The sequence below is a fragment of the Lutra lutra genome, chromosome 2, assembly GCF_902655055.1.
Source record: "Lutra lutra chromosome 2, mLutLut1.2, whole genome shotgun sequence".
NCBI lineage: Eukaryota > Metazoa > Chordata > Mammalia > Carnivora > Mustelidae > Lutra > Lutra lutra.
In genome coordinates, this window is record NC_062279.1 from 55,326,343 (window position 1) to 55,398,431 (window position 72,089).

Consider the following 72,089-nt stretch of genomic DNA (forward strand, 5'->3'; position numbering starts at 1 on the left):
CATTTGACATTCCCACCAAACAGTACACAAGGATTTCAGGTTCTCTACATACTCAACACTTGTTATGTATTGTTTTTCTGAGTAGTCATCCTAATGGATGTGAGATATCTCATTGTGGTTTTGATTTGCATTTCTCCAATGATTAGTGATGTTTAATGTCTTTTCATAGGCTTTTTAGCCATTTATACATCTTTGGAGAATTGTTTACTTAAATCCTTTGTCCATTTTTAAGTCCGGTAATTTTGTTGAGTTGTGGGAATTCTCTATATATTCTGGATATTAACCCCTCATTAGACATGATTGGCAAGTATTTTTCCCCACCTTGTACATTGCCATCTTATTCTGTTGTTTCCTTTGATGTGCAAAAGTTTAATGTAGTCTATTTCTGCTTTTGTTGCCTTTGTTTTTAGTGTCATATCCAAGAAGTCATTGCCAAATCCAATGTCATGAAGCTTTTCCCCAGTTTTAAGTGTATTATGTTTACATCTTTAATCCATTGCATTAATTTTTGTATATGGTATAAAGTAACTAAAAAAATTCTTTTGCATGTGGGTATTATTTTCCTGGCAACGTTTTTTGAAGAGAATGTCCTTTCCCTATCATGTAGTCTTAGCACCCTTATTGAATATCATCTGACCATATACATGAGTTTATTTCTTGGTTCTCCATTCTGTTCCACTGATTTTTGTGTTTATGCAAGTACAACACTGTTTTGATTATTGTAGGTCTGTAATACACTTGGCCACGATTAAAACATGATTTTAAGTTTTTGAGTCACTTTAATTCTGTCTGGTGTATACAGCATAGAGTTGCATTTTATCACCAAATTTGGAGATTTTTTTTCTTTAAACAGATTGAATCAAGGCCATTCACATTCACTGGTTGTCTGATGTTTGGTTCCAATTGTCCTCTATATTCTTATATTTACTGTGTGTATCATGATATGTTTACTGTATTTTTTTGTTGTTCCTTTGTAGTTTTTATTTCCTTGGGTAGAAAAAAAAATGGAAGATTTTCTAGAGATACATATGTAATACTATTTATAAAGGTAGCTCCATAGACCTTTGTCCTCACCTTACATTCTGTGGTTTGATTTGCTGGGTTTAAATGATACCCTTGACTCCTACCTATTACTTAAATGATAGCCAAGGAGCTTCTTTTACTTTGTCCCCCTTTTTCCTCTTATTTTAAAAATTTCATTATTTCTGCCAAAATGTATCCCTTCTACCCAATTTCTTCTATCCCTTGTATTAATCTTGGGTCTACAATTACAGTATACTTAGCATCCTAATTTACAGTTTTCCCAGTCATCTCTTAATTGGATGAAATTCATTCTTTTACAGATTTCCCAGGAAGTACTCTTGATTATAGCATTACCTGGGGTTCCTGCGTACTTAAAAACTTTGCTTTGACTCCTTAATTATAGGTTGGCTGAATATAAAATCCTTGGCTCATACTTTTGTATAATTTGAAAATGCTCTTCTCCTTATTTATCCTAGTATGTTGTGGAGAATTCTAACCTGATTTGACTTTTTTTCTAGACACACTGAGGATTTTGTTTTCCTCTTTATATTTAGCATCTAATGCTTCTACTAGGATATGTCTTGAAATTGGCCAATCTGGATCCACTTCCACTCAGACATTCTTCATTTTTGGAAGCTCTTCCTGAATTATAGGTTTAAATATTAGTTCTGTCCCATTATTCTTCTTCTTAAGGAACTTCCAATTATTCATACATTGGCTCTTGTTTGTGTGGCCTCTATGTTGAACTCTTTCTCTGTGACTCTTTTCACTTATTTTAAAAATTTTCACTCAGGCCTTTCAAACTTTTCTTTCATATCTTTCGTACACTTTCAGTTGAACCTGTTCTCCCTCAAGGACCTTGTAATTTCAAAGATGACTTTGTCTTTATTCCTCAGATTCTTTCCTGAGTTCATTCAACTCTTGTTTTCTCTCTTCCTGCTTTGTTTTTCATTCACTTCTGTTCTAAGTTTTGTAGTTTATCACATGGGGTGTTTTCTCATATCATATCTGGAGTTTTCCTTAAAAGTATTTATTCCTTTTGGAATGTGTATCAGTTTTCTTCTGTTCAGTGTTTCATTTTGGGGGGTAATTTTCATCAGCTGAGATATTTTATTTTTAATTTTACAGCTCTGTATGAATGTCAACTACTGTTTTCTGTTCACTTTGATTTCTTAAAATTTTTGAAGTGAGTTCAAACTTACAAAAACTTTTTAAGTTTTCTTCTGTAATTGAAGAATTTTCTTCTGTAAAATTCAAACAGACCAAGCTGTGTTGTAGAAGTTCCTCCAATTTAAGCTGGCCTGATGCGTCCTTATAATTAGATCCAGGTTGTGCTTTCCTGGTTTGTTTTTACAAAAATGCCACAAAAGGGGTGCCTGGGTGGCTCAGTTAAGCATCTGACTCTTGATTTTGATTTAAGTTGTGGTCTCAGGGTCCTGGGATCAAGCCCACATCAGGCTCTGTGCTCAGTGCAGTCTCTCATCCCTCTCCCTCCTTATTCCCCCTCACTCACTCACTCTAATAAATGAATAAAATCTTTAAAAAAACAAAAAAAAATCCTAAAATGCCACAAAAGTGATACATTGCTCTTAGTAGTTATGATCCACGATGTTGGTATGTACCATAACTAGTAATGTTAATTGTGCTTGGATAAGATGATATCTGCCTGGTTCCTTCACTGTAAAGTTACTGTTTTCCCCCTTTCTAACTAGCATTTTAAGGAAAGATACTTTGAGACTATATGCTTTCCCTTACAAACTCACCTGCCAGTTATAGCACCCACAGATGATGACTGCCTAGATCAATTATTACTGCAGTGGCTGCCAAATAGTGACTTTCTAATTTTGTCATTCTTCTATGTTTCATAGTTGGCTATCTGGTCTAACAGAGAGCTTTCCCTTTTCCTTCATTGATTTATTCATGGTGATATGAACTGAGTAAACGGAATGCATAATACATACTCAAATCTTGAGAGATATCTTTGAAATATTTATGTAGAAAGGTCATGAGGTCTGTAGCTTAACCTTGAATATTTCAGCAAAATAATAGCAATAAATCACACAATCAGGAGTGTCAAGTCAAATGTGATAAATATTAATTATTCAGTCAAGTTGAACAGTTTATGGGAGATCATTGTACTATTTTGCAACATTTTTGTGGCTCTTTTTTCAAAATATAAGGTTTATATATAGCAGTTTTGAGCTACTGCCAAAACCTTCATAGATATTTGAAAAAAAATTAAAGTCAGTCTATAGATTTAATTTACCAGCATTTGAATATATTCAAATTTTATTACCACTGTCTATAGACATTAAACACTAGCATCTGTGCAACAGTCCTCTGAGACAGAGAGCACACCACACACATCTTATATACTAGGATAACAGTACTATGTTCAACAAGACTGTTTCATGATTAAGTAAACCAAGCTTGACAAAGCAGCCAACTCACCATGAGTGATTCCAGTTTCAGGACATAACTGAACTGATCACATAGGGAACATTACAAATAATATTAAAATGTTACAGAGACTTTAAAAAGTTTAGAATTCTTCCCTAAGACTATATATAGACAGGTTCACATAATAGAAACCTGTCCATTACAGCACTCTGAGGTTTTAGCAAAGCATACGTTATACACATATTTGTCATATAGTGCAATTTTATTATGTAAGACATGAATAATAGTGCACTTAAATCCAAGAGTCACATTCAAATATATCAAGAATACAATCCAAATACCCGGCTATTGAAGAAAGACATATTCTTTTTTTGAATATTACTAAATTGTGCAAGTACATTTTTAGTGTAGATGGTAATATAGCTATAAGGATGCTAAGCAACAGAACTCAGTGTATTTGTGTAGAATAATCCATGTCTCCAAAGATATGCTCATTTTAAAAGTGAAGCAAATGGAAAATGTCTTGGGCAGAGACACAGGCAGTGCTGCACAACTTTTTATTACAAATTACTAATACAGTTAATCTGTATACTCACAGATGGTTAAACAGAATGTTTCTAAACATCAGGAAGCTTTCATCAAGAATTAATTTTCAGGACAATGTAGTGTCTACAGTGACCCCCACTATTTTTCACTAAATTAAGCATAAACTACAGTTCCACAACAGAGTTCAAAAACAGGACTTTTTTAAGGGGAATTTTGATAAGAAGTTCAAACTTTCCAAAACCTCACCCTACAGTTTCACAGGGTCTCATCTGAGCTATTGGTTTAAAGGAAGAAGATGCTATGGACACGATATAAATAAAGACTCAGCGATGGTATAAATAGTTTACTCAAGGAAAAACAAATCAGAAAACTGATACTATAAGGAAATTGGCATTTCATATCGTCTGAGAATAAATATTAATGGAGGAATTAGTCTTTAAATGTTTTTTGTTAAGATGGCAAATTACATAAAAATACTATCTGGTAATAACTTAGGATACCAGCTCTCGAGGCGGAAAAGATCTAACCCACATTAAAGAATAATAAATAACTAATCTATGTTGTCTTGAGGTATAATAAACCTGTATCAGATGTACTGAATGACTTCCTTCTCTGGTAAATTTTGAAGCTGCCAGGACAGGGGATCAAGTACTCTAAAATTTGCCCCTTTTTTGGTCCAGGAAATAACTTTCTGGTAAAGGGTGCTCGTGATAGCCTCTTGTAGTTTTCACTCATTAAATCTGAATATGGATGAATACCAAAATTTTGCCTCAGGTTGGGGTCTGATAATAAGTGAATCTGATGACCTGGTTAAGACTGACAATTAAAATAGCTGATTTCAAAACCAGATCAACTACAATTACATCTCTACTAAGCAGATTTTAATTTATTTTAATTAATTAATTAATTAGAGGGAGAGAGAGAGAAAGAGATATAGCATGAGCAGCAGGGAGAGGGACAAGCAGGCTCCTGGCTGAGCAGGGAGCCCAACATGGGGCTCGATTCCAGGACCCTGGGATCATGACCTGAGCCACCCAAGCACCCTGCAGATTGTTTTTTTTTAAAGTACAGCAAAATGTTCCTTCTATTTTTCACTTCAAGAGACAAACTATTGATCAGACCTTTTCCATGATACTGATTTTTTAATTTATTATAAATACTGAGTGAATCAAAGACTAAAATGTCACTAAATTTCATCCTTTAAAATGAAAAGCAATGACATATCACCTCTGTAAATGAGGCCACAGAATTCAAAGAAAGCTTTTAAATTACCTGTATGGGATCTGAAATGACTAACTGTTGTCTTCCAAAGTTTCCCCAAAAATCACTTTAAAATCTTGTTTTAAATGCCTAATTTCTTTTAGAAATAAAATATATTTATAGGTTGTTTTAATCCTACTAGATTTTATAGTTTCTGCTTGTTTTCTTCTCATTTAATAAAACCAGAATGAAAATCTTGACCAAGCAATTAATTAACTGAAAAGTCTTACCACCCAAAAAGTTTCAAAATCTTAATATAATCAACCAACTATGTTCTTGTGGTTTCTAAAAAAATTGTTAATTTAAAATCTAAAGATCCCTGTATTGCCAATAGAAGACTATAGCAATCTTTTTTATTTTTAGAATATTCTCTGTAGGACCTACTTTTGCATCCCTAAAATGTAAACCAGCCTTTACTATAAATGAATACATAAGATGCTTAATATATATAAACTTGATTATATCTCACTTGATTATTATTGGCTCCTACGGGGTAATTAGTTTGCTCACTAATTCTGCCACACTCTCTTCATTCAAGTTTTTAAAGCCACATTTATCAAAGGTAATTCTCCAAACTTAATGTTTAACAAGTATCTTCTCATGAGTATATCCATTTTATGTATTCTTCTCATCCAAGGAATGGGTAACTTCATAGTATTACTAAAATCCCTCTTTAAAGTATATTGATAACGCACCTTTGACACAGTTCTTGAGTTTGGGAAAACCCTAATATTTGCATTATTAATGTCCCCTTTGAAAATGCACTGATATCAAAGTTCGTTTTTATGACCTATAAACAGAACTGAGGTTTGCACAATCCTGAATTATAAATTAATATTAAAATGCAAAACTTGTCCAAATAGCTTAAGATTACTGCCTCAATAAAAGAAAAAGAAACACTACACTATTACTGGACTCTGTCTCACACATAAAACATTCATCAGGAAGACAGGTTTAAATTGATGGTGTACAATTTCTCCAGGACCAAGCCTAATAAAAGCCCTCATCCATGGAAGCCCAATGGCCAATGTCACCAGTGGGAGTTATTTCTAAAGAATCACTAAAAACAACAACAACAAAACAAAACTCTGAATAGTTGTCCATATGGGTCCGTTAACGGAGAAGGGCTCCTTCATATCTATTTTTGAGACAAAAACAGGAGCAAACAAAAGGATCAGCAGCATGAACAAATGCAGCAAGCAATTTTAAGGGGTGATAAAAAAGCTAGAGTATTTCCTATTTTAAAATATTAATATAAACATTTCACACAACATGGAGATATCAATAGCAAGATCTCCTTTGCTCCTTGCTGTAGCCTTTTGTGAGGGTTTTGATGACTCAAGACTCATAACTATAGCCAAGAAAATAAGTCGAGGGTAAATCTGAGCTTAGAGAAGAAGGCAGGCAAATATGCCAAAGGAGAGTTCTGATATGTGTTGTTGTTGTCCAAGCCTTTTGCTACCAGTCCAAGAAAACAAAAAAGATGAAGTCTGGGCAACTGGAGAAGGAAAGTATTTGCTATTTTCTAAGGTGTCTGAATGTGGCCATAGATTATGCTAAACTAGATATTTTTTGTATTATATTTTTAGCTCAATATATAGCTCTAAAGCAGGGTTCAGTTTTGGTGTGCTTTACACTGAAATGGTTATAAACAGATGGGGTGGAAATGGTATTAAACATTTACTCTTCGACTATCCTTTTAATAGAAAACTAAAATTGATAGTATTTATTAAAATGAACAGTGCCACAAAACAGAAATGTATATAGAAAGCACTGAACCACAAACTTTCAGCGTAGCAGGCATAAACTAGCATAGCATAAATACGGTCATAACATTGAAACATTTCAATCTGTTTCTGCAGTTTAAAACATAGCTGTGTCATGTTCATAAACTTTCACCTCCACTTTAATTAGATTTGCCTAACATAAAAAGAACAAATCAGCAGAGTCAAGATAAATTTTCAAAAGGCTCAGGCCAACATGAAAGGTTTAAGCTTAGTATCAGTAAACTCTTAGAATACTTAAAAATAAAACATAACATAATAAATCTTAACACATATAGATACATGAAACAGTGCAGTAAGAACTTCAGACAAGGGCAGTGCATTTCTGGTTTAAAGAAACCGTACTTGTAGCTTAATTATAACAAACTAACATGTATCCTAAATGATGGTTTAATGGGATATCCAGCACTTGATACACATTTAATATGTATGGTGAAAAACCAATTCAACAGTAATGATACTGTATCAGTAACAAAGACCTACTTTATTTCTATATTGCACATACTTTTACTGTCTACTGTTAAAAGTTACTTCTTAATGTAAATATCAGAGGATTATACTATAATCCTTGTAAAAATATTTACCTTGAATAAATATTCAGATTTTCCTTTCTTGACAAACCAGAATGAGAATGAATTCAGCTTTGTTAATCCAAAGCTATTTTAAAGAGAAGGGCACAGGTGTTGGAAATAGCATGTTAATCACAAAATTCTTGGTTTATCAACCATTTCAGTTTTGAAAAATATTTCTGCATTTGGAGTGTTTAAAAGTCTGATCTTTTTTAAAACTAACAAATATTCCCTAAAGAGATTAATCATATCCTTGACTGGTCTGGAGCACTGTTTGGAAAGTAGACACAGAAAAAATTTTAGGATTAAATGGCATATAACACAAATGGCATTAAATAGGTCACCTGTTTCACAAAAAATAAAATGACTAGCACCTCCTTTCTGCTCCCAAAATAGAGAGGCCTAACAGGCCACATGAAACATGAATAACTACAGTAAGTTTCATTCATAATGTATTGAGAAATCCACTATATTAGAGGGTTCTCACATCTAAAGCCTTACGTTCAAGGCTTCAGTTCACTGTGTAAAAGTGAACTGAAGGGCCAAGGGAGAGAGAGGTGGGATTCAGGTCCTGGAAGGTCCTTATTTATGCAGGTTGTGGGGAGACTTTTCAGGGACTCTCCTGCATTCCATCCTCAGTTTCCAGTTCTGCCAACTGCCTCCTAAGTACATTTACTTTTGCCTGTAATTCCTTGTTATATTCAATGATGTTAACCATTTCTTCATATGCTTCATCCAAATACTTGGAGGATCTGTTCCAACGTAGGAAAATACCTATTGAATCCAGTAAAGGAAGACAGAAGGCAAAAAAAATACATACAATGGATTAACATTATTCCATATATGATATATTCTTTTTTTTTTAACAATTCGCTTCTATATTTATTATACTCTGAAATAGGCAAGTATCTTGAGGTACTAAGAGTGTAACTAAATACACTAAAACATCACTATTTCTTTGTACATAATTTTCATTCTTCAAACCCCCCCACAAAATTATGAAATGAATTAAAACACTATTCTCTGATATATCCAGGATTATAAGTAAGCTGGTAACTTACAATGCCATAAATTTTCCAGTTCCACAATACAAATCTTTTTTTTTTTTCAATTATAGAACTTTACTCAGACCTGTAGGACCTTATAAATGTATAAAATCACTTTCACTACAAAAGTGACACTTATAGCAGAACCATAAACATTGTTATTTAAAAACCTAAACTTCCCAACAAACAAAAGCTTAGGACCAGATGGCTTCACAGATGAATTCTACCAAACATTTGGAGAAGAGTTAATACTTATTCTCTTCAAACTACTCCAAAAAGTTGAAGTGGAAGGAATGTTTCCAAACTCATTCCAAAACCTGATACCAAAACCAAATAAACACAGCACAAAAAAAAGAAAATTGTAGGCCAATAACCCAGATGAAACTAGATGCAACAATCCTGAACAAAATATTAGCAAACTGAATTCAACAATACATGAAAAGCACCATACACCATCAAGCAGGATTTATTCTAGGGATGAAAGCATGGCTCAATACCCACAGATCAACACAATATACCACATTAACAAAAACAAGGATAAAACCAAGTGATCATCTCAACAGATGCAGACAAAGCATTTGATAAAATTCAATAGTCATTTATGATTAAAAACTCACAACAAACTGGGTATAAAGGCCATGTATGACAAACCAATAGCTAACACACACAACAGTGAAAAGCTGAAAGCTTTTCCTCCAGATCACAAATAAGATAAGGAGGCCTACTCTTACTAACACTTTTATTCAACACAGTATTGGAGATCCTAGCCCAGAAATCAGACAAGAAAAAGATATAAAAGGCTCTCAAATTGGAAAAAAAGTAAAACTGCCACTATCTGCAGATTACATAATACTATATATAAAAAATCCTGAAGACTCCACCAAAAAACTATTGAAACTAGTAAATTCAGTAAAGTTGAAGGATATAAAATACACATAAACCCACATTTTTATAAAGTAATAATGAACTACCAGAGAAATTAAGATAAAAAAATTCCATTTATAGTTGCATAAAAAAACCTATGAATAGGAGGAAGATCTTTCACCAAAGAGGTAAAAGAACTAAGACATTGATAAACTGACGACAGCACAAATAAATGGGAAGATATACCATGCTCATGGACTGGAAAATATTGTTAAAATGCCCATACTACTCAAAGTATCTCCAGATTCAATGCAATCTCTATCAAAAGGCATTTTTCACAGAAATTGAACAAATAATCCTAAAATCTGTATGAAAACACAAAAGACCCCAAATAGCCAAAGCAATCTTGAGAAAAGAACAAAGCTGGAGGTATCACCTTCCCTGATATATATTACAAAGCTACAGTGACCAAAACAATATGTTAACAGCACAAAAACAGACACATAGATCGACAAAACAGAATAGAGTCCAGCAATAAGCACCTACTTACACAGTCAACTCTTCAATAAAGGAGGCAAGAATATACAGTGGAGAAAAGACGGTCTCTTCAATAAATGATGCTGGGAAAACTGGACAGCTACATGCAAAACAATGTACGGGACCACTTTCTTATATCATATCAAAAATAAACTCACAATGGATTCAAGATTTAAAGGTAAGAAAGGAAGTGATAAGACTCCTAGAGGAAAGCATAGGCAGTATTTTTTTGACATAAGTTTTAGCAGGAATTTTTTGGATATGTCTCCTCAGGCAAAGGCTAACAAAACCAAAAATGAACAAATGGGACATCTGACTAGAAAGCTTTTATTTATTTATTTATAAAATATTTTATTTATTTATTTGACAGAGACATTGAGAGAGGGAATACAAGCAGGGGGAGTGGGAGAGGGAGAAGCAGGCTTCCTGCTGAGCAGGGAGTCGGATGTAGGCCTTAAGCCAGGATCCCGGGCTCATGACCTGAGCCAAAGGCAGACTTAATGATGAGCCACCCAGGTGCCCCAGACTAGAAAGGGAAAGCGTTTTTTTTTTTTTTAAATTTTTTTTTTAAGATTTTATTTATTTATTTGACAGAGAGAGAGAGAAAGAGAGAGACATAGCACAAGCAGGGGGAGCAACAGGCAGAGGGAGAGGGAGAAGCAGGCTCCCCACTGAGCAGGAAGCCCGAAGTGGGGCTGTCCCAGGACCCCGGGATTGGGATCATGACCTAAGCCCGAAGGCAGCCGCTTAACAAATGAGCCACCCAGGTGCCCCATGACTAAAAAGCTTTTAAACAAGGAAGGAAACCATCAACAAAACAAAAGGCAACCTACTGAATGGTTATTTTCAAATGATATAACTGATAAAGGGTTACTATAAAATATATAAAGGAATCACTTAATTCAACATAAAAAAATCCAATTTAAAAAAAAGGTGTATGACTTGAATAGACATTTCTCCAAAAAAGATATATAGATGGCTAAGAGACACACAAAAAGATGCTCAACATCACAAATTATCAGGGTAAAATGCAAATAAAAACCACAATGAGTTATTAGCTCATACCTGTCAGAATGGCAAAAAGACAAGAAATAACAACCACTGGCAAGGATGCAGAGAAAAGGGAAACCTCATGCTCTGTTGGTGGGAATGCAAAATTGTGTAGCCAATATGAAAACCAGTATGGAGATTCCTCAGAATATTAAACATAAACTACTATATGATCTAGCATTTCGACTTCTGGGTATTTATCCAAAGAAATGAAGACACAAATTCCAAAAGAATGCACCCTTATGTTAACTGCAGCATTATTTATGATAGCCAAGGTATGGAAGCAACCTAAGTATCCACCAACAGATGAATGGGTAAAGAAGATGTGGTATATATACATCACAATGGAATACTACCCAGTCATAAAAAAGAATGACATCTTTCTATTTGCAACAACAATATGAGTCCAGATGGTATTATGCCAAGTGAAATAAGTCAGGTAGAGAATAATAAATACCACATGATTTCACTTAGATGTGGAATCTAAAAATGAAAACCAAAACAAACAAAAGAAAATAGAACCACACTCACAGATACAGAGAACAATTTGATAGTTGCCACAGGGGAGGGAGATGGGGTGATGGACAAAATAGAAGAGGATTAAAAGGCACAAACTTCTAGTTATAAATAAAACATGGGGATGCAATGTATTAGAGTTAATAACAGTGTAACAACTTTGTATGGTGACAGGCTGTAGCAAGACTTACCGTGATGATCACTGTGTAATGTATGTAAATGTTGAATCACTATGTTGTACACCTGAAACTAATTATATGTCAACTACACTTCAATCAGGGAAAATAATAAAAACCTAAATTCAGTGCTCTGTCTCTTAAGAGGTGCTCTTTTAATTCTACAGGCACGTCCTTCTTTTCCCAATAATTATCCTTTTATTATAGACTAAAAGGAAACATTTCCTCATCTGCACAGATCTACATTAACTGTACCATCCCAACATCATGGGTTAAAGACATTCAAATAAGGAGGTACAAAAACTTTCCAGGCAGTAATATTTCAGTAGCTGGTAAGTTCATAAAGGTTTTACGATTCTTTAAAAACACTTTCTATAAACCAATCTGCCAGAACCATAAAGTTACTCTCCATCAGAAAGGGAAAACAGAAACATAGCTTGAAGAATGGACTTCGTGGATTTTTCCATTATATGAGCCTGTGTTTGAAATCCTGTTCTACAATTCAGGAATGACTTAACACTAATGGTTACCTGTGATGTAAACATAAACAGAAGAGAGACATTTTAAGGTCAAAGAGTAATCTCGTTATACAACCCATATACCCACTATGAGAAGATTTTACCTTGCACAGAATTTCTTCCATTTCTAAGCTGGGGCACTAAGCATATACGGAAACTCTGTTCTTAATGGAATGGTAGGAATTCATTCATGTAACAAGATTTCCTCTAATCACTTCATCTCTAAACTCTCAATAAGGTTTGGTAAAAACTAGTTTAATTATCCCTTAGGCCATCCAACTCCAATTATGGCTTTTCTCCCAAGTAGCTAGTCTCTTACTTTATGTATTAAACATGACAGTGGCTTCTAGGTAAACTGTCCCAGAAATCTTTAACAAAAAGTTTGGATGTAAGGTCTCACTGAAGAGCTCACTGATCCTGCACAGGTGACTGTCTACAACAATTGAGAAAGTAGGCAAAGAGAAGTTCTGAGCAGCCAGAAATTTCCAAGCACTAAAGCTCAGACTCCAAGAATCTGGAGACTATCTGAGGCTGCTTTCTCACAAATCTAACTTGGGAACACCTCAACAGATAAGATTAGAAGCATAAACCGAGGAGGAAGGAAGGCAGCTAATGACAGATATGCCAAGAGGAATGAGAGGTAAGAGCTGACATCCAGACAAGTGAGAGACCCAGTCTCAAACAGAGAGCAAAGCAATCTGAGGCCCTTTTACAGTTAAAGGGCAGTTTCCCACATATGAACTGCCCTTGTGGGCATAACATATTAAAACATGGTATAATAGCTGAATTTGTGGCAATTCAGTTCAATTACCAAACAGCTAGCATTCCTTGTGTGTAGACTTTGTGCTGTTTAATACAAAGATGAGGGGTGCCTGAGTGGCTCAGTCAGTTAAGCCTCCGACTCTTGGTTGAGATCATGATCTTGGGATCCTGGGATCAAGCGCTGTGCTGGGCTCAGTACAAGAGTATGCTTGAGATTCTCTCTCTCTCCTCCCCCTGCTCATGCTCTCTCTTTCCTCAAATAGATAAATGAATCTTTCAAAAATACGAAGATGAATAAAGATGTACTTATTACCTTCAAAATGATTAAAAAGAAATGGCATTTTGTAATCTTTGTTTAATGGATGGCTAATATATTTTAGATTTTGGTTAGATTTTTAAAAACAAGCTTTGGTATTTATGGAGATAAATTTCAGGAGTCTGAAAAATTAATGTAGGTTAAATACCTTCTTTAGAATGGACTGGAAAATTAAGTATGAATTATTGTTCCCATGAACAATGAGATATGTACATCAGTGCATAGATAACATTATGTATGTTTATAGAACCTTACCAGAATAACTGGTTCATTAACGCTTCAATTGCATTTAGCAAAGTAAACTTTCCTAATGGCTATTTAATAAAGGACACAGAAACCCTCTGCTTGGAGCTTAAAATTTATTCCTATCCCAACTACCTACAAACTTTTTTACACATGTACTTTCCCTAACCCATGAGAATGAGAATACCCAAAGCGGGAAAAAGATCCAAAAACAACAAGTGTTGGCAAGGACATGGAGAACTTGAAACCCTTGCGCACTGTTGGTGGAACTGTAAAATGGTGCAACTGTTATGGAAAATGGTATGGTGGTTCCTCAAAAATTAAACAGAATTATCATATGATCCACCAATTCCACTTCTGGGTACATAACCCAAAAAATCAAAAGCAGTGTCTTGAAGAGATATTTGTGCATCTGTGTGCCAACAGGTAGAAGCAACCCAAGTGCCCACCAGTAATGTAAGAATGGGTAAAAAAAAAAAAAATGTGGTAAACCCATATGATGGCAAACTATTCAACCTTAGACATTCTGACACAGGCTACAATATGGATGACTCTTGAGGACATTATGTTAAGTGAAAGAAGTCAGTCACAAAAAGACAAATACTGTATGATCTCGCTCATATGAGGTATCTAGAGTTGTCAAACTCATAGACACAGAAAGCAGAAAGGTAGTTACCAGGGGCAATGGGAAGTTGTTTAGTGAGTAGAGAGTTTCAAATTTGCAAGAAGAAAAGTTCTGGAGGCCTGTTTTGTAACAACAGGAATATACTTGACAAGAATGAACTATATACCTAAATATGGTTAAGTTGGTAAATTTTAGTCACAATTAAAAATAATCATGTATCTTCCTACCTAGGGAAAATGTCCAATATTAACAGCAGTATCCATCGAATAACCACTGTTTATTTCTGAAATGGTGGCTGAACAAAACAAGTGTGACTAGATAACACATGTGAAAGAACCATGTCCACACTGAGAAAAAAAGAGCAGTCACACACAGCTCTGAGTATCAGGTCCACTCACCATCTTCAAATATTAACAACAGCGGGTACTCAGAGGCAGTTCAGAGAGGATCCTTGACTATCAACAAAAAGTCTGCAAAAGATGCACAGCTTACCTTCCCATAGCTGAAGACTCTGTGGAGCGACTGAAGGCCAGATGACAAGATTGTTGGCTTCAAAGAGAGGATTGGTGAACTTACTCAGTTCACCAGGCCGATTCACCCAAGACCACAGAGACATCGTTTTCTGCTGCAGCTTCAACTTACATCTGATTAAGGAAGAAAATTGCCATTAAAGCAATTACATGGTAACAACCATCATTAAATGCTCCTCCCCAGAGGACAGTTTCTTCTCTGTGTATATTAAAACTTTTAACAGATGAATAAAATGTTGTAGAATAACAATATTTGTCAGAAAATCCAACCAGCATTATAACTCTCAGTAATAAAACAAGGATAAAACCAGAATCTGGTCATGTTAGGCATAGTGTTAAACAATAACCCAGAGAACAGAATGTTACTATATACAACTCCTTTACTGTATCTGGAACTGTGTTTTATTTTTTAAAGATTTTACTTATTTAGTTGATAGAGAGCGAGAGCATGCATCAATATAAGCATGGGGAGAAGCAGAATCCCCTCTTAAGCAGGAAACCTCACATGGGGCTTGATCTCAGGACCCTGAGATCATGACCTGAGCCAAAGGCAGACACTTAACTGAGCCACCCAGGCACCCCGGCACTGTATTTTAATTTAAAATAACTAAATATAAAAATAACTTTCTTTTTTTGTTTTGGAAAAGTCTAGAATGCAAAGAACAAAGATTAGAGACATATTAAAAATGGAGGTTGAGTCAAATCTCAAAGCCTAAAATTTTTTAGAGACTTAGCTTCTAGGACAAATAGATTACATGTACATAAAATGCAGATGGACTGTCAAAGAATAAAAATGAATATATCTTGATGTAAATACAGATACGATCTACATTTATATACAATGAACAGCCTTCATAAGAATCACCCTGGAGTGCCTGCGTGGCTCAGCTTGTTAAGCAAACTGCCTTCGGCTCAGGTCATGATCCCAGAGTCCTGGGATGGAGTCCCACGTTAGGCTCCCAGCTCCATGGTGAGTCTGTTTCTCCCTCTGCCCTTCTCCCCTCTCATGCTCTCTCTCACTCTGTCTCTTTCTCTCTCAAATAAATAAATAAAATTAAAAAAAAAAAAAAACAAAACACCTGGAATTCTGTAACACTCTTTTATCATAGAATAAACTCACAGGGATGGAAAGTGAACTGGTACATTTAAAAAAAAAATTTTTTTTTTATATTCATTTTTATTCTTTTTTATTCTCAGGGTCCTGAGATCAAGCCCCATGTGAGGTTTCCTGCTTAAGAGGGGATTCTGCTTCTCCCCATGCTCGTATTGATGCATGCTCTCGCTCTCTATCAACTAAATAAATAAAATCTTTAAAAAATAAAACATAATAGGGGTGCCTGGGTGGCTCAGTGGGTTAAGCCGCTGCCTTCAGCTCAGGTCATGATCTCAGGGTCCTGGGATCGAGTCCCACATCGGGCTCTCTGCTCAGCGAGAGGCCTGCTTCCCTCTCTCTCTCTCTCTGCCTGCCTCTCCGTCTACTTGTGATCTCTCTCTGTCAAATAAATAAATAAAAAATCTTTAAAAAAAAACAACAAACATAATAACAAATAACAGAATTTAAATTTTATTTAAAAAATAAAACATAGCCAAAAAAGAAAGGTACCTAAGGTTTCTCAGAGCATAGTTTAAAACGCTGCATGTAGGTGTGGAACTTCTGGAACGATAGGGTACGGATAGCTACATATCTCCTCCAAAAAGTAAAGAAAAGAGTGGCAAAAACAGTCAAAATAAATACTTTCACAACTCTGGAAATTAACAAAAGGCTTGTGACAATCTGAGGAACACTCATTCAAGAAAAACTAACCTCTGAAAGAACAGTATTCCGACCATTTTAACTTGGCCAATGCCAACATCCTTTCCCCAGCTCTGCAGTATCACTGCAAACCAGCAGCCTTATTGCCAATAGAGGGGCAAACCAGCCTTGGAGCTCCTCAAATAATAACACCCTCAGAGCATGTCAATATTTCACAGTGTCTTCCAGCTCCCGGGTAAAGCCTCCTTTGTAGGGTATTGTGGTCATTTGACTTGACTCACAGTTTTCTCAGAGGGAAAAGCCCTATTCCCCAGGATATTTGTCAAAAACAATTGGCGGGGAGGGGACAAAACAAAGGAACAAATAAACAATGAGCCAGAACTATTTAACATCACAGTTGCCTGAGGCTGCCAAGCCAGTTGGGGCAAATAAGAGCCTAGGGAAAATAAAAGATTTGGGGAATGAGATTTCCTTGGGCAGCAGGGGTTGGGATGGGGGCTTTTAAAGCTCTGACCTACTCCTGGGAATTCAAAAGGGTGTGCACATGCCTAGGAAATGCTTGGGATAGCCCCAATTCTTTCTCCTCTGGCTGAACCGAGGCCCTGTATAAGCTGATGGTGAGAACAGAGCTATGAACTAACTACCTGAGCATTTAAGTCATGTCTAACACACATATAGGGCGCCCCTCAGCAAAGGAGGTAAGAATTAATCATTCAGAAAGTAGAGAATCTAATTTCCAGATTTGCCATATTATATTACCTAAAACATCAGTTTTCAAAAAAAGCAAATTACAACACACATAAAGAAACAGGAATGTGTGGACAATACTCAGGGGTAAAAAAAGGAAATTGTCCCTTGGGAGCGGCAGAACATATTGAACTTACTAGACAAAGACTTTACTTTATTTAGGATTTTTATTTATTTATTTGGGAGCAAGCAAGAGAGAGAGCACGAGTGGGGGGAGAGGCAGAAGGAGAGGGAGAAGCAGACTCCCTGCTAAGCAGAAAGCACCACGAGGGGGTGGATCTCAGGATGCCAGGACTCTGGGATCATGACCTGAGCTGAAGGCAGATACTGAACTGACTGAGCCACCCAGGTAATCCCACTAGACAAAGGCTAAATTAGCTATCATAAATGTGTTTGAAGAGCTAAAAAAAAAAAATGCCTGAAAAATTAAGGAAAGTAGGATAACAATGCTATACCAAATGGACAATGTCAGTAAAGAGGTAAAAGTTATAAAAAGAAATAAACAATTCCTGATTTTAAAGTATAAATGAAATGGAAAAAATGACCACAGAAGTTCAACAGTGGATTTAAGCTGGCAGAAGCACTAGTGAATTTGAAGACAGGTGAATTAAGATTATTAATTTCTGAAGAAAAGAAAGAAAAATTGAAGAAAACTGAAAAGAATCTCCAAAGCTATGGAATACCACCAAATATACCAACATGCACCATGGGAGTTCCAGAAGGAGAAGAGAAAAAGGCAGAAAAAATTGTTTGGAAAATAATGTCTGAAAACTTCTCAAATGTGATTCTACACACCCTAGATAATTAAGGAACTCCAAGTAGGATAAATTCAGTGTCCACACTGAGACATATCAGTGTCAAAGTGTCAAAAGCCAAAGAAAAACAGAATTGTAAAAGCAACAAGAGAAAAATGACCCATTACATACAGGGGATTATTAATGAAAGTAATGGTTGACTTATTAGAAACCATGAGGCCAGAAGGCAGTGGTATGACATGTTCAGGGCACCTTGTGACATAGCTGGTTAAGTGTCTAACTCTTGGTTCAGCTTAGGTGGTGATCTGCTGGTCATGAGATCAAGCCTTGTGGCAGGCTCTGTGCTCAGTGTGAGTCTGCTTAAGATTCTCTCTTTCCCTCTGCTTCTGCCCCTCCCCTCCACACACTCTCTCTCTAAAATAATCTAAAAAAAAAAAAAAAAAAAAAAAAAAAAAGACTATTGATCAAGATGTCCATATCAGCAAAATTATACTTAAAAAATGAAGAAGACCGATGCCACTAAAAATGACAGAGTCAGCAGCTCCAAATGCCCATCCCTCCAGAGAAACATTGAAAACACAAGTAGAAACTGTTAGAATCTACTTTGTTAGACTTCTGGGAAGTAGAAATATACGGCACACAACCAAATAAAGAATCAAGGAAAAGGGAGCTTGAAAAACAATAAAAAAGATTAATGATATTTTTATTTGCTCTTGCCCTACTGTTTCCCTAGTTCACAGAGGTCTTGAAGATGGCAGCCCATGATCTTAGTATGGGACCCTGGTTCCTGGAGCCAGAGGGAATAGAGAAGTCCCCGTTCACAAAGAATTGTGTCTCTCTTCTAACTTGACCAAGGGCTACCTGAAACTCTTGTCTTTGTTATGTCTAACTTCAAAATCACCATGGGCAGAAAAGTGATGGGCATTCCTAGAAAGCATAAGGTGAATGGACAGCCTGTAGCCATCTGAGTGAAAAGGTTATGGATGAGGGGTACGACAGAGCCCCAAAAGCCCAAGGAAAAAGCTTCTTTGGAAAATCAGTGTATTCAAAGTTGTCCATGTATAGTGAGGCTTTGAGAAAGCCATACGCATACCTAAGGCAGGGAACATGCTCAGAAAAGGCCCAAGAAGATCCCAAGAAGATCCCAAGATTTTGGCTTTGGCTGATCTCTAGGCTCAGTGAGGGCCAGAAGTTAAGGATGAGGCCTAAGCATTGAAGGAATATTCCAGCACAAAGCCCATCTGTAAAGACTGCAAAAGGGTTTTTTCCCCTTTGTCTTGAGTGGTTTTCCCTATCACTTTTCCCCTCCCTCTTTTCCACTCTCTCTTTTGTCTCCAGGCATTCAAGGAAATCACTGTCAAACATTAGCTCCACACAAACTGAAAGAACAGATACTTCAGAAACTACACATGAAAGAAAAATACACTTTACAAAATGTTTAGAAAAGGTCTAAATAAACAAACAGTTACAGCTTACAGCAAGCAATAAATACAAACTCTGATTGGGAAGAATCTGATTTCCAGAGAAATCACATTATAATATTATAATATTTTACATGTCCAGATTTAAAATTACAAATGATGCAAAAAAAAAAAAAAAACCCATAAGCAAACCCTAAAAATATGGCCCATTATAGAATAATAGAAATTGTCCCTAAGAAAGCACTGACTTTGCTTTCCCTAGAAGAAGACCTTAGATCAACAGTTTTAAATATGCTCAAAGAGCTAAAAAACAAAACAAAACAAAACTCCAAAAAACTAAGGACAAAGAACTAAAGAAAACCAGGAGAACAATGTCTCAACACCTAGCCTTTCTCAAAAAACAGACAAAATTATAAAACAGTACCAAATAGAAATCCTGGAATTGAAAAGTACAGTATGTGAAATTAAAAAAAAAAAAAAAAAACCTCACTAGATGATTTTAATAGCAGATCTAAGCAGGCACAAGAATAAGCAAATTTGAAGACAGCTCAACTTAATTTCCCCATTCTGAGGCGAACAAAAAAAGAATAAAGAAAAATGAACCAACAGAGCATAATGGGAATCCTGGAAAGAGAAGAGAGAAAGAATATATAAAGAATTAATGGTCAATTGGTCAATCATACCTCAATACCAATAGAAAAAAATGAACACAAAAAGAACCACCTATACAAAAATATTAAGGGTGAAAACTCCCCAAACTTGATAAAAGATATGAATCTACACATTTAAAAGTTCAACAGGCTCCAGGAAGGATAAAGGCAAAGAGATCTATAAGGAGACACATTACAGTCAAATTGACAAAAGCCAGAAAGAGAGAATCTTGAAAGCAGCAAGAGAGAAGCAACTCCTCATATAGAAGGATCTTATATCATCCCTCATAAGAGATTTCTCATCAGAAACTATGGAGGTTAGAAGGGACAGCAATGACATATCTGAAGTGCTAAAAGGAAAACAAAAACAAAAACAAAAACAAAACCATCTACCAAGAACTCTACAACCAGGACCACTATTCTTTAAAAATGAAGGAGAAATTAGGACATTCCCAGATAAATAAAATCTGAGGGAGTTCATTGCTAGAAGACTTGCTCTACAGGAGAAATGCAAAAAGGAATACTTCAAGCTAAAATGAAAGGACACTAGACAGTAACTCAAAGCTGTATGAAGGAATAACTCAGAAAAGATAACTATATATGAAGGTATAAAAGTAAGTTATTATTGTATTTTTGACTTGTAAGTCCTCTTTTTATTTCCTACGTAATTTAAAAGACAAACAGATAAAAATAATAATAAACCCATGTCAGTGGGCAAATAAGAATATAATTATATGTAATAATGTAATTTGTGATAACAACATATCGGAGAGTGGAGCTATGGAAGAGCGAAGTTTTGTATGCCATTGAAGCTGAGTTTGTATTCAATGTAGATAGTTATAAATTTGGGATATTAGTTGAAATCTACCTGGTAACTAGTAAAAAAAAAATTAATACACACAAAATAAGAAGGGAATCATGACAGTACACTATAAAATATCAAACATAAAGGAAGGCAAGTAATGGAGGAGATGAAGAACAAAAGAGGCATAAGACAAATAACATCTCAAACTGGCAGAAATAAGCCATTACTTTTCAGTAATCACTTTAAATATAAATGAAGTAAACTCTCCAATCGAAATGCAGAGGGTGGTAGAATGGACTAAAAAACATGATCCAACTGTCTACAAAAGATTCACTTTTGATTCAAAGATGCAAACATTGAAAATAAAAGGATGAAAAAAGATTTTCCATACAAATAGTAACTAAGAGAGAGCTGGAATGGAAATATTACATCAGATGAAATAAACTTTAGGACAAAAACTCTTATAAGAGACAAAGAAGGATATTTTAAACTGGAAAAAGAGTCAATCAATCAAGAAGATAGAATAATTATAAACATATATGTACCTTGTACCAGAGCCACAAAATACAGGAAGCAAAACCCCACATAATGAAACAAAGAAACAGACAATTCTACAATATAGTTGAGGACTGCAATATCCCACTTCTGACAATGTACTGAACTAGACAAAAGACCAATAAAGAAATACAGGACTTGAACAAAATGTAAGACAAATATAGAACACGCTGCTCAATGAGATCACAGTACACATTCTTCTCAGGTGTCAATGAAACATTCTTCAGGATAGATCATAGGTTAGGCCACAAAACAAACCTCAATAAGTTTTAAAAGACTGAAGTCATACAAGTATCTTCTCCAACTACGACAGCACGCAGTCAGAAATCAGTAACAGAAAAAAAAAAAACCACAGATGAATGAAAATGAAAACACAATATCTTAATACAACATATGGGGATTCAGTGGAAACAGTGCTCAGATGGTAATCTATAGCAGTAAAAATCTACATTAAAAAAGAACAAAGATGGGGTGCCTGGAGGTTCAGTCAATTATGCATCTGCCTTCGGATGAGGTCATGATCCCAGGGTCCCGGGATCAAGCCCTGCATAGGGCTCCCTCCTCAGCTGGATGTCTGCTTCTCCCTCTCCCACTGGCCCTCAACCCCCCCGCCCCACCCCACCCCAGCTCGTGCTCTCTCTCACTCACTGTCTCTCTCCCACTCAGCTGTTTCTCTCTCTCAAATAATAAATACAATCTTAAAAAAAAAAAAAAAAAAGGAACAAAGATCTCACATTAACAACTTTTAAATCAGTAACTTTATACCTTAAGGAACTGGAAAAAGAAGGGCAAATTAAACCAGTGCTAGCCGAAAGAAGGAAAAAAATAAGAGGAGAGAGTAGGTAGATGAAATAGAAAACAAGACAACAGAGAGCATCAGTAAAACCAAAGTTGGTTCTCTGAAAAAACCAACAAAACTGTCCTTTAGCTAGCATGAGAAAGGAAAAAAGAGAAGAGGAAACCTTTTGACTATACCCAACTGAGATTACCAGTTAAGTACCTTTAAAGATCATTCTAATAGGAATCTTCTAAATAAACCTATAAACTTGACCTGTCCGGACTGTGAATCAAGGAGACTGTCACTTTGGGCCTGAGGACAGTTTCCAGGGGTAACAGACAAAGTCTGGAGCAGGAGCAGGAAAACCTGTATTATAGCCCTACTACTGGTGACCAACTGGCTGTGTGTCCCTGGTCAAGTCAGTTAACTTTCTGGATATTCCCCTCCCAATCTATAAAACTGGATGGAAGGTGAAGTTGGATTATACGTTAAGGCTTTTTCCAGATGTTAAATTACCGTGATCTTGTATGAAGAAATTAACATTTAAAATGGTTACCCAGTTTACTCAAAGCTTTTAAATCAGTGTATGGACTAATTTTAATTTAACAGAACAAAGTCTAGGGCATGTTCTCACCTAGCACTGAACAGGCTCCTAGTAAGAACATACTTCATGTAATTTAATTTATACTAACTGTAACCTCTACCATCTTATAAGTAACATCAATGTAGGACCAAATTCTGGTCTCTTTCAGGAAGTAACCAAAACAACCACAAGCAGAATGGCCCCCATCCCATGTAAGCCGTGTACCCACCTTTCACTTTCATTGTTGCCCAGAAATGTTCCAAACTGTGAGGCATATGCATGCTCAAAGAGCATGATGAGGAAATTCTCATTAAATTCAAAAGAGCAAGGAAACTGACGAAGTATCTGCCACACACAGTCCAAGAAGAGAAGAAATACAGGTGACTCCCACTTCTGCTTACTATTACAATAGGCTGACTGTGCACAGCGCTGTTGGAACGGGTGGCCAGCCTAAGACAGAGAAAATGGAAATGTGACAGTCATAGCCTAGTGAGAGCACATTATAGTACACTCTATTAACATTATTTCAAACAACTGCAACAAAACTCTTATTAGATGGAATATCATATAATCTGGATGGTTGCTATTTAATGATTTCTTGGTTTAAAACAATTTTCAGCAACTGGGGAAAACAACTGGACTTCCAAATATTTAACAAGGCCATGCAGTTGAGGCATAACCATAAAATCTGCAATTATCCTTGGTGAACTCCATAAAATAAAATTGCATAGGTCTCTAATTTATAGCAAAGTCAAAGAATATAAGGTCTTTAGGTACCAAACAAAAGACAGCTACCACCTTTTATCTCTCCAAAGCGCTGCAGATTATTGTAAGCTACATAAGCGTCACTACTGAATGGAAATAAATATGGGGCTCTTACACAACAACTTTATAAGGTCACTCTTACTTTAATTACATATGGAAAAAAGTTATTGTCATGAAAAGATCTTTATAAGTACTTTTATATTAGAGATAAAATTGTTCCTAGTTGCCCTCTTCTCTCCAAAGGAACTGGAAGAGTCTGCCCTCTACTGACTAAAGGAAATTTAAGATCATTTGGCTCTCTGGTCCACCCAGAACCTGGTTACTGACCTTACCCCAAATCACACCCTTCTAGGTATTTCACACACTTGCTTTCCTTTGAGTCCTTATGCTACCTTATCTGACAAAGAAAATGTCATGAACATTTACCAGTGGCTAATGGTATTTTGATACCCATCAAAATGGTAATGTAAATCACATTCATTTATTCGTTTGCGCTGCATCATGAGGAATGTTGCTGAAGCTATAGATTTTTACCAAATATTTGGGATGGACTTGAACAGAGATATAGGTTAGTTGTCAAGCAGGATAGACAGACATGGTATACATAATAGCATTAACATATAATAAATCTAAATTTTTACTAGAAGGGCCAGAGATGATTTTTCTCCAGAGATAATTCTACTTTTAAGATCTATCTAAACATTTGTTCTTAATCACAACCATTTACTAAGTTACACGGTGTATATACATTTTGTAAGTCAACCTCTGACTTGCAGGAGGATCTCAATCTATTTTGCAAGGCCTTTTTTCAGTTGTCATTCAGCATTATGTAATGGCACTGCGTTAAGTCCTAGGGGTAAAAGAGAAACCATTGGGCATGTTTCCCCGACCTCAAAGGAGTCACTTTATTTGGGTCTCATTTAGGGAACAAGGTATGAAGACAGTGGATTGATCTTTAGCTGTGAAGAAGGTTAAGGTCCCAAGAAGGACTTCATAAGTGCAGTGACATTTAGCTGTATCTTAAATAAAGCAGGAGGATGTCACTGGTGGGGCAAGAGGATAGGGTGGAGCCGGATGAGCAAAAGGCAGAAAGTTCTAGAGCATGTGCCTTATAATACAAGTCCTCATGCCCCCTTCCTGCTTTGTTCATATTTTTTATCTCTACACTATTTTACACTCTTTGTTATTTCCCCTGTAGGTAACAAAGTACAATTAGTGAGAATTTGTTAAGGGAATGAAATGCCAAGTGAGCAAAATAAGCAAAGAGAGGCACAAAAGTTGAGAAGCAGTAAAGATTATAAATGTTCACTGTGAGAAAGACAGTTAAACATACCATTTAAGCATTTTAATCAATCAAAATTTCATACATTCTTTCCACTCTTGCAAACTGGGATCACATCAATTATTAGCAGTTCCTGTGCACACCGAACAGCTTTTCTTACCTGCAGCCACTCTCTTTCTATCAGGGCCTCAAAACCACGGATGGTCCTGCTTCTGGGTTCCAAGATGATCTGGGCCAGGGAGGTAACCTGAAGTGTGGAATCAGTTCCTTCTGTTCCATGAATCAATATGGATGCCCCTTCCCTGATAGGAAAATCCAGAGTACAAATGGGATACTCCCAACATGGTCAATCAACTCCGTTAAAAACAAACATTTATTGAGCACAGCATTTCAACCTCGTGCATTCTGCTCTTTCTAGTAGGATTTAGAGCTGAAATAAGGCACATGAAGAGAGCTTCTCTTAGGAAAGAAATACTATGGGTTTCAAATTTCACATGGCAAGATCCTTAAGTTGTAATAACCTTCACAGAACATTTTAGTTGAATTTTTTCTCATTTAACAAAATCCAAAAGCAGTCTTTTATCACACATAATAGGTGCTTATTTTTTCTGCCTTAATAGCTGATTAAAGCACTTCTCATCAAACCTAGAAACATACACTTAAAAGTTATTTTTCTGTATCTCTCTGACCTTGATTCTACCTTTTCACCATTAGCTGACTATTAAGGATGCATTCATAAACTGTAATGTAACAGAGCTAGGAAATAAGACCTGAACCACACTTTCAGAAACATGAAAACAAGAAGAAACATTAAAAAAAAAAAAAAAGGCATAAAACTGTCACTCTAGAAAGCCAGTGGCAATGATATTACTATACCATGATACTTAGGAGGAGTCTGGGATCCCCTTATTCTAAAGACTATGAAAGAAATATCAAAAACTAAATTAAGTACATTTCCCCTCCTCTTCTTCCAACTCTGATATTGAAATGACAGTGAAGGATATTTCAAGAAAAAGGAGAATAACCTCACCACTTTCTCATAAGAATTTCAAGTTTGGGGACTACTATTAATTCTCTTCCCACGTACTTATATCCTTTATGTAGCTATAACAAAAGGTAATTTTTTATGATTTCCTCTTTTATTATAAACATTTTCCCATGTCTCCACATCACCTTTAGAAGTACTGTATTAATGGTTATATAATATTTTATTAGGTGATCAACTAAAATTGGCCTAAATGTCTGAAGAGTTATTTAGGTCATTGCTAATTTTTGTTATACCATACTTAGCTTTTTGTCTTCTGTGAAATTATCTGAGAGTTCTTAATTTGAAAATAAGACTCCCCGCCATTCACCTATGGTTAGGTTAACAACCTCATTCTTAGGATGAAATCTCATGACTAGGTAGAAGGATAGGAGCACATATTTCTGATATATACATTCAATCAATACATCTTAGTTATCTGTGGCACATTTTACATTTAATTCCATTAATTTAATGTCTATTTTTACATTTTGAGTGATTGATTACAAAGGCAGATTTTTATGGAGATATAAATAATAAACCAGTATATATCAGAAAAGGGACCCAAACCATGGCAAAATAAACCAAAACCTTCAAGTTGTACAAGAATGTGCAAGTCCCTATTTGTTTCTGGTGGCCAGCTGAATCTAAACAAAGGTGGAGCTAAATCCTGTTCTTCACCTTGCCTGGACCTGCAGCATCCCATTAGTATGGCTGCAAATTCAGACAACATGGTGACAAGAGTTCATTATCATTTACAGTTCATAAGAAAACAGAAGCCTCCGTATTCACCATGCAAGGGGAGATCTTTTTATTTTTTTAATGAATACTGGCATTAATATTTATTATTAGAAGTTTTAATTAATGCTAAAAATTATCATTTTTAAAATTACATTTTATTCTCCATGTGAGTCACATCTACGCATAACCTGCTGGTTTAGACTGTAAGGAGTAATCATCTTGCCACAGTACAAGTTAATTTAATGGTGGGTTAAGTATACAGGAGAAATGTGATAGCTCCCAACATCTTGACCTTATACCAGGTCACGAAGTGGAAGTAAGTAGAATATTTTGATAGGAAAATCATCATTGAGATACCACCTTATACCAGTTAGAATGGCTAAAATTAGCAAGACAGGAAACAACATGTGTTGGAGAGGATGTGGAGAAAGGGGAACCCTCTTACAATTTTGGTGGGAATGCAAGTTGGTGCAGCCACTTTGGAGAACAGTGTGGAGATTCCTCAAGAAATTAAAAATAGAGCTTCCCTATGACCCTGCAATTGCACTACTGGGTATTTACCCCAAAGATACAGATGTAGTGAAAAGAAGGGCCATCTGTACCCCAATGTTTATAGCAGCAATGACCATGGTCGCCAAACTGCGGAAAGAACCAAGATGCCCTTCAACGGACGAATGGATAAGGAAGATGTGGTCCATATACACTATGGAGGATTATGCCTCCATCAGAAAGGATGAATACCCAACTTTTGTAGCAACATGGACGGGACTGGAAGAGATTATGCTGAGTGAAAGAAGTCTAGCAGAGAGAGTCAATTATCATATGGTTTCACTTATTTGTGAGGCATAACAAATAGCATGGAGGACAAGGGGAGATGGAGAGGAGAAGGGAGTTGAGGGAAATTGGAAGAGGAGGTGAACCATGAGAGACTATGGACTCTGAAAAACAATATGAGGGTTCTGAAGGGGCGGGGGGTGGGATATTAGGGGAACCAGGTGGTGGGTATTGGAGAGGGCACGGATTGCATGGAGCACTGGGTGTGGTGCAAAAAAAATGAATACTGTTACACTGAAAAAAAAAATTTAGAAAAATCTTTTAAATACCTTCTTTAATGCTATCAAAATACTGAAGTAGTTTGCAGTTAACCCACTTAAGCCCCAGATCCCATTTTCCATGGTTATTACATGGATGAAGTCTGTGTCTTTTCTGATGATTTTCCTATTAAGCGGAAATCTTTTTAACTTAGGTTATAAAGAAACAAAACCCTTCAATACTAACATCTCATCATTTTCATCCCAACACCAAGAATCTCTACCCATTACTGGTTTTGTCATTAACTCATCACATAATCTTAAGCAACCTGTTCTATGATCAATTTCTCACTAACCATAAAAACATTACATACATACTTCCTTAATTTGGAAACATCAATAAAACAAATTATAGTCTCAAGGAAAAGTGCCACCCAACTATGTGTTAATGATACTTATACCTACTTATTGTTTCAGAGGAATCCCCTTCTTAAAAAGGGCATTCTAAGCTTCTGCAACAACTTACACCAATCCTTTTGCCTCTGTGTTTAAGTCTTCTGCCTCAAGTCTCAAGGATTAGCAACCTTCAACTGAGTGAATAAACTAAAATCACTTCACATACTTCACATCACTGCCCTCAGGTATGCTCAACTTGAGATCCTGATGTAACTACACATATCAAGTCGTTTGTTAATAAGATACCTGAGAAATTAGAAAGAATCATTTTACTGTGTAACAGAATTACATGTTTCTTTTCACTGATATTTCCAAAGTAAGACGACCAGTTTTGCCCTCTGAGCACGGTATAAGAAAAGGAAAATTGGTAGATCCACAATTCAAGGATTTTATAGAAAAAAATAGTTCCTTTAGTACTTAAAAAAAATCTGTATTATTGGGGCGCCTGGGTGGCTCAGTGGGTTAAAGCCTCTGCCTTGGGCTCAGGTCATGATCTCAGGGTCCTGGGATCGAGCCCCGCATCGGGCTCTCTGCTCAGCAGGGAGCCTGCTTCCTCCTCTCTCTCTGCCTGCCTCTCTGCCTACTTGTGATCTCTGTCTGTCAAATAAATAAATAAAATCTTTAAAAAAAAAAAATCTGTATTATTGAAGATGTGTGATGTATGTGGTTCCTTAATCGTCAATTAAATACCAGACTCTATGTACATATTTCATCGATAACTGAATGGCAATGACTATCATATGCAGTAATTTATACAATGATCTGAACATAAGGTATAGACTAGGTGCAAACTTTAACACAATATATAAACATAGTCTGGATAAAAGCAAAGTCTAGTTAGTAGTACGTGTCCCATTCCGGAACACTGAAATACACTTTACCTGTCGATACACTGAGCTGCTAGACAAGCAGTTGTAAGAATCTCTTTGATGTGAGTCAGCCAGTTCGAAGCCTCCAATCTACCGAGCCATCGGTCCATGTTATGTGTTTGGTCATTACAAGCTTCTACAAGTTTGATTAAGCTCTCCTGAAGAATATGATACCTTTAAAAAACAAGAAAAAGTAAAAAAGAAAATGGAAAATACAATGATGAAGGAGAAACCAAGCCAAAACCCTACCCTCCAATATATCCAAGAGGCAAAGTAGCTCAAAACAGTACAAAAATATTTACCTAGTTTACAGTAATTTGATAATTAAACATTGAAAAACTAATATTTAAAATGATTGCAAAGAAGCTTAACATGCCTGTCATGGTAAATCATTCCTCAGATGAACAGATTAAACCAGTTCATACAGCTGAATTATCTGACTAGGGAGCGGGCCAGAACACTGCATTTTGTGACAAGTCACGAGGCCACACGACTGACATCCACAATCCTGTTCCCACAGGTGCAACACTAGACACTGGTACCTTTGGCAGGGATGGCCAAGGCGAGCTCAGATCCCTTGTTTTATTAGCTCCAACCCCACCCACCCATCCAGAAGCCCTTATAAACCTCTAGCTGTAAGCATAAACAAGAAATACAGGTAGAGGAAATAGTATGTGGGGGAGAGAAGTCTCTAGTCTTCTGACTTAGAAAACTATACTTATCTGTAGCATATCTGATCACTAAGTGTGGTGACCAGTGATCTACAAGTAGAGGAAGAGAACTTGCAGTGATGAAATTGCAGAGTTTCACTTAAAGAAAGCATGCTATTTGACTAAAAGTCACTTTTGGGCACCCAAGATTAAGTTTCCTGCTTATCTCACAAAACATGACAGGATATCCCTCCAATTTCTGACTTTAGGTTAATGGGTAGGTTCCTTCGAGAACCTGTTATCTTTTAACAGCTAATGGTTCACTCTAATGCACTTCAAAAAAGAGTCCATTACCGTCTTTAGAGTCTTTTACCTCTCAATAGACTTATGAATCCGCCTCCACTGGGGATAATGAGCTTCTTGTTCAAAGCCGCCACCTTTGGCTCTAGCTTGCTGAGCGACATTTAAAGAGCGGGTGTCAATGATGTAGCCTCGTTTTCCTGCCCTGAGGGTAGCATTTATCAGCTTTTCATCTTCTTTGCACCTTCTCCCATTTGTGCCAGTGAGTGGCTGACCACTTCGCATGATTACCTAGAAGCACAATGCAGTTTAAAATTAAAGAGTAGCTGCTTTGAAAGATTCTGAAAACAGAAATGAATTAGCTAGAGGAAGAGTTATCTAAAAAACAACTGTGTGACTCTTTGAAGATGAATTTGATCCTGAAACAAAGAAATATTTCTATATATTTGCAGTAGTTAAAAACTATAAAACAAAAATAAGCCTTGCACTTTAACAGATTTTCTTCTATCTCAAAAATAATTCCACATAATACGGTATAATTACTAAAAAGATCAAATATTACAATTCACTTAATCAGTAAATTGTTTACTGGACAAGGCCTTGTAATAGAAGAATAATAGCCTATGTACTGACAAACTTTTGTTTCAACTACATAAAGAGGGTGGCAGGTTTTATCAAGAATTACAGGGACGCCTGGGCTCAGTTGGTTAAGCATCTGTCTTCTTTTGAAAAAAGAATTATAAAGAGAAAAGGCACCCATGGTAAGATAAAAAAGTTTATGCACTATTCTTCTCGTGGGAATCATTTTCATATCTTAAAAACTGTTTGTCTATTATTTATTCTCCTTTGGCCCTCTTTCATCCTTTTCAGTATTTAAAGACTTAGATGTTTCCAAAGACCATTAACTATATATTATAAAATGTCTGGTTTTGAAACTTTTCTCAAGAAATCAGTATTATACTGGTCTCTTCCCTGGTGAATGGTTTAGTTATTTCCACTTTACCCCATAATACATGCTGTTATCTTAACTACCTTGAAATTTAACAGGATGAAGAAAGATCATCCAGAAGATGACAACAGCTAACTCCCAGATGTCGACAGTTAACTCCCAGCTAACCATGTAAATGGACACATAGTATATTTAATATCAGTTTTTAAAATGCTTTGTAATGAACCCTGATTAACAGAAATACTACTGAGCAAATAGGATAGATGATCTGATGTCAAAGCAGCAAATTTTTAGCAATTTTTTTATCCTAAATATCCATACTTGGTTTATTATCCAGGGAAAAAAGGGAAATGGAATATGACTATAACTTATCCACTAATTTACTATTGGCTTCGAATTGAGAAACAGAGTTACCGACTGAGAGAAAAGAAGAGAACAGAAACAGATTTAGAAAATATTTAGGGGGCGGCTGCATGGCTCAGTCAGTTAGGCATCCAATTCTTGATTTCGGCTCAGGTCATCATCTTAGGATCGTGGGCCCCATACTGGGCTCCATGCTCTTGCTTAGGATTATCTCTCCACCTGCTCTACTCTAGTCCCACCCTTGTGCACTCTCTCTCAAAAAAAAAAAAAAAAAAAAAAAAATTTAGGAAACATACACATACATACAGCAAATGCTTGCCTATTCAATTACTGACTCCTGTATTTACTAAAGTTGTAACAATAACATGTGTCACTCTTCTCCCTTTTGGGAAAATAAAAATGTCCACTCAATTTACCTCTTATAGGGAAATTTAGCACAGATAATTAAATATAGATAATTAATTAAAATAAAGTATCCTACCGCTGTTCTAGTTGGAGAAATTTATTTTTCTATCTAACAGCATTATTTTAAGTATCAAATGAACATTAGTTCCCTTTTTACTGAGTCCTGAAGATAAACCTATCTGGCCTTTCTAATTTTGAGCAGCATCATGAACAAAATTCAAAATCATACCCTTATCACAAAACATACTACTCCTGATTCCCTAAAATTTAAAAGGAGGAAGTCCTAACAGGAGAGACTAATCACATCTATGAACACGTACATAGAAAAGGGAGTATTTCTAAGAAAAGATCTGCAAACTAAGGCTTTCAGTGGATCAAGGAGCAGTACCATACACTTACCATTCCATTTTTTTTATGGTAATAGCTGAGTACTGGGAAGCGTCCTCCATGTCGAAATGCAGCTACCTTTCGAAGAGCTTCATCATCAATGGATTTGGGAACTATGACAATTGGCGGGTAAGAAGGGCAGACAGCAAATTCCTTATTGACATAGCTTAACCTCCATTCACTGGTCTGAAAAACACAAAATACTTCAAAGCTAAGCAAGTATCTCAATGTCACAAAATAATCTGAAAATTTTAAAGGACCTTAGAGATCAACTTCCACACAACGAAGAAGCCATCTCTCAGGAATTTAACGTAAGGATACCTAACCTATACTTGAAGGAGTTCTAGTCTTCAGAATCAGCTTCCTGCTATGCTAGGGATCCTCCATTCCTAGAAAGTGCTTCCTTTTATTGAGCAAAATGAGGATCCTGTCACTTCCTCTACTGTTTTTACTATGATTTCAGCACATGTTCCTATTTCACATGGCATCCTATTAGCTGACATCATCCCATTCACCCTTTTTGGGTACCTTTTATTTTATTTTTGGTACTCTTCAGTATAGCAACAGTTAGACTGTAATACTCTAGATAATGCTTAACCAGAACAGATGAGAACAGAGCTACTATATACATCAAATCCCCTGTTCTATTATTTAAAAAAAGGAGGGGCGCCTGGGTGCCTCAGGTCATGATCCCAGGGTCCTGGAATGGAGCCCAGCATCTGGCTCTCTGCTCATCGGGAGCCTGCTTCCCTTCCTCTCTCTCTGCCTGCCTCTCTGCCTACTTGTGATCTCCGTCAAATAAATAAATAAAATCTTTAAAAAAAAAATAAATAAAATTAAAAAAGGAAAACGTAGAAAGACCGGTAATATCTTTCTTAAGACAATAATGACTTAATACTTAAAAAAAAAAGTTATACATAGGAATCAATGAACTCATTTCTAACTCACTACACTAAGTACTAAAAGTATACCATATAAAGTTATCCAATGACAACTTATTTCGAATATTAAAAATAAAACCACTTGAAGACTGTAAAAAGTTGTATATGCAAATTTTGATATATTCTGATAAATCAGAGCTGGCCTAACATACTGGCCATGGGTTGCAGTATCAGGAAGATAAAATTGAAGGATGTTCAACATACTGTGGAAAAAGAGATTTAAAAAAAAACCCCTTTTACATGATACAATATATTTTTAAATTAAACCATTTTCACTTTTCAATTATTCTCTTTACCAATTTTAAAGACAGTTTCTAAAAGATTATTTAGTAAAAGGAATTTACCTGTTTCCTGCTCACCTCCATCTCATAATTCCCCCTTCCCCCAGAGGCAATCATTTTCAACTCTTTTAGCTTTAACTCTGGAGTTTACCTCCAAATTTCTAAATAATATGATTACATTGTTACTTCTTGATTTTCAAGATTAGGCATTACTTATTGATTTCCTACTCTGGAAAAAGTATGATCGTCCACTGACCTGCAACACCACTTTCTGGCATATATTAAGTTTACATGCCTAGAGGGCTCTCTACTCTGTCCCACTGGTGTATTTGTAGTAAGCCCCACAGCTTTTAGAATAGACTTGATATTTAGTAGGCAGTCTCTTCCTCCCTTTTTTTTCCCCCCTCTCCAAGACTACCTGGGCTCCTCTGAGTTCTCTGCTCCTCTGTGCGGCTTTTATGAAATTTCATGTTAAAAACCACTGCAGTTTTAATAAGACTGCACTGACCCTACGGATTCATTTGAAGAGAATTACATCTTTAAAATATTCAATCTCCTTGTCCATGAGCATAGTATCTCTCACCTTTTTAAAGCTTTCTTAATTTTTTCAATAAAGTTGTATAATTCTCTCAATAAAAGCCTTGCATACTTTTCTTTAGTATAGTCCTAGAAACCTTTTATTTTTGTTGCGTTTTAGTGATCTGTTTTCAAAGTTGTGGTTGATGGAGAGAAATGCTTATTACGGTCGCAAGATTCTTGCAGCTTCCTGTGTACACAAGCATATAAGCAACAATGACAGTCTTGCTTCTTTCATTCCAATCCTTAGACCTTTTATTTTTCCTTCTTGTTTTACTGAACAAGCAAGGAGTAGGGCTGGTAGGCATCTTGTCTCACTCTTGAACTTAAAGGGAATAATAAAGATTTGCTCTTTGTATGTTCTTATTTTGGGTAGCTCTATCAGATTTATCAGATAGCACTTATCAGATTATGTAAATTCCTTCAACCGCATTTCTGATAAGAACCTTTATCAAGCATAGATGTTTAGTTCTAGCCTACTGTTTTTTTCTATTTTCATTTTATTACACCATTTGTGTAATTTGTCTTTCCTAATTTTGTGATATTCCCTTTGCCTTACTATTTATAGCTGTACTACAATACATCGAATAGATTCTTTTTTATTGTCTTGCCTGGTGTTTACCAGGACACTTTAAGAGCTTGTGACTTTCATTGATTCTGGAGAACTCTCGACCATTACCCATTTGAATAGTGCCTCTCTTCCATTTTCTCTATTATCTTCCTCCTGAACTCCCTTTTAATAAATGCTGGATCTTTTCCCTTTATCATCCCTGCATGTATCTAACTTCTCTATCACCTCCCCCAACTTTCTTGTTTCTCTGCTCTGTACTCCAAGCAATTACTTCAGATCTATATTGCAGATCATTAATTTTGTTTCTCATCAGCTACTTAAACCTTACATTAAGTTTTTTCTCTTTTTAATCAACTTTGAGATTATTTGTATGAAAAATAAACTAGATCCAGTTAGAATGCCCGGTTTCATGAGTCTTGATAGTTGTATACACCCATGAAACTACCACCACAATCAAGATAACAAACATTTCAATCATCTCCCACAAAATCCCATGTGTATTTTTTACAATTTGTATCTTCCCCTCCACATCCCAAACTAGGAAATCACTAATCTGCTTTCAGTCACTATTGGTGTTTATCTAAAAAATCTTTGCCTAATCCAAGATCATAAAGGCTTTTTCCTATGCTGTCCTCGAGAAGTTTTATAATTTTAGCTGTTATTTCATCCATGTATAGGTCTTCCTTACACCATACCACATTCTCTTGATTACTGTAGCTTTATATTAAGTTTTAAGATCAAGGAAAAGGTTGGGATGCCTGGGTGGCTCAGTTGGTTAAGCGGCTGCCTTCGGCTCAGGTCATGATCCCAGCATCCTGGGATGGAGTCCCAGGGCGGGCTCCTTGCTCAGCAGGGAGCCTGCTTGTCTATCTCAGCCTGCCACTCTGCATGTTTTCGCTCTGGCTCTCTCTCTCTGACAAATAAATAAATAAAATCTTAAAAAAAAAAATCAAGGAAAAGGGGTGCCCGGGTGGCTCAGTGGGTTAAAGCCTCTGCCTTCGGCTCAGGTCATGATCCCAGGGTCCTGGGATGGAGCCCCGTATCATATCGGGCTCTCTGCTTGGCAGGGAGCCTGCTTCCCTTCCTCTCTCTCTGCCTGCCTCTCCCCCTACTTGTGATCTCTGTCTGTCAAATAAATAAATAAAATCTTTAAAAATAAATAAATAAATACATAAATAATAAAAATAAAATCAAGGAAAGTAAACCGTTTCTTTTCTTAAAGGTGTTTTGGCTATTCTAGTAACTTTGCAAATCCAATTATATTTTAGGATAGTTCTGTCAGTACCAACCCCAAGATAAAATAGCTATTGGAATTGATAGGCTTTTTATTGAATCTATATATCAATTTGGAGGCAACAGTCATCTTTAAAAAAAATTTTTACTTGTTTATTTGACAGAGAAGGAGAGCACAAGCAGGGGGGAGCAGCAGAGGGAGGGAGAGGGAGAAGCAGGCTCCCATTGCGCAAAGAGTGAGACCTGGTGCTTGATCCCAGAACCCTGGGAACATGACTTGAGCTGAAGGCAGATGCCTAATTGACTGAGCCACCCAGGTGCCCCAGAGACAATTGTCATCTTAATGAGAGGTCAGCAGGGGCGCCTGGGTGGCTCAGTGGGTTAAGCCGCTGCCTTCGGCTCAGGTCATGACCTCAGGGTCCTGGGATTGAGCCCCGCATCGGGCTCTCTGCTCAGCAGGGAGCCTGCTTCCTCCTCTCTCTCTGCCTGCTTGTGATCTCTCTCTGTCAAATAAATAAATAAAATCTTTAAAAAAAAAAAAAAAATGAGAGGTCAGCAAACAATAGCCTACAAGCCAACTCCAGCCTACTGCCAATTTTGTAAGTAAAGTTTTATTGGAACCTAGCACTACCAATTCACTGATGTGTTATCTATTGCTGTTTTCATGCTACAACAGCAGAGTGATGTAGGTGTAACAGAGACTGTATGACCACAAAGCCCAAAATATTACTTTGTGGTCCATTATGTAAGTCAGCCACTAGTGATCTTAACCATACTGTCTTCTAATCCACAAACATGGTATATCTCTCCATTTATTTAGAGATCCTTTAACTTCTCTCTGAAATGTTTTGTGTTTTTCAGTGTAAAGAATCTGTACTTCTTTTGTTAAATTTATTCCCAACTATTTTATTCATTTTCAGATTGCTTGTTGCCAATACAATTAGTTTTGGTATATTAATATTGATCAACCTTGCTAAACTTGTTTATGAGTTCTAAGTATTTCATTGATTTATACTCTTCTTTTTATTATTTCATTCCTTCCAGTTACTTTGCTCTTTTTTCTCCATAGCTTAAGTTGGTGATTTTAGACCTTTTCTCCTTTTTCAATCTAAGCATTTTAAAGCTCTAAGTTTCTCTTTAAACATTGCTTTAGCTGTATTCCACATATTTTATGTTGCATTTTTATTATCATTCAGTTCAAAATATTTTCTAATCTTTATGATTCATTTCTGACTCCTAGGTATTACAAGTATTTTGTTTAATTATAAATATTCTGGGTATTCCTCAATTTATTTTGTTTGTCCCTTCGGTTTTTTATTGTTGTTTTTTCTTTCCCACCAGTACTATTAGATTATTTAATTTTTTAGAATTGCATTTTAATATTTGTATTAAATTTTAAATTACGGCTCTTCCCATTTTTAAAAAAGTGATTGCTCTAGGATGGTGGTTCTCAACCAGGGGTGATTTTGCATGGAGGTAACTTTTGTCAATGTGTGGAGACAACCACAGGCGGGGGGAGGAGAATTCTATTGGCATCTGGTGGTGCCAAAGATGCTGCCAAACATCCTACAATGCACATGACAGATTCTCACAACAAAGAATGTAACTGTAAAAGTATATTTATCCAGTCAGCCACCCCACACCCAGTCACCTTTAACATTATAGTTTCCATATATGTCTACATACACTATAAACACCACAAAGGCAATGATATAATCTTAAATAGTCATGCATATCTAAAAAAATAAAAAAAAATAAAAGCCTATATATTTACCTAGTTATTTAGCATTTATTTGCAATATTCTTCAATAATTCTAAATATTCAAGTTTCCCTTGTATTGTTTCCCTACAGGCCTCTTGGCAATAATTCTTAGTTTCCTTTTATCTGAAAATGTGGTCTCACCTTCCTTTCTTGAAAGATATTTTCACCACATACAAAAATCAAGGTTAGCAGGTTTTGTTCCTTTCAGCACTTTATAGTTTTCTCTTCTGGTCCATGATTTCTGATGAACATCCACACTCATTTGATTGTTGTCTCTGTGTATTTAATGTTTCATTTTTAACTGGCAGCTTTCAAGAACTCCTATTTCTCTTTGACAGGTGACTATGAAGTGCTTATGTATGTTTTCTGTGCATTTATCCTGTCTGGGGCTTGCTGAACTTTTTGAATTTATAGCAATCCTCAAATTTGGAAGTTTTTGAACATAATTTTTTTAAAATATATTTTCTACCTTATTCTCTCTATTCTCTCCTTCTGGTTCTCCAATTACATATATGTTAGACATTCTGATACTGTTACACAGGTCCCTGAGATTGCTTATTTTACTAAAACTTATCCTCTCCCTCTTCTTTCTACAAAGTTAGTTCTATTGCTCTAATTCCAAGTTCATTGGTTCTGTTTTTTGTCATCTCTTCTGCTTTTTAGTTCATTCAATGAATTTTTAATTTCAGATATAATTTTCACAAAGTTCTAAAAGTTCCATTTGATTCTTTTTATATTTTCTATCTCTCTGTTGGTATTTCCTACCTTTTCTTCGGTTTTTAAGCATATTTTCCTTTATGAGAAATTGGACAGTTTTTTTTTTTTTAAAGATTTTATTTATTTATTTGACAGAGAGAGATCACAAGTAGGCAGAGAGACAGGCAGAGAGAGAGGAGGAAGCAGGCTCCCTGCTGAGCAGAGAGCCCGATGTGGGGCTCGATCCCAGGACCCTGGGATCATGACCTGAGCCGAAAGCAGAGGCTTTAACCCACTGAGCCACCCAGGCGCCCCAGAAATTGGACAGTTTTAAGAACTGCTTTAAAGTCCTTCTGTGATGGGAGCCTGGGTGGCTCAGTCAGTCGGGCGTCTGCCTTCGGGTCAGGTCATGATCCTAGTGTCCTGGGATCAAGCCCTGATGTTGGGCTCCCTGCTCAGTGGGGAATTCTGCTTCGGCTTCTTCCTCTCCCTCTGCTCTCCATATCCAGCCCCACCCAGCGCTCCCTTGCACACACTGTATCAAACAAATAAAATCTTTAAAAAAAAAGTTCTTGTGTGATACTTTAAACATTTGAGTGAGTAATCTTGGGGTTGGTACTGCCAACTTTTTCCTTCAGAATGGGTCACAATATTTTAGCTCAATTTTAGATTGTATCCTGCAAATGTTGTGTTGTGGAAACTCCACATTCCGTTATAGTCCTTTGAAGAGACTTAACGTTTTTTGTTTTAGTAGGCAATTAACTTTGTTAGATTTGAATTGCAAACTCCGTTAACACCTGTGGTACAAGGCAGCTCAGCTCTTGGTTCTGACGGATCTCAGTATGCTCCAAGCACACCTCATTCACAATCAGCCACAGGTTCAAGGTTGTATACCACAGAATCAAGGTTCTCCTTCTTTAGCTCTCTGATGCCCCAAGCCATTCACCTGGTTCCTCCTACTAGACAGAAAGTGGGCTTTCTATGGGAATGTTAGCTGTTCCATGTTATCAATGCCACAACTATGCTGACCTCAAGACAAAGTTCCCCAAATAGGAATTTCATTCTGTCATTCACTTTCTCTGCATTTTGACCCCCTCCAAAATATGAAGCTTTCTGCTCAATTACCAGAGCTTTCTGGTGGCAGTTTTTTTGTGTTTTATTTATAGTTTGTCACTGATCTCTGTAGGAGGTCTTCTCAGATAGAGGAGTTATTCGCTCATAAGCAGAATCTTATCACCTTTTTTATATGTAATTTCAAATAGATTGAAAGAGTACAGATATATCATGTATAACTATTTCAACGAAGTACCTGAAATAATCTTTCATGATATCCTAGAATAAAACCATGCTTCAAGTAGGAGAAACTCTAGAGATCATTTTTGTTCAACACTTTCATTTTGTAGACATGGAAACTAAGTTCCAAAAAGTCAAGCTGCCAGTAACATATCTGGGATGCAACATAAGATATCCTGATAGCTAGTTTTAGTACTGTCAATACCACACATCTCTTTTAGACATAATAACGAAGTAGGGACTGGCTAATATTTTAATTAAAAAGTTTTCAGATGAAAAAAAAAACAAAAAACAAACAAACAAAAAACCTTACTCAAAGAATACTGATTAAGTGGCAGGGATGTAACCCAGCAGAGGACTTCTAACGATATATAGAAGGCTTTACTACCCTTTTGACCCATCCCGAATAAATTCACACCTACATTCATTCACTCAACTAATATTTACCCTTTGCCTATCATGTGCTAGCAATACAATAGGAAACCAGAATGATAATGGTTCCAGCCCTTGTAAAGTTTATAATCTAGCAGCTTATATTCTAGACCAGGAAAGAGACAACAAAAAATGAATAAGAAGTTTTGCATACTGCTGACTCTCTCCTACTTGAAACTCACTCATCCCTTGGATTTTCCTCCATTCACCTCTTAAATGGTTCAATCCTTGTCATCCTTTTTACTTTAGATGCTTTCCTTAGGCAATCTCAGTCTCTCCTCATGGTTTCCAAAGAGTATTTGCTGATTACCCTCAGTTTTTCATTTTTAACAAGGACCTCTCAAATAAGCTCCAGACTCTCTCTCATATATATTCAATGATGTACCATACAGGCTCTTTGAACTGCCATCCCCCAAAATGAACTTAACTCATTCCCTTTAAACACATTTCTCTTTCTGTTTTTCTCTTCTCAATGGTATCATCCTAGATGCTACTGCCTGTTTTACCTTTCACCTCCAGTGAGTGGGTCACCAATACCTTTTAATTCTACTTTCTGAATCTTTCTACACTAAATCCAACCATCTTCTGTATATCTTTACAGAGGCTTTTTCAAGCAGTTTCTTAGCATTTTGCAACAGAATTGATTTTCAATAACACAAATCTAATGTCATTCTCCTTGTGCCTTGTGGATACTTTTGTCAGCACTTATTTCATTGTACTTGATTAGTTAAATAACTGTTAGACTTTCATCAAGTAGAAGGAAGGAACCATGCTTTGCTCATCTTAAATTTCCATCATCTAATAATAGTAACTAAATACCTCAAACAAGGCATTAAAGATGTTCTCATTAAATCTGTGGATTATAAAATTTGCAGGAAAATACCAGAACTTCAAATATACAAACAACTTAAATAATTAGCTAAGCCAAAAAGAAAATGCCTACTTGGAAAAGTATTGAACCTAAATAAAAATTAGTAAGTAAATACAATAACAAAACATAGGGTAGATCCCTTAGTAACACATATGAGAAAATGTATAAATTTTAGTTTATTTCATTATTAACTTAATTCTCAAAAAAGCTAATACAACTTTAAGCTGCCTTAAAGCATCAGTAATAGTTCCAATCTATACCAAGTGGTATGGGTACTATATTTTAAGAGTATAAATGATAAAACTGAAGGCTCTGATGGGACAAGCAACCAGGACGGTATACGGCCCTGAGGCCACCATTATCAGAAAAAGTTGAAGTAAATACTGATATTTAATCTGCAGGAAAGAAAACTTAATGGGGACATAAGAGTTCCTAATTTGAAGAAGAGTTCATAGTAGAGGAATGAGATAAATTAAATGACACAAGGTAATATCAGAAACATTGGCTCTATGCACAGGGAAACAGAGATCAGCTAAGAATTAGAGCTATCCCCAAATGGGACACCATTGTGTTTTTGCAAATTCTCCCACACTATGATTTCAAGCAGAGGCTAAATGACCACATCATGGATGTTTTTAGCATAGGGGATTTCTGCACAGAACAGGAGACTGATTTGAATGTTGACCTGAAGAATGTAGACTTAGACTGGTTCACTTATGGCACCTAACTCCAAGGTAAATCATGGGTAAGTCCTTCATACAGATAGTGTTGGCTACCCAAACAAATCATCCAGAATTCTCCCTTCCTGATCACTACGTGACTGCCATTTTCCACCTAGGAAATAATTAAGGATTCCTCTAAGCTAACTGTTGGTGGTAGGTGATTACAGCAAAAAAGTATCATGCATTTAAGAATGTTTACTCTGCAGTTTTTAATGCAATAAAAACACTAAATATAAATGTAAATACAGGTAGGTATCCGTGAACTACATAAACATGCCCATACAATAAAAAAGTGACCTTCTGTTCCTTTATTACTTTGCTGACATGTACATCTTTATTCTTTAAGTTACATAGTCCCCTGGTCCTTACTTCTTGACCACCACCCCCACCATACCAGGGCCCATTTACATAAGTGTGATGGAAGAAGAAAGAAGTAAAATTGTGAAGAATGAGAAAGAAAACCTGGTTCTAGTGACGTGGTCATAATAGCCCAAATTATAAAAACATAAAAATTATCCCCCGGAAAAAATTGATCTACGTTTCTCTAATGCTGTCTTAGGCACACAGCAGGTTCAACAGACTTTTTGGGATGGCTCAGAACCTAATTACTACATATAAAGTTGTTTCTATGGGGACGCTCTTAAAACAATCAACAATGAACTCAAAACAGGTCAAGACTATCTTCTTGAAGATCTTAATGTTTTACCAATATCATTCGCAAAATTAAAAAAAGTAACATCTGGGATCCAGCCGAAATCCACTAGAAGAAAAATCCCTGGAGCTGCAGAATTGAAAACAAGCTGTACAAATCTCTGAATGGCAGAAGCTTCAGTACTAACAGCTAACAGAAATTTCTTTCAGGCATGGATAAGCAAACACCACCTTATTAGTCGTCAAAAGGAAGGGATCATTTCACAAGTAAAGTACTGGGTTATTTCTCGTTACACATAAGTTGTCTCAAACATTACTCACAGCAGAAGAGTAGAGTTCAAACTCTTGCTCAGGAAGGAAAGAATGCCAGCCATCTTCCATCACTTCAAACATGGGCCGATAAAAGAAAGGGTACATCAGAGTGATAGAGTCCAGGGTAGACAATGCCTAGAGCATAAAAAGGAAACAAAAGAAAGAGAAAGGAACTTACCGCAATTTGAAACACCTTCTAACTACCAAATCGGTATGAAATAAATACAGTCTAATAAGGATGCACACCCCATCTACTTCTCCAACACTGTATTTACCACTAGACACAATTATAGCTTACTGAAGCTGATTTCCATACTTTCAGCATCTAACAAGGTACTTGGCACATAGCATATGCTCAGTTAACATTTCGTGAATGAACACAAGAACAAAAAAAGTGTGCACACCTATTCCAGAAGAAAAATTAAATAACTTTTTTTTAAAAACATTTTATTTATTTATTTGACAGAGAGAGATCACAAGTAGACGGAGAGGCAGGCAGAGAGAGAGAGAGAGAGAGGGAAGCAGGCTCCCTGCTGAGCTGAGAGCCCAATGCGGGTCTCGATCCCAGGACCCTGAGATCATGACCTGAGCCGAAGGCAGCGGCTTAACCCACTGAGCCACCCAGGTGCCCCTAAATAACTTCTTTTGATACCACTTAACAAAGCCTAATAAAAAAGGTCCAAATATTTCTAGGGATCAGGAAAAAAACAGGATCTGGTTAGAAAAAAGGCCTTGGCTCAAAATTCAGATATCGAGTATATCAACACATGTACATTATTTAAAAATCAGTGTCTGTTACCATAAATAAAGATGTTACAGCTTGGTGGCCATGTATATTATCTTTATGTTACAGTGACCCAATCTCAAGCTGGGGCAATAACTCTGTAGTTCTCAAATGAGCCTATAATCATCTGAAACACTTGAATTCTGGATAACACCACTAGGAAAACCTGACTAAATGGGAGGAACAGACAGATGGGACATCCTCCATCACCTGGCAGTTTCAACCTTCTGACAGGGGACTTATAAAAAACACTTCTACGGCTGGGGAAAAAAGGTACCAAAATCAATTAGCATAATTCAAATTACAGTAATTATGGAGACACTTACCCAGGAGCCCAACATCATGCTAGTTCCCCAAAACTCTCAGAATAAAGCTACCTTCCTCTAGGTCACAGAAAGACCAGATTCACAAAAGAATGGGCCCAAGACTTAAAAGCAGATTAGACATGTAGTTTAGCAGTTTAACAAAACATCTTCATCCAATGTTATTCTTTCATCTGCCCATAAATCATGACACTTTTCCCCCAGAGCTCATAATACAGAAAATATGGAGAAGCATGGCTATATAATCCACTATCCACTTCTATACAGTCTGTGGCTGCCAATCACACTAAACTGACCACTAAATTGCCAATCACACTAAACTATGTCACATGTGACCTAGGCCAGAGCTGCCGTTGTTCAGTACAAACATTACTGTTTCACTTTTTAAAAATTTTGTTTTTAAGATATTCTTTGCAATATTTTTTAAAAATTTCATCTTTATGGAGGTAAAACTGGCAAATAAAACTAAGATTCAAAATGATGATATGATACATTGTGAAAGGACACCCCCCTGGAGTTAATTAACATATCCATCTTCTCACATATTTGCCTTTTGTTGAAAACATTTAAGTTCTACTCTCTTAGAAAATTTCAATTATACAATAATATAGTTTTGTTGACTATAGTTACCATGCTTTACATTTGATCCTAAGACATTATTCATCTTATAACTGTACGTTTGTAACTTTTACCAACCTCTCATCTCCCTCAGCCCCTAGCAACCACTTTTCCACTCTCTGTTTCTCTAAGTTTTTTTAGTATTTAGGATTCCACATATAAGCAGTAACATGCAATATTTGTCTTTTTCTTTCTGGTTTATTTCACTTAGCATAATGCCCTCCAGTTTCACCCTTGTTGTCACAAATATCAGGATTACTGTTTTCTATGGCTGAATAATATTCCATTGATATACAGATAAATATCATATTTTCTTTATCCATTCATCTGCTGACAGATACTTAAGCTATTTCCATATTTTGGTTATTATGAATAATGCTGCAATGATCATGGGAGTAAAGATAGCTCTTTGAGATGATTTTGTTTTCTTTGGATATATATCCAGAAGTGGGACTGGTGGGTCATACAGTAGTTCCACTTTTAATTTCTTGAGAAACCTCCATACTGTTTTCCATAGTGGCTGGTACAACCACAATTTTAAATGCAAATCAACAGCCACTTTAGTAGGTAATAAGCACTCATATTCTGACTTGTGATCACATATTATGTCACTAGGACTTTTCCTTTAAACACATTAATGCTGAAAGAACTGAAAACATTTCAATTCCAAAAGACAGTGGAAACTACACAGAAAAAAGCTTCATTAGGCTTCCTGCTACATTTTAGAAAACTGAGCACTTGCCAGTTAGTCTTCCAATGGGATTCTATTTGTGGCAGCAGAATATATTAGGGTATATGGATACTTGATTAGAAAGACTAGCTCAACTGTTTTATATAAGAAATTCACTTGTTACTACCAAGTTTTGTCAAGATGTATAGGGAAGGCGGGAAGGAATTGGATACCAGGAAAAGGCAAGAGACGAAGTTTACAACGTATATTTACTATGTTGTAAAATAATTAATAGATCATTCACTTTCTGAGGTCAAGAGTTTCTACAATACTCAGTTTCTAAAGTACATTAGGTACTAGATACAGCCAATTAAACAACTGATTAGTGTCAGATGCTAACAAAACTAAGTAAATGCAATCAGAAAGTGGGTAACAGGCTTTGCCCTATATTTCCTTTACCATTATCCTTCACCATATGCAACTTCACTAACATCCACCAACCAGCTATATTGTAAGTTTTATATAAAAGGGATAAGAAGAAAAATGTAGACTGATTAGTGAAAATCCAAACCCACAACAGAAAAAAAAAAAAAAAAAGCTCAAATGAAATGGGTCAGTAGTATTCCCCTGCCCAAAGAGCAGGACAGTGTTTCAATTTAATAGCCTAGAAACCACAGAGTGTATTCCTTACCCATGTTCACAAATTTGGCCAAATCAACGTTACTACATCACTTCCAAACGACAAGATAAGCAAGACAAATAGTTCAGCTCATCTTCCCATTTCCTCTAAGTAAAATTTAGCAAAGGCAGAAAGTAAACCAGTTCCATGCCATTTTTCTCAGCACGACAGTTTTTATTTCTCTATTCTTGTTTAAAAAAGCAAACAAGATCCTAATTACAGATTTTTAAACCTTCCTGTCTCCTTTTAGTAGTTAAGCCAATAGCATTCGTTCTGGATACAAAGACCAGATTAGTCACTCAAAGACCAAAGGGGGGAAAAAGTTGATGTGTCTATAATTGTCTAGAAATACTATAAACAAAAAGTTAATTGCTGTAATTTAGTTACAATGATTTAAAACAAGTCAATTTAAAATTTGAGTGTAAACCAAAATAGTTAGTTTGAATGGGTAAGAAAATGGTGTGAGCTCTTCCATTTAAATATTAAATTATCCAAGCAAAATATCTATTATTTGTTATTTAAACAGATACTCAATACTGTTGTTACAAATATAAAACAAACACGCTGTCTTAAGCAAACATGACATAGGGAAAATTAAGACTTACTAAAGACAAACAAAAGACTATAATCATTGGTGATAATCACCTGCTTTATAAAAGAAGTTACTTTTTAGAAAAACCTTATAATATATACACACAGTGGAGTATTATTGAGTCTTAAAAGAGAAGGAAATCCCGTCAAATGCTACAAGTGAACCTGGAGGAATAAGTCACACTAAAAACTATTAAAAGTCAATAAAATCTTATTACATTCTTATAACAATGAATCAGGGTGAGGCTTTTCCTGTCAATTTTCAATATGTGAATCACAGAATATGACCAACTATCTACTAAAAAAAACACAAGAGCCACACTGAGTCAGAATATAAGGTTCTTTTTTTATTACTATTTATTTTCATCAGATTTTGCCTCTGAAATATTTACCTCAATGGAACTGGCTATATTCAAACATTCTTCCATTCCAGGAATATCCAACTGAATTATTCGAAAATCTTTACATTTTATGATGATGGTACCCAGTGGTCCCACAAATCTGTAAAAAATTACAAATTATGCTTAAGAACATATATTTCTATCTTTAAACATACGACTATCTCCTTAAAAAGAGAATGTAGTTGTAATTACCATCTATATTCAACTTTCTTCTCCCAAATTAGTCTAATTAAGGAAGAGTCAGGACTGTATATTAAAAAATGTGAGCCATAAATTATTTAAATACATGTACTTAAAATTTTCTGAATTCATAAACTAATTAGTACTAGGCCAATTCACTTAATGAAGATTATTTGGGGCCTTACTTCAAAGAATAGAGAAAAAAAGATCTGTAATTAATATGTTAAATGTTTATAGAGCATAGGAAAACACTTTCAGATTTTACTTACTTCCAAGCTTGTAGTAGTTGATTTTAAATATAAGTATCTCTTATTCAGTCTTTATTTATTTATTTATTTATTTATTTATTTATTTTTTAAAGATTTTATTTATTTATTTGACAGAGAGAGATCACAAGTAGGCAGAGAGGCAGGCAGAGAGAGAGGAAGGGAAGCAGGCTCCCCGCTGAGCAGAAAGCCTGACACGGGACTCCATCCCAGGACCCTGAGATCATGACCTGAGCCGAAGGCAGTGGCTTAACCCACTGAGCCACCCAGGCGCCCTCTTATTCAGTCTTTAAAAACTATTAACTTACATTATATATTCTAAATGCCATATGTACTCATAACTTTTGTATCAGTAAATTTTGTACAAATATAATTTTACCTTGATTGCAATTTTTGTCTTCTTTTTATTATTGTTGTTTTGTTTTGTATTTGCTGACAGCTCTGAGTTTTCTTGTGCTTTGCCACTGGTTGGCCCCTTTCTTTTCCATTAATACCTCTGAGTATTCCCTAAACTAGGAATTCTTAGATTGACCAAATACTATTCATTCTACTTACATTTTGCCCAGTTTAGAAAGGCAATTCCCTCAGGTACTCTTCCTGAGCTCCATCTCAACTGTAAGCATCCCTATGCCTCACATCACTGCATTGTTAATTTGGACAGGCAAACATTATCAGCACAGGTCAAATCCTACTAAAGGTAATTCTACCAGACATCTACAACCTATCAACACACTGAAATGCCTCTTATCAAATTTATTTGGAAAACTCACACTCTTGGCACTTCTACTTCCAGCAAAGGTATGACAGGAACCATATTTACCCTCCCACCTGAAACAACCAAAATAACTGGACAAAATATATGAAAGAACTATCTTCAAGACACTGGACACCAAGCAACAAAGAACAGATATCTCTGGGAGATGGGAAAAAAGGTGAATCCTACAATTACCCCAGTTTACAGTTTTGAGAGTTTCCAAGCTACAGAAGAGGGAACATGGGTGAAACTGACAGTCTGAGGAAAGCATCTATATTAGAAAGAAAGTTTCATATTAGTGACTTCAGATTCTACTACACTAAAAAAAGAAGAGCAAGTCAAATTCAAAGAAGACATTAAATAAAGATCAGAACCAAAATTGATGAAGCAGAAAAAAGAAAATTATAGGGAATAATAAAAGCAATGATGATTGCTTGAAAATAATAAAAGCAATAAACCACTAGCCAAAGTGATCAGGAAAAAAAAAAGTCAGTCTCAATTTACCAATATCAGAAATGAGAGAAATAAGAATCACTACAGACTGTATAGTATTAAAAGGATAAGGAAATACTAGGAACAACTTTATGCCAATAAATTCAACAAGGTAAATGACATGGACCAATTCCTCAGAAGACACAAACTCAAGAAGAACATAATTAGTTCTATAGCTATTAAATAAACCAATTTTCATGAAAATCTTCCCCACCAGAAAACCCTCCAGGCCTAAGTGGCTTACTGATGAATTCTATAAAACATTTTAGGAAAATATAATATCAATTCAAGACAAAGTCTTTCAGAAAGTTGAAGAAGAGACAATTATTTATCAACTCATTCCATGGGGAAGCATTACCCTAATATAAAAAACAAACAAAGACATAAGAAAACTATAGACCAATATCCCTCAGGAACACAGATGCAAAATTTCTAATCAAAATATTAGCAAATTAAATCCAGTAATACATAAAAAGGGTAATACATCATAAACAGTTGGGGTTTATCATTTGAAAATCAAAGCAATTTATCATATCGCCAAACCGAAAAAGTAAAACTATATAGACGAACATCACAATAGATACTGAAAAAGCATTTGGCAAAATTCAACATCTATTCCTGATCTTAAAAAACAAAAACAAAAAACCCCCACTCTCAGCAAACCAGGAACAGAAGGAAACATCTTCAACCTGATAATAGCATTTACCAAAAGAAAACAAAACCAAAAACAACAAAACAAACCTACCACTAATCACAGACTTAATGGTGAAAGACTAAATACTTTTTCACTAGTATCAGGAATAACAGAGATGTTCACTCTCACTGCTTCCATTCAACATTGTACTGATAGTTAATAGCCAGTGCAATGAGGCAAGAAATAAATGGTACCCAAATTGGAAAAGAAGAAATAAAACTGTCTTTAGTGGCAGATGACATGACTGCCTATTTAGAAAAGCTAATGAAAAATACAAAAAAAAACTACTGGAATTAAAAAGTGAGGTTAGTAAGGTTGCTGGATACAAATTCAGTACACAAAAATCAATAGTATTTCTATATACTATTTCAACAATTGTTTAAAATATTCAGGACTTGGTTTTTATTTAGGATGACAGAGCTGACAGATCAGGAGACGACTGTCATTGGAAAGATAGTTTGTGAGTCACAGTTCTCAAAAGGAGGGGGCACGCCATGTCATGCAGGGTGTCAGGAGGCAGATAGTGCAAGAGGAAAGCATGGGCCAGAACTTTTACTGTAAGTTTTCACAGAAAGGAATGGGAAAGGCAGCTGAGCAAGTTTAGGATTAGGTAGTTTGAATAATTCTGTCAGGCTTTGGGTTATACAGATGATTCTTAGTTGTCTGTACCTGGCCCTGGAATAATGCAGGAGAGGAGAAAATAGTAGTCCTGAGCGCAGAAGCCTGATATGAGGAGGCAGATAAGGTTCCGGACTCCAGATTGGTTGGTGTGCTTGCAGGCAAGTTTCCAGCTATTTGGAGTAAATAGCTAACTCTGAGAGGGGATAGTCCCTCTCCAGGTCTGCAAGGCCTGAAGACTTCTATGGCAATAAATAATTAATACAAAAAGCAGTTAGAAATTGAAATTTTAAAAATACCATTTGAAAGAGCATCCAAAAATGTGTAATAAATGGGGAAAATGGGGGAAATCTGTCAAAAGATGTCTGAAATCTGTAAGTGAAAACTAAAACATACTGTTGAAAGATATCAAACACCTAAATAAAATGAACGGAGAAATATACTTTGTTCATGGGACAGAAGACTTAAAGATATCAGATGTCAATTTTGAACAAATTCATTTATCAACAGATTCAACACAATTCCAATAAAAATCACATAGGCTTTATTTATTTACTTATTTATTTTTAGAAATTAACAACCTGATTCTAAAATTCATACAGAAATGCAAATGACCTTAAATAGAGAGAAAAAATTTTAATAAGAACATTCCTAGATAGCTAACACTACATAATTTCAACTTACTATGAAGCCACTGTAGGGGCACCTGGGTGGCTCAGTTAGTTAAGCACCTGACTCAATTTTGGCTCAGGTCATGATCTCAGTTTATGAAATCAAACCAAGTCAGGCTCTGTGCTCAGCGGGGTGTCTGCTTTTCTCCCTCTACCCCTCCCCACCTTCACGTGCACGTGCGCACATTCTCTCTCTCTCTCTCTCTAAATAAATAAATAAATAAATATTTTTTAAAAACCTACTGTAATTAAGACTGTGGTAATGTAATACACCAAGATAAACAGATCAATGGGACAGAAAAGAATCTAGAAATATATGGACAAAGGTGCAAAGATGATTTATTGAAGAAGAGGTAAAACAATCAGATATCCATATGCAATATACATACATACATATATGCATACTATAAACCATATATAAAAACTAACTCAAAATGGATCATATACCTGAAGATAAAACCTAGAACTATAAAACTGATGGAAGAAAATATGAGCAAAAATCTTTGTGACCTTAGGTTAGGCAAAGATTTCTAAGTTAAGACACCACAACCCCAATCTATAAAAAGAACTAATAAATTGGGCTTCTTCAGAATTTAAATTATTTACTCTTTGAAAGACACTGTTAAAGAGAATGAAAAGGCAAACCAAAGACTGACAGAAAATATTTGCAAATCTTATTTGATAAAAGACTTGTATCTAGAATATATTTAAAAACAAAACAAAACAAGGGGCGCCTGGGTGGCTCAGTGGGTTAAGCCTCTGCCTTCAGCTCAGGTCATGATCTAGGGTCCTGGGATCGAGCCCCGCATCCGGCTCTCTGCTCAGCAGGGAGGCTGCTTCCCACCCCCCTGCCTGCCTCTCTGCCTACTTATGATCTCTGTCTGTCAAATAAATAAATAAAATCTTTAAAACAAAACAAAACAAAAAAAACAAAACGCTCAAAACTCAATAAAGGAAAGTATTTTGGAAAGATCGTGGAGTAGGAAGCACCAAGAATCTGTCTCCCCATCTAGACAACAATTTCACTGGCATGATCTGCTTGATGTGACTATTGTGACTCTAGGGTCTATTAAGGCTTGCAGCTCCCAGGGACTTGAATGACAAATTCTGGATAAATTCAGCTCTTAGCAAACTAGCAGCTACACACCCTAGCTATGTGATGGGCAGCTATGCACATGTTCCTGGAGCAGCCCATGCACAGCCTGAGGAAGCCAAGCTGGGCAAAGACACTGTCTACTAAGCATCAGAGAAAAAAGATCCTGTCCTCCAGCTGTCAGGTATTTGTGCTCTGACTGCTGATTACTGCTTCTGATCACAGCCATGCAAAGGCCAGCAGCCATTATTGTTGTGCCTCTCCCTACTGTAAGTTTGTCCCCCAAAAGTAACTTCCAGGGAATTTAAAGGCCGGTCCTCTTTCCCCTCCCAATCCTCATTTCATATTTCGCTTTTCTCCTTTCAAAAGACAGACATTAAAGATTAGGACATTCAAAAATAATTACATATATCAGGTAAATGCCCAGGGAAAAGCTCAGAAAAGAGCTACTAGATAACCTTAAATTTATACTTGAGGCTGATCCCTGGCATAGAAAAAACTTATAACAACAATAATAATTATAAGTAAATAACTATTATTAGAAAACAAACAAACAAAAACAGCAAACCCTGGAGAAGGGGAAGAATCTGATTTCCAGAGTCAGTCACCTTGTTATTAGATCAAATGTCCAGTGTTCAACAACAAAAAATCACATGGCATACAAATAAGAAAGTATGGGCCACTCAAAGGAGAAAAGTACATCAACTGAAACTTTCCCTGAAAAAGACAATGGCAGATTTACTCGATAATGATTTTAAAACAACGGTCTTAAAGATGCTCAAAGAACTAAAGGAAGATGTGGAGAAAGTCAAGAATATGCTGTGTGAACAAAATGGAAATATCAATAAAAAGAGAAAACCTCAAAGAACCCCTCTCCCCCAAATGCTGGAGATGAAAAGTGCAAGAACTGAAATGAAAAATTCACTAGTGGGATTCAAAGGTAGATGTGAGCAGGCAGAAGAAAAATTGGTGAACCTGAAGATAAAATAGAAATTATCAGGTCTGAGGAACAGAAAGAGAAGAGATTGAAAAAAAGTGAATAGAATCTAAGGACCTGTGGGATACCTACAAGAGAACCAACATACACACTGCAGGAGTCCCAGAAAGAGAAGAAAAAGGGACAGAGAGAATACCTGAAGAAATAATGGTGGATAAATTCCCCAATCTGATGAAAGACATGAATATAAACATCCAAGAAACTCAACAAACTCCATGTAAGATAAACTCAGAGAATCACACCAAAATGCATTTTAATCAAACTTTCAAAAAACAAAGAGAAAATCTTGAAAGCAGCAAGAGGGAAACAAATTGTCACATACAACAAGGAAGCCACAATAAAATAATGAATAGATTTTGCATCAGAAACTTTGAAGGCCAGAAAACAGGCAGCTTATATGTTCAAAGTGTTTTATAAAAAAAGAAAAAAAAGCCATCAACTAAGAATACTATATCCAGCAAAAGTGTCCTTCAAAAGTAATGGAGAAATTAAGACATTCCTAGATAATCAAAAGTTGAGGGACTCATGAGCACTACAAGAAATGCTCAAGGGAGTCCCACAAGTTTAAATGAAAAGACACTAGGCAGTAATTTGAAGCTATATAAAGAAATAAAGATCTCAGTAAAGGTAAATACATGGGTTGTTATAAAACCTAATATTATTGTAACAATGTTTTGTAACTGTGCTTTCTGTTTTCTACACGATTTAACAAATTAATACATTCAAAGAAAAAAATTAGTAGTATAAAAGCTATTATTACTGTATTACTGTAACTTTGGTTTTTAACTCCAAATTTTATTTACTATATAATAAGAGACTATTGCATTTATAAGAATTATTAGTTTATGTTTAGGAGCATAAAATGTATTAAGATGTAATTTTGTGACATTAATAATGAAAAGCAGTAAAGCCAGAGTTATAAAGGAGCAAACTTTTGGTATGTTATTGAACTTAAACTGGTATAAATTCAAATTAGAATGTTATAACTTTAGGATGTTAAATGTAATACCCATAGTAATCACAAATAGCTACAGGATATATATAAAGGTAACCGAGAAAGAAATTTAAACATTTCACTACAAAAAATCAACTACACAAAAAACAGAACATTAAGGGACAAATAGCTATAAGTCATAGAGAAAACAAATAGCACAGTTACATAAGTCCCTACTTATCAATAATAACTTTAAATGTAAATGAATTTAAAAAACTGTCCAGTCAAAAGACAGAGATTGGCAGAATGAATAAAAACATATTAACCGCCTATATGCTGTCTTGAGTCAAGACATTCAAGATCCAAAGACACAAATGGGTTAAAAGTGAAAAGATAGGAAAAAAAATATTTCATGCAAACAGTAACCAAAGACAGCAGGTGCTATACTAATATCAGACAAAATAGTCTTTAAATCAGAAATGGTTACAAGAGACAAGGAAGGACATTATATTCAAATAAAAGATTCAACACAGCAAGCAGATATAACCATTATAAATAATTACACACTTAACTACAGGCAATCAAAATATATGAAGCAAAAACTGACAGAACTGAAGGAAAAAACAGCTCTACAATAACAGTTGGAAACTTTAATACCCATTCACGATAATGGCTAGAACAATCAGACTGAAGATAAATAAGTAAATAGACATTTAACACAATAAACCAACTAGATATAACAAACATATACACATTAGCTACCCAACAACAACAGAATACACATTCATCTCAAGAGCATATGAGACACTTTCTAGGACAGACTATATGTTAGGCCACAAATAAAAATTCCAGATTTAAAAAGATAGATATCTTACAAAGTATCTTCTCTGAACACAAATAAAATTAGAAATCTATAAACAAAAGGAAAACTGAAAAATTCACAAAACTATGGAAATTAACAATGCACTACTAAACAACCTAGGGATCAAAGAAGAAATCACATGGTAAATTAGAAAACGGAGAAAAATGGAAACAAACACATTACAAAACCTATGGGTCACAGAGAAAGCTATACGTGTATGAAACCACTTAAAATATGATGGATCAGTCAAGAATGGTATAGGCATGGTATTAGGAAATGGTATCAAGGAAACTGGCTTGCTACCTAGAAAAAACACTTGAAACAAATGTAGAACCTAAATGAATTAAAGACCTAAAAGTGAAGGGTAAAACTATAAAGCTAACACAGAAGAAAATGTAGATAATATCCTAGTGATCTTGGGATAAGGAAGGACAAACAATAAAGTAAAAAACCCACAAATAATAAATTAAAAAATAATGAATTCTGAATTAAAATTAAGGCCTTCTGCTCAACAAAGACCACCACAGAAAAGTCAACAATTGGTTGAGAGACTACGAGAAGACATCTTCAATGTCTAAATTAAAACCTAGAGAGTATACAAGGAACTGGTGCAAATCAACACTAGAAAGACAACAAACCCAATTTTTAAAAGTGGGTCAAGAAATGCAAGAAAGGAAAAAATATTTAATTGAATTGATAATAAGTCTATACAGAGACACTTAGACTCATCAGTAATTAGAGAAATACAAATTAAAACAATGAGATACTATTCACAATCATCAGACTAGCAAAACTTAAAAAGATAATTATACCAAATGTTGCTAAGAATGTGGTGGAAAGGGATGCCTGGGTGGCTCAGTTGGTTAAGCAGCTGCCTTCGGCTCAGGTCATGATCCCAGCGTCCTGGGGATCGAGTCCCACATCGGGCTCCTTGCTCTGCAGGAAGCCTGCTTCTCCCTCTGCCTCTGCCTGCCATTCTGTCTGCCTGTGCTCGTTCTCTCTCCCTCTCTCTCTCTGATAAGTAAATAAAATCTTAAAAAAGAAAAAAAAAAGAATGTGGTGGAAATAGGGACCATGGTGGGAGGGGCAAAGGTCATTTTGGAAAGTCCTCAGCATTACTTGATGAAGCAAACTAATTTTATGTATCTGCTTTCTGGCTCAGGCCCATCCTGAACACAAGCTCAGAGAAATTCTTGTACAGGACTGTAAGTGGACCCAAACAAGTACATTTTAAGTATGTTGTGATAGCAGGGAGTTAGAAGCTATCTGAAGGGTCAGATAAGTAAAATGTTCTAAACAATTTGGAATTCTGTGCTGCAGTCAGAAGCAGTGAAATGGATGTATGCACAGCAGTATGAAGAGTACTGAATTAATGTTGAGAAATAGAACAAGATCTGCAACATAATCCTACTGAGAGAAATTAAACTTGCCTATGATAGTGCTATATATTTTAAAGGGATATACATATATCCTTATATGTACAGCAACACTTAACATACTTGCCTGAAGCGATTGAGGATGAGGTGGAAAATAGGGGTGAAAATTAGGGCTTGAAGAAGATAAATGTAAAAAAAAAAAAAAAAACAAGAAAACCTTGCGATGAATCTATCATGAAAATGACAAGTTCTCAACTGAATAGGATTAACTCAACTTTCTATATCTGGGGTCCATGAAAAGAAAAACATACAATTGTAAAACTTAATAAAACCTTGTCAGCTGAAAGGATCTAATAAAATTGTACATACAGTGCACATGAGAGCATTTGATGAGCTTGTAAAGCATCTCAAACATAAGTTACTACTAGATATGAGAAGGGTTGTCGTCCTCCGTGTGATAGAATTGAGAGGTTCAGAGAGGTTAAGTGGCTTGCCTAAGGACACCTGGGTAACAAGAGACAGATCTAAAGGAGTCATCCTCAATACCGTGCTTCCTCTCACATCCCCTTTACAATTCACTAACAATGCATGGCAGCTCAACCTTCAAAACACATCCCAAACCTGACCTCTTCTACTCTTAAGTCACCATCACCTTCTCCCTGAACTACTCAACAGTCCCCTAACTGGGCCTGCTGCTTCTGCGGGATTGCCACTCTGCAATCCGTCTTCTGCCAGTGGCTAGAACCAGCTTCTAAAAAGTCTATCAGCTCTTACTTCCTTGTTTTCAACTCTCCAAAGAGCTTCCTTTGAAAACCATCACAATGGCAAAGAAAGTCTGAGCCACCTGCCCCCGCTTATCCCTCCAACCAGCTTCTGCACACCCCTAGCCTCTGCCCTTGCTCACTGCCCTCCAGACACACTGGCCTCTTCGTTCTTCCCAGTACATGCCAGGCCCATTCCAGTCTTCACAATGGCTGTTCCCTCTGGCTGGAATGCTTTCTTCTGATATTCACATTGCTAGCTTCCCCTCTTCCTTCAGATATCATTCATTTGTTCATTTATTTTTAAAGATTTTATTTATTTATTTGACAGAGAGTGAGTAAACGAAAGAGAGCATAGGCAGGGGGAGTGGCACGCAGAGGGAGAAGCAGGATCCCCACGGAGCAGGCTCCCCAATGTGGGGCTTGATCCCAGAACCCTAGGATCATGACCTGAGCGGAAGGCAGATGCTTCATTTGAGCCATCCGGGTGTCCTGGATATCATTCATTTAAATGTCACTTATCTTTTCTGAAATCCCTTCTAAGAACACTGCCTCCTGGTCTTCTCTATCCTCCCATCTTCCTCTATTTTCCCTCCTGGCACCTACAACCTGATGTTGTTATTTACCTATTTGTCGATTTATTTGACTATCTATCCCCTCCACTAGTACACAAGCTCTTTGACCTCCTTAGTCACCACTATACCTGCAGAGCCCAGATGCTGCTAAGCACATAGAAGACAGACGGAAGTATTTCTTGAGAGCAATAATTAAACTTTAAGCTGACCACCTATCTCATGCTCTTTCCATCACATCATGCTGCTTCTGGGAAAAAGAGACGTATATACAGTTTGTCATTTCTCCCCTAACAGATTAAAAGGTCATGTTTTATATACTTTTTTAAGCCCTACCAGGCTTAGCATATAGTAAATGCTGGGTAAGTATGAAATGAAAGCGTGAAAAGCAACCATGAAATAAGAAAAAGAGAAAAGGAGTTGGTGGTATGGAGAAACTCTAATTTGTATTCTGTGACATCACTGATCATTTGGGGGTTAATCCGTCTTATACTTGCTATATGCCTATCTGCCCAAGTTAGGAGTTTTGAAAGAGATAAAAATTAACCAAATATAAGTCCTGGCTTCAAGGACCTAATATATATGTAAATATTAAAATACAAATTTTAATATATACTTATTAAAGAAGTATAATTAAAGAGTTATAGGATTTCAAGGTGAGGAGAATTACTTCTAGTTGTGGAAATTATCAGAAGAACCCACAAAAGAGAGGACAGTTAAAATGGTTATACTACATATTGATAAATGAGTAGCAACTGGATGATAGCTTATGAACTAAAAGATAAGAACTATACTTTATTCATCCTGGTGTTTTACATGCCTTACAAAAATGTTGAGAATATAACGACATTAAATACATCTTCAACAAACTTGGGAGGAACAAGGCATTCCAGGCAGAAGGAAGAGCATTGGTAAGATACAGACAGGAGAATGCAGGACATAGTGAGCAAAAATAAAAAAGTGAGGATTGGCTAATAGAAAGGGTTCATGAGGGGCACCTGGGGGACTCAGTTAAGCGTCCGCCTTGGGCTCAAGTCAGGATCCTAGGACGATCCCCGGGTCCTGGGATCTGCCCAGTATCTGGCTCCTTGCTCAGTGGGGAGCCTACTTCTCCCTCTCCCTTTGCACCCCTCACCCCCACTTGTGCTCTCTTTCAAATAAATAAATAAAAATCCTAAAAAAGAAAAAAAAAAGATTCATGAAAGGGAATGGCAAGCAGTAAGGTGGAAAAAATAAGTTAGGGTCAGACATGGAGTAACATGAATGACATAGTAGAAGGTTTATACTCTATTCTGCAGGCCAGGAGAGACCAGTGAACACTTTTACACAGGACAAGGTGATCTGAGGAGTCTAGTAGGAGCCCTCCGCATGAAAAAATAAATAAATCTGTCATCAATTCATCCATACTGTTTCCAATATTACCACTGGTAAATACTTTCTTTTAAGGCATAACCTCCCTAGGAATCTTCTTACTATCCAAATTCTCCTGAGGCATAATTTTAAAAAAGCTGTTGTCATTCTTTTTTTTTTTTTAAGATTTTATTTACTTATTTGACACAGAGAGATCACAAGTAGACAGGTAGATGAAGAGAGAGAGGGAAGCAGGCTCCCCGCTGAGCAGAGAGCCTGATGCAGGGCTCGATCCCAGGACCCTAAGACCATGACCTGAGCTGAAGGCAGAGGCTTAACCCACTGAGCCACCCAGGCGCCCCTGTTGTCATTCATTTATACTTTAGCGTCAACTGGGTAATCAATTCACCTTCTCCTGGTTAGAGTTAAGTTCACAGAGCCATTGGGGAAATAAGAATTTTGACTCAGAAGTATAACTTTTTGACTCTGAGACACCACCTTGGAAAGACAGTCTGGAGTGGGGGGTGGGGGGAAGAGGTTAACTATTAATACCTTTGTTTAAGAGCCAGTTCTGTTTTTGTCCCCCCCCCAAGTAGAACTTAGTAAGGATAAAGAGTCTCCCATAGTAGGAAGTATTTAATTGATGATCCTGAAGGTAAGAAATAAGAAATATGATAAACCATTTTTGAAGGAAAGAAAAAGTTTTGTGGAATTTAGACACTACATACTAAGTTCTTTGAGTTTTCCTCAAAAGAGGCAAGGAACGGCTTCACCTAAATCATTCAACCACTTTACGGAACTGTGGCGGGCAAGTAATAATCCAAGGAATATGATGGTGCCAAGAACAAATGTTTTTTTTAAAAAGGTTAAAAATTCATCCAAGTGATGTTATGTACCAAAAATGATAATCAGCCTGATAATAACCATACGATAACCCTGGGAATTCCATCCGGATGTAATGGAAATCAAGCATTTCACTGGGATGGATTTCTGCTTCCTAAAATTCATACCCTCAATCTAGGCCGGAGAAGGCTCATTTTGCTGGCGGGCTAGGCGATGGGGCGCAAGGAAAACACTGAACGCGTGGCCTCAGACGTCCACCTAAAAACCCCCGGGTTCCCGACGGAAAGGAGGTAGAATGGGCACTCACCGCTTGTCAATGGCGTCGATGTTTGAATGGAGGAGCCACAGCTCCTCCGTGTTGTCCTGCCGGGAGGACAGGATCAGGTGGTGACCAGTCAGACACAACGTCCCTTCGACGGCGGGATAGAAAGGCCGGTGCAGCACCACATTGTCCACCCGTGGGGTCTTAATTAGCTCCGCAAACTCCATGTCTCCCCGCGGCCGGAGCCACGGGACTCCCCGAGTCTCGAAGGTCCGAGGCGGTCACAGCGCCGCAGGGCTCGGGAGGAGGACGGCCGGGCTCCCGGCAGGCCGGAGGGGCGGGGACGGGGCGGGGAGGACGGGCCCCGCCCTAGGCTCGGGTTCGCGCGGCGAGGCCTGAGGTCACAGTCACTGGCCACGGGAAGAGGAGGGCTGGGGCTGGAGCAGGGCTGGGGCTGGAGCAGGCCCGGGCGTCTCTCTCGAACTCCGGGGGCCCCCAGGCCCAGGTCTCGAGCGAAAAGAAAGCTCCGCGACAGGCCCAGCAGCCGCCGCCGCCACCTGGGGAGCCGGCCTCGGCTGGGCAGGCTGAAGGGAGAAAGAGGAGGCCGCTTTAGGGCCAGTTTCCAACACCGAGCCGCTGGGGACTCCTGGCGGAAGTAGCGGCTGGGAGCCGGAGACTAAAGCAACTCCGGGCGGAAGCGGTGGAGCTCGAAACTCGGAAGACAGGGAAGTCAGAGCCGGAAGTCATTTCCCTTCCGGAAGAGGGTGCTTCCGGAAAAACAGACCTCCAAGGTTTGTGCTCCTACGAGAAAAGAGCCCTTCATTACCTTCATGCCCACCGCCGTACTTCCCACCGACTCCAAATAGTCGATATCAGAAGAGGCCGGGGAAGATGGAACGACGAGAAAAGGTCTTTGTCTGCCTCCCTGCACTTGAGTAGTTATCCCCACTCCAAGGGCTCTTCACAGCGTGGGGCTGTCGTAAATTGTGAGATGACAAGTGTGGGATCGAATGAATGATTGTGACCGTAGAGAATCCTCCAGGTGTAAGGGAGAAACCCAGGTCTCAGCACTACAGTCCCAGAGAGCGCCGCGCCAAGGTTCTGTGACCTTGAGCAAGGAAAAGGAAAAGCATGCAAACCCTTATGAGAGAGACCTAGGAAGAAATAACATACAGTGCACAGAAGAGGCAAAGATTAATCCTGCCTAGTGAGGAAGCTCAAGTGACTTGCTACAGCAATCTGTAGCAGAGATGGACTTCAATCTAAATCTATGAAATCAAGGTATCAGGGCTTTGACACCACCACACAGCCTCTCCATTAGAAACAGTGCCACTGAACTCCCAGATGCCTAAATTATGTCAGAAATTTTCCTAAATAAGTTCCCTTTGCTTAGTGCTCTCCACTAAACTATTTTTCATTGTAAAATAGAGAATTAGAGGGGAAATGTGCAAGGATTTGAGTCCTGGTCTGCTGTCCTTCCATTAACCTGTGAAATCCCCACCATCTAGTCCTAAGTACAGCTAATAGGCTAAAGTCTGACAGCAATCAAAGACAAAGTTAATTGTCTAAAATCTCACCAGATCGCCCACCAACGGTGTCCCTGCTTCTGCCCCTGCCCTTCCTAAAATATTCCCTTATTAAAACAAAAACGCTTTATGAGATCATTACAGCAGAGAGTCTAGCTTTATTTGTCTGCAAAAGAAAAAAGGAACCAACAGGGAAGGGAGAATGAGGGAACGGGTTTATAAATCTATTTTTAAAATTGGAATCTTTGTTGTCCTTCACATTGTGGCTCATTATAACAATTGCCAATTGAGAATTTACTTCCAGAATAAAGAATCAGAGGAAGTTTTATGGATAAGGAATCATTTGAAACAATGACTTTGAAGGATGAGCAAGATTTATATCCTGAGTGGAATGTAGCCAAGATGTCTTGTCTTAATTTAATGATGTCTACTAGAGGTAGGGAAAAATTCTCCAAAAATTCCATGACTGTTTCTTTAGTTTAACTGAAAACAAAACAGAACAAAAAGCCAATGAAAAAAAACATAGTGTCATTACATATTACAATGTTTACTATTCCATAAAGGCATAAACTTTTTGTCCACAGGAGAAAATTGTCAATATCATGCTGGATTGCTATAAGGAAACACTAGAAATATTAGAAAATTACATCTAGGGGCATCTGGGTGGCTCAGTCGTTAGGGTCTGCCTTTCTGCCTTAGGCTCAGGTCATGATCCCAGGGTCCTGGAATCAAGCCCCACATGAGGCTCCCTGCTCAGCGGGAAACCTGCTTCTCCCTCTCCCATTCCCCCTGCTGTGTTCCCTCTCTTGCTGTGTCTCTCTCTGTCAAATAAATTAAATCTTTTTTTTAAAAAAAGAAAATTACATCTACTCTGGGTTGAAGCTCAAAGCAAAGAAAGCCCCTGAGATCTGCAGAAAACAAATATTTGATAGCAAATAGAGGAAATGCAGATTATGTGAATTTAGTAAGTACATGAACAGTAGATGGCAGTAGAGCTTGACAGTAATAGGGTATGCTTCCATTCTATTACATTAATTCAATGAAGCTGTAGTCAAACAAATTTATTATCCAAACTGCCTGCATGCAAGGGTATCTGGACGATTCAGATAAATAAAAGAAGATGAAAGAAGGTGATAGCATTTATTTCTTTTAAAGATTTATTTATTTTAGAGAGCACAAATGGGAGGAAGGAGAAGAGAGAGAACCCTCAAGTAAACTCCCCATTGAGCATGGAGCTCAAGGTGAGGCTTGAGGCTCTATCTCAGGACTCCTGAGATCATGACTTGAGCCAAAGTCAAGAGCTGCCCATTCAACTGACTGAGTTCCCCAGATGCTGCAATGATGGTAATTATAATGCATGTAAAACTCTCAACACCTTACAGGTCTTATTATTTTAATCATTTTATGAGGTAATAAATGTCATTAATGTGTAATCATCTTGTCCTGTCAAATAGTCCCTAGCATGTATTAAGTGCCTACTTGGTCATCAGCACTGTGGGGAATAGAAACAATAGACCTGACACAGCCCTTGCCCTCAAAAAGTTAAGAGCTACTTTGGGAAGGCCAACACAACCAACACAACCAATGAACAAAAAATAAGAGAGTAAGTGCTAAATTTTGAAATACAGTTTTACTTTCCTGACTTTGTGTTTCTCTACTATGCCTTGGGTAATTAGTAGAAATTGAGAGTTTGATGGTAGTTTGAAGAAAGCAGGTCAACAATTGCCAAAAACAGCAAGAACATTTAAGATGGAGAAGACGTTGCCCATATGTGCCATTGATGAGCAGTTGTTCTCCATGTGCTTGACTATAGCAGCTGAATCGAACTTGATTACCTCATGCCCGATTTTCTGGTGTTCTCCATTACTTCATCCTCAAAGCAAATCAATCACCAAATTTTTGATCTTACCTTCTAATAGTTCTTGAATTCCCCACTTCTCTCCATCCCCAAGGCCATTGCCATAGTTCAGGCCACCACCATCTCTCACTGTACTTAAGGGGGAAATCCTCTCGGTTGGTCTCATTTCTTCCAGTGGGGTTTTTCCAGACTCCTTTTCCATTTGGCAGCTAAAGCCCTTTGTACTGTTCTAAATTTCATTTTTCTTTTCTTGTAAGTCCCTTTGTGATCTAGCTCCTTAGGTGGTTATCAGTATCACAGATGTCATCTTTCCTGCTGTCTCTACCTGGCACCACAGCTCCCAACTCCCATTTCTAGCAGTTTGCACACCAGCTCTCTCTAAATAGCTCAGTTTCCTTTTGAGATTTTGCACCCAGTTAGAACCTTGCTGTTGAGTGGAAGCGTAGAGCAGGGACCAGCATCATCAGCATTCCCTAAACTTTGTTAGAAATATTTCACTCCAGAGCTACTGAATCAGAATTGCACTTAAACAAGATTCCTAGATGATTTTTATGCGCATGAAAGTTTGAGAGAGCACTGTTTTAAAGAATCTAGGTATTCTTTCTGCCTGGTATACATCTACCTCACTCCCAATACTTTGTCTCTTGACCTGCTTATTTCTATCATCCTTCAGATCTCCTCTGGGATGTCACTGCCTCTAGGAAGCCTCTGCTGATTCCACACCTCATGGGCTCCACAGCACTGTGTAATAATAATAATAATAGTTCTGGGATACCTAGGTGCTTAGTCAGTTAAGCAACCAGCTCTTGATTTCGACTTAGGTCATGATCTCAGAGTCCTGGGATTGAGCCCCCTGTTGCACTCCATGCTCAGCACGGAGTCTGCTTATCCCCCTCACTCTGCTCCTCCTCCCCCTTTCTCTCTCCCAAATAAATAAATAAAATCTTTAAAAAATAATAACAATAGTTGACACTTTTGAGTGTTTATTCTGTGTTCCAGATATTGTGCTAAATGCTTTGAATGCATTGGCCCTGTAGTCCTTGCACAGTTCTCTGAGATTAGTTAGTATTCTCCTTTTACTAATGAGAAAACTGAGGCTCAGGGATCTTAATAGCTTTTCTAAGGTCAGAGAGCAATAAGGGGTGGAAGCAGGATTCAGACCCAAGCTCAGAGTGCATGCTCTGAGCTCTTCACCACCATGCTACATTGCCACCCATGAGACCTAAGCCCACCTTGATTGTTCTCTCTAATCTTACCTCTTAAGAAACTATATTAAAATAGACTCCTTATGTGTCATAACATTCCACTAGACAATAACCTCCTTGAGAGCAAGGACCATTTCTTGATTGTAGTATTCCCAGCATCCAGCTTAGTGCATAGACATAGTGGCCACTCAATGTACATTTGTTGATAGACACCCTGTATTCTACTGAACACATTTCACCCTGGCCTCCCTTCCCACTGCCTTAATCTGACTGACTTCAGATATTATTGCACATGTTTGTAACCACATTCTGATGAGAACAGGAGGAAGGTGATGCTATGTTATTCCCACCTTGCAGCTGAGGAAATTAAAACGGATGAATAACTTACCAGTAATGATGATCATCTCTTACGTTTAGTCACTATATTACAATTCACAAAATATTTACAAATACGTTATCACATGCGCCTTTCTCAATGACCTGGTTAAATAAGTAGGAGAGGTATTGTTCCCAGCTCAGAGAGGAAGAACTGAGGCTCAAGGGATGGTGATGTACTTTCAATGGCAAAACCAAGAAAAGAGGCAGAGACCCAAAGGCAACACTTCTGACTCCAAAATTCGGACCCTTGTCATGACACTAATTTAAATTAGACTTAGTCTGCACTGCTTTTATCTATTCAGATTCTGACCTATGGGTGTTAGGAAGAAGACAGCTACTGCTAAGTAAACAAAGGGGAGCTAAAGTTTCAAGACACAATCACACCAAAAGGAGAGCTCTGGGGACAGTGATTTGATCAATGAACCTGTATTCAGAAATACTGTAATAGCTACATTCCCTATGTCTGGTTCACTGAGTCACTTAGTTTTTGAAAACAATTAGAACAGCAACCTAGCACTTGAGAAGGTGACAAACTGGAAAAGCAAGAAAATGTTGCTATTGCACAGTCCAAGCATAACTGCTTACAACAAAATCCAACTGTTGGGAGCTAGAGCTGGAACAGTAGGAGGGGGAATGTCTGAAGCATCGAGGGACGGCTTAGACATCCCTCTCTGCAATCTCAGGGCCTCTCCCATGGTCTCCTCTGGACTTGATTTGATATTCCTGCTAGCACAGTGGCCTCAGGGCAGTCGGGCTGCATACAAAGCAGCTGGAGGTGTAAAGAGTGAATATTTCCAAGAGCTAAGCAGAAGCTGCATTAACTTCTATGACTTACACTCGGATGTCACATAATGTCACTTCCACTGCACTCTCTTGATTTTAAACAGTCACCAAACACCACTCAGTTTGAAGGGGAGAGGACATAGATCCCACCTCTCAATAGAAACAATGACAAAGAATGTATTGTACATTGTACATTTGATAGTGGGAAACATATATGTATGAACTCAACCACCCCTGCAGACACTGGCAGTGGAAAGAGAAATAGAATATTCAGAAAGTCAACACATTCTTTTTGGCAAAGTGCTTCTCTGCTCATAGCCATAATGAAATGAACTAAGGATATGTAATTACATATAATTGGATATAATTAAAATAAAGAGTCACATCTAAAATAAAGGCATAATTAAGAAGTAGGAAAATTTACTAGGTGGGAATGTCAACAATGCTAATTCAGTGATTACTGTTGGAGTTTATTTTATCATCACAACCTAAGTCAGAGTCAGTGTCCAATGAAGTAAGGAAGCAACCTCAGTCTGCCCTCAGCTGTTTTATTCACAGCTCCCTAGCTTCCATTTTTTTTCTTTCCCCATGCTATTCACAGGAAGCTTTACATATAATTTTAAATTTGACATAATAGTTTTGTTTTCAGTCCTTTAATTTGTTCAATAGACTGTGACAACTGTTCAAGTGTCCCCTCTTGTGTCTCCCCTTACTTTTCTTCCTTTGGATTTCCTCCACTGTTCTTTCTTTTCCCATCCTATTCTGCTCTTCTCACCCCCCATCCATTTCTCTCAGAGACGACCACATGAAAAGGACAGATCACAAGTGTCACCCTACAGATGACTTATGTAATTATAGAAAGAAAAGCATATCTTTACAATGGAGAGATCTGGTGATCATCCCTATAGCCAAGTGATTGTCAATGCAAAATCCAGATATTCTAGGACTCCTGATGTGAGTCAATAACATCAACATCACCTGGGGTATGCACTAGCCAGACATCGTTAGCATGAGGAAACCGTCAGACACATCCACAGAATGGGATATTCTACAAGGTAATTGGCTTGGATTCCCCTACAAAGTCAGTGCCATGGAAAACCAAAACAGAAGCAAAAGGCAAGTGGACCATTCTGATTTGAAGAAACTGAAGGGATGTAATAACCAAATGCAGGGCAAGAAACTTGATTAAATCCGTGATCAGAAAAAAAAATACTATGAAAGACATTTTAAGGGAGGTGTGAACTTGGATCACATACTAGATGATGAGTAAATGTTAATTTTTTTCAGATGGGATAATAATGTGCTTGTGTAGGAGGAAACTGACTTTTTTCTCAAGAGATGCACACTGAAAGATTTAAAGATGAAGTGTCACAATGTCTGCAGCTTTCAAATGTTTCAGAAAAATATATATTGATTATATATGTGTGTATATATGCATATATCTGTGTATACACACAGAACACAAATGTGCATAGAGAATACACACATACAGCATGAAAGTGGCAAATTATTGATAATTGGTTAGTTTGGGTGAAGAGTTTAAGGATGTGTGGTGCATCAATCTTCCAACTTCTCTATATTTGGATAGTTTTTTCAAAATTAGGACTGAAAGAATCAAAATAGAAAGGACCTGCAGCAGCATGATGGTCATCAATGAAAGTTCTGGTGACTAAACACAACAGCGGACTTGGAGCTGTGGTTTAGCATTATATGTAGTCTGGAGTGGCCTGGATGGGCAATTCAGTATTAACACAGCCCTGACACAGAGAAGCAAAACTGCAGACCTTCTGAGAAAGTTTAGACTCTGGAAGATCATCGAAGACCACCGAAAGACTGGCCACCAGTGACTACTGCTGCGAACCTTGTTTTATCATAAGAGGTTACTGGAAGGAGCTCAAATATGAGTTGCTAAATCACATTCAAAATTTGAAGTCCATGCAATGTAATCTTGTCAGCAGACAGAAATTATCTACACGTGAAAATTTCAAATCCTGAAATTACCCCTTCTGACCACAGTTTCCTTTTCCTGACCTTCCCTGTACGCTAACCCTGCCCTGCTTGGGTAGACTCTGAGTCCCTACTAGCCTTCTTTAACTCACTTCCCTCTGTGTTCAAGCCTCATGCACCAGTCAGTAGCTTCTGTGACACTCTCTAGCACTCACTCCTTCACCTTCATGAAGGCAAGGAATGGGTGCTGATCTTTGTAGTCCCCCCAGAGTTGAGCACTGTGATGAGTACATATTTGATAAATACATCTAAATGAAATGGAATCATCTAATCCAAACTTCTCATTTTACCAATGAGGAAATATTATGAGGCTCAGATCCAAAACAACTTACCTAAAATCACACAACTAGTGAGTGGCAGACTGGGAAGGGAAACCCATATCCTTGTCACTTTCTTTTTTTTTTTAATTTTATTTTTAATAAACATATATTTTTATCCCCAGGGGTACAGGTCTGCGAATCGCCAGGTTTACACACTTCACAGCACTCACCATAGCACTCCTTGTCACTTTCTGAGCAGAGATCTTTCTTCTGCCAATGATTCCTTCCCCATCATTTACTAAGTCTAGTTCAGTTTTTAATTTTTGAGATAGGATGGATGGGGAACAGGGAAAGAATGAAAAGCCAATTTGTCTCAAATACTAGCTAATGATCCAGGGCATGTCTCTTGGTCTGACCTCTGCTCTCCACTTCCTCCACCTGCTCATCCCCAGGGGCATGGAGGTAGATGTGACTAGATATCAGGAAACATGGGGTAGTTCCCTCCTCTGCTGCTTTTCTGCTGCATTTTTAATCATTTCCTCCCTAGTGAAAAGTCTCTGGTCCCTTGATTCACTTTCACTTTTTCTCCTTGGTTTCAGGGTGCGTGCGTGTGTGTGTGTGTGTGTGTGTGTGTGTGTGTGTGTGTGTGTATCCCTCAGGATTTTGTTTCTAAGGAAACAAAAGTTGTTTTTCACAACTTTCAATTTGAGAACATCCCCTATACCAAGACTTAAGAGCACATTCTGTCATCATCAGTGTCAAAGATTTAAAAAGCCAGACAGGAGTAAAAGCGGTTGGGACAGATTGTAATCAACAATACACTATTGCAGTAGTGTATGTATGTAACACCAAAGATTAAGGAATAATTGACAAATCCAGATGGCTCTGGTGTCCCTCACTCCTCCATCATGGTTCTCCATGCAACATGATTCTCATATCTGTCTCATGTTTGGGTCACAGCTCATTAGTTTGTCCTCACATCTTCCCACCCTGGCAGTAGCCTTATCCTGTACACAAACTTCCATGTCTGTCCACAAGGGGAGAAGCAAATCTATGAAGGAACCTGGGGAATACTGTGGAATTGGCAGAGATTGGACCCCTGGGTCCATGTTACTTTACCAGAGGCCATTCCCCAGGGACACCAGTTGCCAGTGGCACAGAAATGCTGTTATGTGTGTCAGGTGGCGATCCAGAATTCTTCCAGGGGAAGTCAACTCATAGAAAGAATGTGGAGCCCTGCCTCAGCACTTATCAACTGTGTCACCCAGGCAATTAACTGAATCTAAGCTTCAGTTTTCCTACCTATAAAATGAAAAATAACCAACCTCCCGGCTATCAAGAAGATTAAATAAAATTATATAATTAAGTACATAAAGTGCGCAGGACAGGCTATGTTCTTGGCATCCCATATAACTAATCTCTGGTAGGAATAAAGTCATAAAGTTGAAAACAGGGCATTGCTGTTTGCAGTTCTGTTGGGACCCTTCTCTCTGACTCCTAGGACTGTTCTTCTTGATTTTGACTATGTTTGTGATTATAAAAAATACAGATTCCATCTGTTCTTAGGAGGATTGCCAATGGAACTATAAGGCCTGCCAAAGAAATTCTACCAGTCACAGCCTATCCGTCTTTCAGATGTCTAGGATGGCCATTAAAATGTCCCCAAATGATGCCATTCTCAGTTTCTTTCCCAGATGCAGGTGAGAAGTCCAGCTTCTGAATTTGAGCGGGCTATTGGAAGACAGGCTATAGACAGAGATAACTCAGGTCCTTTCCAAATTTTTAAAAAAGATTTTATTTATTTATTTGACAGACAGAGATCGCAAGTAGGCAGAGAGGTAGGCAGAGAAAGAGAGGGGGAAGCAGGCTCCCTGCTGAGCAGAGAGCCCATTGTGGGGCTCAATCCCAGGACCCTGAGATCACAACCTGAGCCCAAGACAGAAGCTTTAACTCACTAAGCCACCCAGGCACCCCCCTTTTCCAAATTCTTAGAACACCTTGAGAAGATATAAATGATTGGCAAACATCCCCCTAGGCTGATTCTTGAAGCAAGAGGGTGACTTCTATTTAGAGAATTGTGCACAATTGTAGTTCTGCACAATTTAAGTAAAAAAGATTATATAAGAAAAACATTTAGGCTCGATCTCAAAGATAGCCTTAAAAGGCATACCTGGGTGGTGTTAACTAACCTTACTACAGTCCTCATTTTATAGTATATACTTTCATCAAGTCATCGCAATGTACACCTTAAACTTACATATATTGTATGTCATTAATGACTCCATATAGCTGGGGTAGGAAAGCCATCTTCTTATTAGATAACATCTCTGAAGTTGCTATGATCCTGGGATGCCCAGCCAAGCACATATATGGAAGATGGAGGGAGAGCGAAGAATTATTGTAATAGTGACTGTAAGAACTATCAAGAGTGTATGGTTCTTGGAATGACTGTAAGTTAGGACTATGAAAACACAATGACAAATGCTCTCTGAAGACCAACCAGGTGGAGATAAGTAAACAGGGAAACTTCTGAATAGAGAGGCAGAAAATAAGAAAAGGGATATCTAGGCTTCACTGCAGGAAAAGGTAAAAATAGAATATTAGAACTTCTATCACAGAGATATAACTAAATTATAATAATATTTAGGATGTAATAAAGTACAGTGTCCCTGAAAAGGACAGAGAGCAAAGTTTTCTATTCCAGTCAAAGGGTAGGAAGAGATCCAAAGTTGGATATTTTCCTCTTTAAACAGAAGATAGTCTTCATTTTAGTGTTCTCTTGTTTCTGAAAAGGCTGTGCCTTCTCTAGAACAAAAACCACCTTTATGTTCTCTTCAATGGCTTGTTTATTTAGTATATTTGATATATCAAATAATTAAGATGGTTCTTCAAGGTTAATTGCAACGGGATTTATCCTGCGTTCTAAGTTTCTTTATTTAGATGAGATTGAATATTCAATATTTACTCTCTTGTCAGCAGCCTCAGATTACTTTTTTTTAAAGATTTTATTTATTTATTTGACAGAGAGAGATCACAAGTAGACGGAGAGGCAGGCAGAGAGAGAGAGAGAGAGAGAGAGGGAAGCAGGCACCCTGCTGAGCAGAGAGCCCGATGCGGGACTCGATTCCAGGACCCTGAGATCACGACCTGAGCCGAAGGCAGCGGCTTAATCCACTGAGCCACCCAGGCGCCCAAGCCTCAGATTACTTTTATGTGGACCCAAACTCAATCTAAAATTTTTAGATCTATCCACCATCCTAATTGCCCATTTTTACTCAGGTCCCACCTTCCTGGAGGAATCAGGTGTAAAATAATGAAGAGCAAATAGAAGTTTTTCTCAATAGGCCAGCTCATCAGGAAAAAGCTAGCGTATAAGAACAGAGGAAGTCCAGTGAGCAAAGCACTATTTAAAAAAAAAAAAAGAATAACTGCCATTTCAACCTTCTGCATCAACAGGAATGAGGACTAGGATGGGTAGCAGACAGTAACCAAAGGAATAAAGGCAATCTGTGTATTACCTGATATTGCTTTTGTGTATCATTTCGTCCCTAAAGGTGAACTCATCAAAGTGCCTCCCATATACTCACTCAGTGGCCAATTTTCTATTGTACCTTTCCTTTCAGGCTGTTTGAGTCTACAGAAGTGCAATCTAGCCCTACCTTGAACTAATCACAAAAATAAGTTCTAGCTTAAATAAAATTCTTTTTTTAAAGATTTTATTTATTTGTCAGAGAGAGAGAGAGAGCACGCGTGCACAAGCAGAGGGAGTGTCAGGCCACGGAAGAAGCAGGGTCCCCACTGAGCAAGAAGCTTGACCAGGGACTCAATCCCAGGACCCTAGGATCATGACCTGAGCCGAAGGAAGATGATTAACTGACTGAGGCACCCAGGCATCCCACAGCTGAAGTAAAATTCTAAGTGTAAAATCCCCAAGATTATTGTTTTCCATTCTTAGGAATAATACAAAATATAACCCCCTATTTGGGGGCTAGAGTTTCCATTTAAGCAGTTTGGTTGAGGGGAAAGGGAGGCAAAGTCTAGTGACCACACAAGTGAGAAGTCTTCCTGGAGACCTTTGTTTATGATGCTGGGACCCTGAAAGCCACACCTAATTGGGTAATCCAGTGGAAAAACATCCTTTCTTTCTTCGGATTTTAAGGAAACTTGTCTCTCTTGATCTTTTCTCTGAATGAAGAGGACACAAATACTTTTCAGAATTTGCATTTTACCCTCACACAGGTTTAAGATCAGAGTGTATAGTGTCTGAGAATCCTGGAAGCACCAAACTGATAATTTGCTTTAAGGACATCCTGCTTTGCTAACATATCAGGTGCCTGCAGAAGCAAGTGTAAGTGTTCATTTGAGGATTACACCTTAAAACCAAGTCAAAGAATTATTACAGATAGGGTCTATGGAACACAGTCTCACAATAATAAATTATAAGACACATGAGGAAACAAGTCACTTGATCAGGAGTCAGGAGAAAAAAGAAGCCATTCACAAAAGACTGAAGATGTTAGAAAATAAAACAAAATAAATATTGTAATATGTTTATTGAAATAAAAGGGGTGTTAGAGATATGATCTTGGAGCCAATAAGAAAGTTCTGCCAGCTTTACAAGCAATAACTGAGACCTGCCATGAGGCATACTTAACTGATAGTACCCAAACAAAAACTAGAGTATCTGCTCAACATCCTACAAGGACATGCTAAGATACAGCCATGAAGTCTTAACTAATGTTTAGACAAGATAACACATTACAAGCAATTACTTTAGCAAGCAGTCTAATGTAAAACCTAGCTCTGCATTAAAAATCTTTCCTTCAAGATCCTCAGAGAATCTATTATTTGGCTGTTTACTATAAATGCCATAAAATTTTGACAAGGCTCAATTTTTTTTAATTTT

At 37.2% G+C, this 72,089-nt stretch overlaps 1 protein-coding gene across 2 annotated transcripts; it reads right to left on the minus strand.

Moving 5' to 3' along the window:
- Positions 1–3,279: 3,279 nt before the first annotated feature.
- Positions 3,280–60,109, minus strand: MTMR9 (myotubularin related protein 9). Of its 2 annotated transcripts, XM_047717457.1 has the most exons (11): positions 59,993–60,109; positions 59,212–59,750; positions 46,433–46,541; positions 42,385–42,510; positions 32,047–32,220; positions 30,004–30,221; positions 28,993–29,154; positions 25,020–25,161; positions 23,042–23,262; positions 14,728–14,879; positions 3,280–8,356 (listed from the first exon to the last, which is right to left on the minus strand). In XM_047717457.1, the coding sequence occupies exons 2-11, from the start codon at positions 59,391–59,393 to the stop codon at positions 8,193–8,195; spliced, it is 1,650 nt and encodes a 549-aa protein (XP_047573413.1). In that variant the 5' UTR covers positions 59,394–59,750; positions 59,993–60,109; the 3' UTR covers positions 3,280–8,192. The 2 variants fall into 2 exon arrangements, with proteins under 2 accessions (XP_047573413.1, XP_047573414.1); XM_047717458.1 differs by lacking the exons at positions 46,433–46,541; positions 59,993–60,109 and having other exon boundaries at positions 59,212–59,343.
- Between the last annotated feature and the right edge of the window lie 11,980 nt (positions 60,110–72,089).

Coding starts and splice junctions, on each gene's coding strand:
- MTMR9 (XM_047717457.1), bottom strand. CDS start 59,393: ATGGAGTTTGCGGAGCTAATTAAGACCCCACGGGTGGACAATGTGGTG. Junction 29,155..30,003: donor ATTCATAAGTCTATTGAGAG/GTAAAAGACTCT, acceptor TGTTTTTTAAAG/GTATCATATTCTTCAGGAGA. Junction 25,162..28,992: donor GCAGCTCAGTGTATCGACAG/GTAAAGTGTATT, acceptor TTTTCCTATCAG/GGAAGGGGCATCCATATTGA.